The sequence below is a fragment of the Triticum aestivum genome, chromosome 6B, assembly GCF_018294505.1.
Source record: "Triticum aestivum cultivar Chinese Spring chromosome 6B, IWGSC CS RefSeq v2.1, whole genome shotgun sequence".
In the NCBI taxonomy this organism is placed as follows: Eukaryota; Viridiplantae; Streptophyta; class Magnoliopsida; order Poales; family Poaceae; genus Triticum; species Triticum aestivum.
The window spans coordinates 477,124,825-477,196,913 of NC_057810.1; positions in this window are offsets into that span (position 1 = coordinate 477,124,825).

Below are 72,089 nucleotides of genomic sequence, written 5' to 3' on the forward strand. Positions count from 1 at the left end.
TATCGTTTATGAGGAAAGATTCTTGCAGGAATTCTTTGTGCTCCAATGTAGATGTAAGTACCTGTTGTATATCACTATATTTTTACATCAGCATGTATTTTGTTAATCGGCGTGAATCCAACCTTTATCTGATCTAAATTTAGTTGTAGCAAAATGTATGATTAAAGGCCACAATGTTGATTTTTGTAAGGAAAACTGCCTGGTAGTTTTGCATCCTGAGCTGCATGAGTGTACTATCTCATATCAGTGGGTTTGAATACTTTGGTTCTGCAGTGGGTTTTTCAGTTTGTGTTTTTACTGTGTTGTCCTGTTGTATCCCTAGCTCTTACATCATACTCCCTCCGTCCGGATTAAATGTCGCAGAAATGGATAAAACTGGATGTATCTAGAACTGAAATACGCCTAGACCCGTCCATTTAGTTCCGGATGGAGGGAATACATGTCAATATGTCATGCCTTTCTATTCTTTGGTACCTATTCCATCTCTGCTGTAGCATGTTTTATAACTAAATCACCATTCTTCTATATAAGGCATGCAAGGGGAAGACGGCTATGTTAGAATCTGAAGGGTTACAAACCAGGTCTTTGCAAAAGATCCAAACGCCAGGAGATAATAAACCAACTCCATTTTTCATAGATACTGCTCCAGCACAGAGAAACCCAACTCCCACTGATAATAAGCAGATTCTAGTGGCCAAAGAACTAGTCCGCTCCAGTCCAGCAAATGAATGTCAACTCCATTCTAAGAAGCGTGTGCGTATCCTTGCATCATGAAATTTTATAGCATTCTGATCATATTTTCTACATGTTTCTTACCCATCTCTCTTTTAGAAAATAAGGTTAAACGATAGAAGACTTCCTCCATTGGGATCGTATTCGAGGAAAATATCTTGCGGGAATTCTCTATGCTCCAATGCTGATGTAAGTACCTGTTGTATATCACTATATTTTTACCTCAATATGTATTTTGTTAGTTGGCGTGAATCTAACCTTTATCTAATGTAAAATTAGTTGTAGCAAAATGTTAAAGGCGCCAATGTTGATTTTTGTAAGGAAAACTGCCTGGTAGTTTTGCATACTGAGTTGCATGAATGTACTATCTCATATCACGCACATTACTGAATTGTAGTGCTTCTCTGGTTGCCCATTCATTCATTGTGTCAATGTTGCTTTTGTACTACCTTACCTGGATGATGATAGTTGTGCCATATTGTGTTAATTTGGAGTAGGCTAGTTGCCCAAACGCTCGTTGTTTCAATGTTGCTTTCCTATTATCTGACTTGGCCAATGATAGCAATGCTAGTGTGTTAATTTTGTGCAGGCTGCTGAAGATAAGAAGACAAACTCTGAAAACAGCGAGGCAACCCCATTGTTTCTTTCTAGTAAATATAGGCCAGGTAATAGGGCAATAACTCATGATTAATCTGTTTGGTTACCGTCCTAATTTATGTTATGATGCAGTGGTCGAGATACTCTCCACTATCAATAATACAAGCCTGCCAAAATTGCCATCTGAATCTGTTTAGTATCCTCTGTCTCGAATGCAATGGAATAAATGTATGTTTGTGAACCAATTAATAGCTGAAGCAATGATGGAAATGGTGGATGAATCAGAGGTGTAGAGTTGTGCGACACAACAACTGATCAATGTTTTCAGAGACAGTGTAGCAAAGCAGAAAGAACTTGCCCACATGCTTATGGGCGTCATCTGTGCTGAGGTGGCGGATTGTGACGTTGTAGATGGTTAGGTTCTGCTCATTTATTTGAACTGGCATCAATCTTTGATTGCCCAGTGGATGTAATTTCCTGTAATATATGCTGGATGTGCAACATTATTCCCTGTATGTCGTACCTTTGCTTGATCGGTTTTGGTCCTGTGCATAATTGCTCGTCGTAATGGGCTCAAATTATCTAATTTGGCATAAAGACATGTACGAACTTTAGTGGGCCCATTAAGTTAATGGGCCGTTACTAGGCTGAAAGTTAATGGTCGGCCCTCTTACCTCCTAGGTCGTTAACAGGCCAACATCGAAGCGGGCAACAGGTGGCCCCAATTTATTTCACGGGCCGTTAACAGGTCGTTACTAAGTTTGGGCTACATATGGCCCAACTATACTGTAGGCCTTTAGCAGGCCGAAAGAGACAGTGGGCTTGTACTGGACCATGAAGACCATGGGCCGCTAAGAGGCTGAAAGTCAGGTCGTATTGTAAATGGCCCAACTGTGTTGTGGGCCTTTAGCAGGCCGAAAGAGAAACCGGGCTGGTATCGGACCATGAAGGGCATGGGCCATTAAACGGCCAAAACTAAGGTCCGACTACAAATGCCCCAACTCATTTATGGTCCGTTAACAGGACAAAAGGCACACAGGTCCGGGAATTGGCCCAACACTTAAATGGGTCACTAAAAGGCCAAAACTCAGGTCCGACTACAAATGGCCCAATTGATTTATGGGCCGTCAACAGGTTGAAAGTGACACTGGGCCAGAAATTGGCCCAACACTTAAAAGGTCCGCTAAAAGGCCGAAACTCAGGTCCGACAACAAATGGCCCATCAGATTTATGGGCCGCCAACAGGCTGAAAGACACACCGGGCCGGAAATTAGCCCAACATTTAAATGGGTCGTTAAAAGGTTGAAAGATGTACATCCTGAAAATTGGCTCATCCATTAAATGGGCCATTAACAGGCCGAAATCTTCGGGCCGATATTGAGCCCAAATATATAGCGGGCTGTTAACGGGCTCGAACTGATAATGGGCTGCAATGGTGTCAAATCTTTAACGGACCGTTGACGGGCCGAATTGGCACATCTCATATGGGTCGTGGGCTTAAATGGACTGACACAAGTAGGCCTTATATGGGCTGGCCTGCTAATTTTTACTGGGCCGGCCTTTTCATAGAAATGGGCCTCTGTTGGGCCGTGCCACGTGTCGACGTATCATAGGCGCCTTCCGTCCAATGAGTGGATGACATCTGTCCCAACGATGAGCCGACACGTGTTTCCTCCAGCCAATGATGATTTTACATGTGGAAAATCCCCATTGGTCAGGGCTGTTAACGGGTTATCGGATCCAAAACCCGACCCGATAGCTTAACGGTGTTCCGTTATGGTGTATGCCATGTGTCGGCCACCCTTGACGAAAGCACTTCTGTGACGCGCGATTTATCGTCATGGAAGTGGACACTTCCATGATGATAATTTTGGTAATGTCATGGAACACTTCTACGACAGCACAGGTATGACTATCTTGATTCTGTCATAAAATCATCATGGATGTACATGCATGACGAAAAACGCGACTACTGTGACAAACACGTATCATCACGGAAGTGTATCTTTTTTAGTGATGCCCATCACCTTTCTTCGCCTGCCGTGCCTGGAGAGGAAAGGGACAAGAACGGGGATTACGGGGCACTTGTCTTTTTTTCTCAATTTATAGGCACTTGCCAAATCTTAACTTTCCAGAAAATGTAATCTTCCAAGCCCATGCTTATGTTCTATAACATCTATACTTGTATCAGCATATTAATGAAAAAGATGAGCTTTTCCCGGGAACTCATGCACGTAAATGTTCATGCCGAGGCGAAACACCCCTTTAATAAAAATAAATGAGTCTCCCCGGCAAGCTACCTTGCCGGCGCCCTCTGTGCCTGCCAGAGAATCACATCTGTTGGGTTATAGACGCAGGGTCCAGCCCCCTGCCAATCTCTTTTTGCCAAAGGTTATTACAACCACCCTGGCCGAAGCAACGTTCGAGGCGGGGATGGGAGCACCTAAGTCCAAAGAGTGGCGAGGTTTTCTAATGCACAAGTCACAAGTTACAAACATGAATGGGTAGGAGATTAACTTTATCTAGTTGGGCCAGCGGGGACGATGTGTCGGGCAGTTTTCTCAATTTCTAGCCGGAGCGTTGTTACTGCGGCTGAAAGGAGGAGAGGATAGGTGCATGGAACCTTGATGGATCCCCGGTACCTGTTAGAATCTAATGTAGCAGAATATCCTGGGCAAGCATGGCATGCATACATATATATAGACATGGAAACTAGCAGGGAATTGTACATGCTAAAAACTATCTGGCTTTCGCACAAGGTCTGCGCCTGGCTCTGTACATAGGGTTACATGCCTTGCCGGCAAGGCTAGTATGAAAGGGGGTTGTTGGAGCTTCCGGAAACCGTGCCCTATTGGTCAAACTTGCAAATATGTTCGATATTCCAGGAGTTGCTCACCGGAATGCCATATTCGGTCTCCAGGCGGACTGCGCCGGGCATGGTGACTCGTATTACCCGATAGGGGCCTTCCCACTTTGGCGTCAACCTGTTTGAATTCTTGGCGGACTGAACACGCCGAAGAACAAGGTCGCCTTCCTCAAGGCTTCAGGTGTGAACCTTGCGGCTATAATAGTGGCGCAAGGCATGCTGATAGCGAGCGGCTCGCACAACAGCTCAAAGACGATCTTCCTCAAGGAGCATTGCATCATCTTGGTGCAACTGCTCTTGCTCAAGCTCATCATAAGCGAGCACTCGAGGTGACCTGTATATGAGTTCCATGGGGAGAACTGCTTCTGCCCCATATACCAGGGCAAAGGGTGTCTGGCCGGTGGCTCGATTTAGTGTCGTTCTGATTGACCAAAATAACTATCGGCAATTCATCAATCCAGCGCCTTCCACACTTGTGCAGCATGTCGAAAGTTCTTGTAATGAGGCCTCGCAACACTTCAGCATTTGCCCTTTCCGCCTGGCCATTGCTTCTTGGATGAGCAACAGAAGCAAAGCATACTTTGCTGCCAAGGTCTTGGATATACTGCATGAAAGTGTGGCTCATGAACTGTGTGCCATTGTCAGTGATGACTCTGTTTAGCACACCAAAACAGCAAATGAGTCCCTTGAAGAACTTGACAGCCGACTGCACCATCACCTTCCTCACTGGCTCCACTTCCGGCCACTTTGTGAACTTGTCAATCGCAACGTACAGGTACTCAAAGCCCCCTACGGCATGGGGAAAGGGGCCCAGTATATCGAGCCCCCAGACCGAAAATGGCCAGGAGAGAGGGATTGTTTGGAGTGCTTGAGCTGGTTGATGAAGCTTCTTTGAATGAAACTGGCACGCTTCATACTTGGTTACTAGTGCCATCGCATCCTAAAGGCTAGTGGGCCAAAAGAAACCTTGCCGGAATGCTTTGCCGGCAAGGGCTCTTGACCCTATGTTGGAGCCACATATGCCTCGTGTATCTCTGCCAACAGCTCCAGTTCGTCCTCCTGAGGAATATACTTCAGTTTCACGCCGTTCGGCCTCCTTCTGTAAAGGACATCATCGATGAACTGGTACATGCTAGACCGATGGGCTACTCTTTCTGCTTCTTCCTGCTCCTCAGGGAGCTCCGCTGTTTGGAGGAAATGGACTGTATGTTGTACCCATGTCGGAGCCTGAGGCTCGATGGCAAGGACTAAAGGCATGTCTTCTGTCACGGGGGGAGCTGCCTCGACGGCAAGAGCTTGGGACTCTGCCAGAGGCTGCTGCTCCCCAACAAGCTTGGGGTACCCGGCAACTTCCTTGGCGGCGGCTCCTAGGAGCTCTGTGGGGGAAGTATTCGCCAGGGCCCGCCTTTCTTTGCTTGTTCTTCTCTGCTAATAGTTCGATGGATGGCTGAGTCAATTGAAGCACAAAGGTATCTGGTTCCACAGGTAGCTTGAGGGCAGCGCGCTTTGACAAGTCATCGGCAATGTTGTTCTCTGCTCGAAGAACATGCTCTGCTTGCAGACCGTCAAAGCGCTCTTCCAACTTCCTCACTTCATCCACGTAAGCCTACGTCAGCAGGCTCTAATAATCCTTGTTGACTTGCTTGATGACAAGTTGTGAATCTCCTCTGACAATAAGCTTCCTAATTCTGAGGCCTGCCGCGATCATGAGACCGGCAAGCAGCCCCTCGTACTCCATGGTGTTGTTTGTCGACCTCTCTTGGGGAAAGTGCATCTGGACTACGTACTTGATGCGCTCTCCGGTGGGCACGACGAGCAGCATGCCCACACCAGCACCTTGTAACGAGAAAGCCCCATCAAAGTACATAATCCAATGACTACTTGCCTCTTTGACGGGAAGGGTGGTCTCTTGAACTTCTTCGTCGGGCGTGGATGTCCATTCTGCTATGAATTATACCAAGGCTCTGCTCTTGATCATCGAGGTACTTTCAAATCTGAGACCAAAGCTTGACAGCTCCAACGCCCACTCCACAATCCTCCCAGCTGCGTCTGGGTTGTGCAAAATCCGTTGCAATGGGAGGCAAGTGATGACGGTGATCTCGTGTGCTTAGTGGTGCAACTTTCTCGAGGCCATAAGAAGGCCGAAAAGCAACTTCGGCATGCCAGAATACCTTGACCTAGCCCCCTGCTAGAGGGAGCTGACAAAGTAGACTGGGTGCTGCACCACCTTCTTCTTCTGCTTTACTTCGCTCATTTGCATAGACTCTGTCTTGTCGGGACTGGGTCCTGCCAGGGATTCTGCCTTGCCAGCATCGGGCCCAGCTGGCCCTAGTTCCTTATCCAATGGCATTGCCGCCGTCATCGCCTCTTCCTTAGCTTCTATCTCCGCCACTAGTGCAGCACTAACCACTTGATTTGTTGCTACCAAGTACAGCAACAACGGCTCTTGTGGTTTGGGCGTGACTAGTACTATCATAGAGGAGAGGTACATCTTTAAGTCTTCCAGCGCTACCTCTGCCTCCGGTGTCCATTTCATTGGACCCTCTTTTTTCAAAATTTTAAAAAAGGGGAGGGCACGCTCAGCAGACATAGAGATAAACCTACTCAGGGCGGTAACACAACCGGCAAGCCTGCGGGCGTCCTTGACTTGTTGGGGCACCTCAATCTGCTCAATAGCTTTGATCTTGTCGGGATTTGCTTCGATTCCATGTCGATACACAAAGAACCCAAGAAGTTTGCCGGATGGGACGCCTAACATACACTTCTCAGGGTTGAGCTTGAGATTGATCTTGTGCAAATTCGCAAAGGTTTCTTCCAGGTCCTACACGAGCGTGGCCTTGTTTTTGGTTTTGACCTCTATATCATCCATGTAGGCTTCCATATTTCTATGGAGCTGGGGATCAACACCGATTTAGACCGCTCGGGCGAAAGTTGAACCAGCGCTCTTCAAACCGACAGGCATCCGTACGAAACAGTACGTACCACATGGGGTGATGAACACGGTCTTTTCTTCATCTTCCTTCGTCATGAAGGTCTGATGGTATCCTGAGTAAGTGTCAAGGAATGACAGTAGGTCGCACCCAGCAGTGGAGTCCACTATCTGGTCGATACGTGGCAATGGGAAAGGATCCTATGGACAGGCTTTATTGATATCAGTATAGTCGATACATAGCCTCCACTTCCCATTCGCCTTGCGTACTACTACTAGATTGGCCAACCACGTCGGGTGGAGTACTCCCTTGACCAAGCCTGCCGTCTCCAACTTCCTAATCTCCTCGATGATAAAATCTTGTCGCTCCAAAGCTTGCTCTCTGACCTTCTGCTTGATGGGCCGTGCATGGGGGCAGACATCAATATGGTGCTCAATCACCTTCCTAGGAACGCCGGGGATGTCGGATGCTTGCCATGGAAACATGTCGACATTCGCCCGCAGGAAGGCGACGAGCGCGTCTTCCTATTTGCTGTCAAGGGTGGAGCTTATGGTAAAAGCTCCGCTCGTGCCATCCTCCTTGACGGACACCTTCTTGATCACGTTGGGCGAGATCAAGATCAGGATGGCCCCACCATCAACTAACATCTTCATCACCTTGAGGTTGCGTATTGTTGGTGATACCAACAATGGCAAACACCCGACCGCAGCTGTGCAATCAGGGTGATCCTCGGTGTCGAAAATGATAGGCATGTGGGACCACCTTAGCGGCTTCTAGGCATCGACCATTGGTTCCGTTGCATTAATCTCACGTGCCCACTGTTTTCAGTTGGCGGTGGGAAGAATGCAACGAGGCACCTCCATCCACACACGTGACTTATGTTGCCTTCTAAAACTCATGCTCGGTGGATTCATCATCATCATCGTGATCGTGATCCTCCTCTTTCTTGTCGCGGCCTCGAGCGGACCTCTCTTGTTGCCTTTCTTTGTTGCCATGTCCTCCTCGACTGCTGCGCATCTTGTCGGATCCTTCGGCGCCTCCTTGTCCCTTCTCCTTGTCTCATATCTTGTCGTCAGCCCTTTGCTTCTCCATCAGCAGCTCCACTTGGCGGAAGTTTTGGAGGTCATGGCCCTTGGTACGGTGAATCTTGTAGTACTGCTTGTCGGAGCCCTCTGACTTGCCAGCAGCCGCCAGGACCCGGCAGGCATTGCACCCGGCAATCTCCTTGCCGGGGTCATCAACCTTGGCTTTCTTGGCGGTGTCGGGGTCACCGGATTCCTCTACGGCAAGCACGGTCTTGCCCTTGCGCTTCCTGTTACGTCACCGGCCCTTCTTCGCCGGGGCGACAACGTCTTCGTCTTCAGAGTCACTTCCCACGTCGGCATGTTCTCCGGGGTACTTTCTTCCTTCCTCACCTCGGGCACATCTGTCGGCCAGAACATACAGTTCGGCAACATATGCAACCTTGTTCATCGCCAGCTCTTCACTCATCTTAATATTGCGCTTGTTCTGATGGAACACGTTGATGACAGCGGCGGGATGAACATCGGGGATGTTGTACTGCACACGGCTAAATCTCTGTATGTACTTGCGCAATCATTCGCCGTCCCTCTGAGGGATCACATGCAAATTGCTTGCCAGTCCAAGAGCTACGTGGTCACCCATGAAGGCACCAACAAACTCGTGGCACAGATTGGACCAAGAAGAGATGGAGTCTATCGGTAAATGCATCAACCATGACCTGACTTTGAGCTTGAGTGCCAACAGGAAATAGTTGGCGAGTACCTTGTTGTCTCGTGCTCCGGCAGCTTGCATCGCAATGGTGTAAATGCTCAGGAACTCAGATGGATGAGTCTTGCCGTCATGGCTCATGGGTGAACGTTGGACAAGTTATTGCATAGGGCAGGTCGTCGGCATCCCCCGGTGCAGGCTTGTATGTAGTAGGCCCAGCACGCCTATCAGATTGGTAACGTGCCTCCCGTCGCCACTCGATAGTAGTCCAGGCATCCTCCTTGAGGCGCTCTCGAAGAACTTGGCGTTGGTCACGGCGCGTCCGTGGGTCTGATGATGCTGTGGACACATTATCAGGGGCGTCAACCCGACGGGCCTACCGTGGTGGAGGGGAGTGCACCATGGTTGCGGCGCCTCAAACCCTTCCACTGTCTATACGAGCTGGCTCGTCAGTCCGGCACCTTGAGGGGCTTGCTCCCCGTTGGCCATCCCTATTGGCATGGACAATAAGGCTATGGATGGCAGCCCTCCACTCTTCTTGCTTCTCCAAGGTAGGAGGAAAGTCGAGGAGTAGCTACGTTCACGACAATGCTTCTGCTCGCGTGGGTGGCAGCGACACGCGCGAGGAATGGGAGGAACTCGGACTTCTAACTATTTTAGAAGGGGTCCCATCACGATTCTGCGGCTGCGCGCCCTTCTCGCCAACATCATGGCGTGCATGTCGGCCCTGCGTGTCTTGAGAGTGATGTTGAGGGATTTTGTCACGGTGACGCCCGGGGTCTTCAACATCATGGCGCTGTTTGTGACGCATGAGCTGAGAGGACTGCGGCACATGCACTGCAGGGTCGTCTTCCTGTCCTTGGAGGTCCCTGTGCCACCCGCAGGTAGCGCGGCTCCATCCTTGGGAACGGCGGCGTGCCGACCACCGTCGCCTCTACGGAGGATGCCGCTCGTGTGGCTTCTCGTATTTGGATGATGGGGACGATCTTGGTCTCCTCCACCACTGGCATCCGCCATGTCGCCCGTCCGTGCAGGTGCGGGCAGAGCAGCCCCTGACGGGCCGATCACTGCGATCGTCTTCTTCTTCGGAACCATGGCGATGAAGAAACTACCGCACTAACTAGTAGACCAGATTCTCATAACTACAATCCCCTACCTGGCGCGCCAACGATGTCGGGGAAACGAACACCTATGGGATCACAAGAATCCCTTCTATGTTCCGTGGGGGATTAGTTGCACGAAGAGCAGGTCTATCAGTTAGCACACAGGGGTTTTACCTAGGTTTGGGCCGCAAAGATGCGTAATACCCTAGTCATGCTTGTCTGGATATATGTGTTCTCGAGCTTTTGAACTAGCTACGGTGCGAGCACGGTTCAAAAGTCTGAATCCCCTCCCTGTATGCCTTGGGCCTCCTTTTATACGTAAAGGGGTTGCCACAGTGGCACACAGGAGGTGGCAACCTACAGTGTACGAGCTTATCGCTCGGCAACATAGGAGAAACCCATTTAATGTGCTTCCTATGTGCCCTCTTACTTTATCAAGGACGGCAACAGAAGTTGTCCCATCCTTCGCTGCTCCTTCTTGCTTCGACACGCGTCCAGGCTGACGAGGCATGCGGTGCCATGCTGGCTAACTAGCTGCTACATTCGTGCAAGGGTAAAGCTTCCACAAAGATCTGCATGCCACCATGCAGGTGTCTGCTTAGTTGGCACACCGATCGTCGCACTGGAGTGGTGGTGAGGTGGGAAGCTTTGCCAGGCATGAGTCTGGCCACGGCCCAGCGATCATCCCCGACAAGGCTTGCCGGGGGCCTTGGAGTTGTCCCCGACAAGGGTCTTGTCGGGGGTCTTCGTCTTCTGGTCCCACGTGGACCCGTGGGCTGTCAATCTTTATGAGGATCTGCATGCTACCAAGCATGTGTTCTTAGATCTTGGTCTTAACATTGTCGATGGTGTCAAAGCTCTCAGCCCCAAGGGTGATGGGCTTGCTAGTGCTGCACAGGTTGCCCCGGCAAGGGTGTTGCCAGGGGAGGTCCAGCTTGCCTCCTGCTCATTGTGCTTGAGTATCTGTCTTGGTAGTCTTCGGGTTTTGTCTTTTGTTTCCCTGTCGGGCCCGGCCACAAGCGTGTCTACAACTGCCCATGCACAAGTAAGGGGTACAAGAAGAGCCTGTACTTTTGTACATCGACAAGTAAATATGAGATCTAAGTGTTGTTGTGAATATGGTTAGTTCATAATCCTTGCTAAAAACTTGAATATTGGCTGGACATATTTGCAACAACAAGATCAAGCAGAGTTTGTAAAACTTTTTCTTTGTCACTTTCAGTTTGTCAACTGAATTGCTTGAGGACAAGAAATGGGTTAAGCTTGGGGGGAGTTGATACGTCTCCATTGTATCTACTTTTCCAAACTCTTTTGCCCTTATTTTGGACTCAGATTTGCATGCTTTGAATGGAACTAACCTGGACTGACGTTGTTTTCAGCATAATTGCCATGGTGTTGTTTTTGTGCAGAAATCAAAATTCTCGGATTGACATGAAAATTTACGGAGAATTTTCGTGGAATAAATAAAAACTACTGGCACAAAAAGATATCAGAGGGGGGACACCTAGAGGCTACAAGCCCTGGGGGCATGCCCACCCCCTAGGGCGCTCCCTGCAGACTTGTGGGCCCCCTGGACCGCCTCCAACCCTAATTCTAACTCTATATATTCCTATTCGGACAGAGAAAAATCAATAAGAATGATTCATCGTGTTTTACGATATGAAGCCACTGCCACCTCCTGTTCTTCCTCGGGAGGGCACATCTGGAGTCTGTTTTGGGCTCCGAAGAGGGGAAATCATCACCGTCGTCATTACCAACCTTCCTCCATCACCAATTTCATGATGCTCACCGCCGGGAGCGAATAATTACTTCGTAGGCTTGCTAGACGGCGATGGGTTGGATGAGATTTATCATGTAATTGAGTTAGTTTTGTTAGGGCTTGATCCCTAGTATCCACTATGTTCTCATATTGATGTTGCTATGACTTTGCTATGCTTAATGCTTGTCACTAGGGCCCGAGTGCCATGATTTCAGATCTGAACCTATTATGTTTTCCTGAATATATGTGAGTTCTTGATCCTATCTTGCAAGTTGTAGACACCTATTACGTGTTATGATCTGCATACCCCAAGGTTACAATAATTGGGATTCTTTCCGGTGATTACCATAGTTTGAGGAGTTCATGTATTCTCTAAGTGCTAATGCTTTGTTCCAATTATCTATTAAACGGAGGCCTTAATATCCCTTAGTTTCCTTATGGACCCCGCTACCACGGGAGGGTAGGACAAAAGATGTCATGCAAGTTCTTTTCCATAAGCATGTATGACTATATACGGAATGCATGCCTACATTACATTGATGAATTGGAGCCAGTTCTGTCTAGCCCTAGGTTATAACTGTTGTATGATGAATGCCATCCGACATAATTATCCATCACTAATCCAATTCCTACGAGATTTTCACATATTGATCTTTGCTAAGTTAATTTGTCATTGCCATTGTTACAATCTCTAGAAAATTGCTATTGGTACTGTTATCACCGTCACCATTACTTCCATACTACTTTGCTACTAAAAACTTTGATGCAGATATTAAGACTTTCAGGTGTGGTTGAATTGACAACTCAACTGCTAATACTCATGAATATTCTTTGGCTCCCCTTGTGTCGAATCAATAAATTTGGGTTGAATACTCTACCCTCGAAAACTGTTGCGACCCCCTATACTTTTGAGTTATCACACCTCTAAATATTCAAATGAACATATGTTTTGTGTGCCCGTACCTCTCATGGGGCGATAGGGGGCGGTCAGTATCTTCCATGCTACGCGGGTTATTCTCATGATAAGTGTTTATTCACTTGTCCTTGCACGAGAGGGGTCGGTAATCGGGATGCCTAGTCCCATGATCAAATCGCAAAATAATGAAACAAACTCCCCCGGGAAGTTGTTGCTATGGAGGGCACCCGTGGATTCGGCTAACCATGGCTTGTGTTTGTTGGTGGAGGGGGAGTAAACTTTACCTTACCACTTGGGAACCGCCACTAATGTGTTTAGCATGGAAGATATTGAAAATTCTCGGTCGTGACATTGACAGGAAAGGCATGCCTCTCAAAATAATATTTATCTCTGATTTAAGCTTGAAGCTCTGGCACCTTTGCAAATCCATGTTTCCATCTGCGAAGGGCCTATCTATTTACTTCTATGTTATTTACTTTTTTATTAATCATCACCTTCTCAAACAAGCACCAGTCCTGAGAGCACTATTGTCATTCTTATGCATTGTGTATAGTTAATATTGTGTGCATCATAAATTGATCTCTTCTACCATGAATTACAATGTAACGACCAAACCTCGAAGGATCGGAGTCTTTGTGCTTACCGTGCTAGTCCCTGGATCGAACTCGCTAGCACACACAATATAGATGAATACTAGAATAGCAAGTGCATCATTTAGTACAACGTATAATAGCAAGTGCACTTGGCTAGCTTTATTCAATCAAAAAGCAGAAAAGTAGCATAAAATAATGATGAGTCCCATCATAGCCCACTGGTGATGCTGAGTGCAGACTACGGTCATCACAGGGAGGGGTCCTGATTTCTGTCACTCCGGGGTTGACAGATCATAACACGTAGTAGGTGATTATAACATGCAAGATCGGATCTAGAACATGGATATAATGATGATAACATCAACGGTTCAGATCTAAAATCATGGCACCCGGGCCCAAAGTGACAATCATTAAGCATGGCAAAGTCTTAGCAACATCAATCTCAGAACATAGTGGATACTAGGGATCAGGCCCTAACAAAACTAACTCAATTACATGATGAATCCCATCCAACTCCTCACCGACCAGCGAGCCTACGAAGGAATTACTTACTCCCGGTGGGGAGCATCATGGACTTGGCGATGGAGATGTGTTGATGATGACGAAGATCGAAGATCCCCCTCTCTGGAGCCCCAAACAAACTCCAGATCTCCCCTCCCGAGGAAGAACAGGGCTTGGCAGTGACTCCGTCTCGTGAACTTTTATTTCTGCACAAAAACAACACCATGGTAGTTCTGCTAAAAACAGCGTCAGTCCGGGTTAGTTTCATTCAAATCATGCAAGCTAGAGTCCAAAACAAGAGGAAAAGCATTAGGAAAAGTAGATACATTGGAGACGTATCAACTTCACCAAGTTAAACCTTTGCTTGTCCTCAAGCAATGCAGTTGATAAACGGAAAGTGAGAAAGAAAAACTTTTACGAACTCTTTTGTGCTTGTTTCATAAATAAGCTTAAACAACACCCAGGGTTTCAGCAAAGATTATAACTAAACATGTCGACAATAACTCCTAAAAATTATATTAACTCATATTAATGACATAAACAACTAGACAACAATAATAAGATATCTCAAATAGCAACACGTTGTCAAAACAACCATGATATAATATGACAATAGTGGTATCTCGCTAGCCCTTTCTAAGACCGCAATACATAAATGCAAAGCACCCCCAAAGTTCAAGCAGCGACTAAACATTGTAATTCATGGTAGAAAAGATCCAGTCATGATGCGCCTGACATTAGCTATACACAATACATCAGCATGACAGCAGTGCTCTGAGGTTCTGGCGCTTATTTGAGAAGGTGATGACACAACATAAAAGTAAATGGATAGTCCCTTTGCAGAGGGAAGCAGTGATTTGTAGAGGTGCCATAGCTCATATTTTTAAAACGGAGGTAAATGATATTTTGAGACATGCACCCTTCTTATTCACTTTACGACCATCAGTTATCAATATCTTCCATGCTAAGCACGCTAGTGGCGGTTCCCAAGCAGAAATGTAAAGGTTATGACTCCATTGGGAGTTTTTGTTTGATTATTTGTAAGCTCTTTTGTTTTTGCAGTTTGGGACTAGGCACCCCTATTACCGCCCTTTTTCTCGTGCGACGGCTAGTGAATAAACACTCGACCTGAGAATAAAACGCTTAGCATGGAAGATACCGACTACCTCCTATCGTTCCATGAATGATCCAGGCACACAAAAAGGATATTTATTTGAAGTTTTTAGAGGTGGCACATGCAAATTTACTTAGGACGGCAGGGTAATACCGCATATAGGTAGGTATGGTGGACTCATCTGGAATAACTTGGGTTTCAGGTTTTTGATGTACAAGTAGAGTTCCCACTTAGTACAGGCGAAGGCTAGTTAATAGGTTGAGAAGCGGCTAGCAAGAGAACAACAACGGTCATGAACACGCATTATGCATAAGTAAGATTGGACACTAGCATGAGTAGGATATGAACACCATGAACATAAACATCATAGAGGCTATGTTGGTTTTGACTCAACTACATGCATGAACATGTGCCAAGTCAAGCCACTCGAACATTCAGAGGAGGATACCATATCATCATACTACATCACAATCATTTTAACGCAATGTTGATATCCAAGATAAGTCATTATTCACTCCTAGCTACTTATGTGTGGCATGAGAAACTATAATCTCTAATTGTCATTGAAAACATGTTTGATCATAATAGGCTGAAGCATGGATACTAGGTTAAACATATTACAAGAACAGAACAAGTCGAGTTCATACCCGTTTCTCTCTGCCATAGCCAGTTCATCTAATATCGTCATTATTGCCTTTCACTTGCACGACCAAACGATTTGAAATAATAATAGTGCAAGAGTGCCGTGGACTAAGTTGGAATCTGCAAACATTTTATTCAAGAGGAGAAGACAAGGTAATATGGTCTCTTTGTTAAATCAACATGATGCAAATGAGAGACACTCAAGCAAGCAAACAAACAAGAGAAAAGCAAAAACGAGAAAAACTATTTACACAGGAAAGCTCCCAACAAGTAAAAGAAGAACAAGGAAATCTTTTTGGGTTTTCTTTTAGTGCTACAACAATTTAAACTAAGAAGAAAAATCAAAAAGAAGCAAGAAACATATTTTTGGATTTTCTCAAAGTTTTTCAAACACACAAGAAGAAAGCAAGAAAGTAAATTAGACATGGATGATATAATGAAAAAGTATGGACACCGACAAATGGAATAAAATGTGTGATCATGAATGTAATGTCGGTGGGAATACGTACTCCCCCAAGCTTAGGATTTTGGCTTAGCTTGGTAATCACCAGTCGTAGAAGCCGTGAGGTCCAATGTTGAAGTGCAGGGGAGCAGGCACCATATAAAGGGTCCCACTGCTAGGGCTCCTCCTGTGCCGCCGCCAGGTTGTTCCAGTAAGCGACAATGTCCTCAGGCATAACTCTGTATTCGTTCCTGGAAACATAATCAAACAAAGCATGTGCAGGCAAGGGGATAACATCACGAGTGTTTTCACTAAAAACTAAATTTTAAGGCAAGTTAAGATCATGGCGATCAACGGTAAGAAAATGATGGTCCAACATAGATGCTCTGTCAAGGTAAACCTTGGGCAAGGGGTGATCATGTTGTCGTATCTGCACATTGAAGCCAAATGAGTAGCGTAAATGCCCCCATGTATTTTACCCTTGAATCTGTTAAGGTGAAGGCGACGTGCCACAATAGCTCCCAAGCTAAAAGTGTTGTCGTCATAAAGTGCGCGACATAAAACAGCAAAGTCTGGGGCGCTAAGTGAACCTACCTTCTCTCTCGCTAACAAGCACTTTGCGATAAATAAAGCAAAATAATGCATGGCAGGAAACTGCAAGCTAGCGGCAATGGTGGCTGATACTCCTCTCTTATCCCCCACAATCAGAGTACGGTAAAAACCATCAAACTCTGAAGGCCTAGGCTCTACCAAACCCCCATCAAAAGGAAGCATGCATATGTCACAAAATTCAGTAAGTGGAATTCGGCGAGGTTCAACATATAAGTTAAATGACACCTCGGGTGGATTATCCCTAGAATGAAACTGAAAGTTTTGCACAAAGGAATTTGTGAGAAGATGATATTGTTTGCATTCAGCTGTGATGAAGTTGGTGAGGCCAGCATTAGCAGCATATTGGTTGAACTCTTGGAGGATTCCGGCCTCTTCCATGAAATCATTGTCCGGCCACTCACACGGTCGTAGTTCCGCCAACCTCGGGGTATCAAGATCATTGTCAGAAGATTGCCCAATATCCCCCTTGGAGTTCTTCTTGGAAGCAAACTTCCTGAAGATATTCATCTTTTTCCTATGAAAAAAATTCTGAAATTTTTAGTCCACCAAATTTTTCTCAACAAAACTTCACAAAATTGATAGCAATTACTCATAGGGATGTATAGAGGCCATAGAAAGCATTCAAACTACTTAGAACTCTAAGAATTCAACATGCAAGCTCATCTACATCAGCACCAAGAGTGGCTAATTATTCTAAGTATAAACCACTAAAACAAAAACTAATTGGACACATGGAGGAGTCACATACCAAGCAACAAATCCCCGAATCAGTTTTGGAAATGGAGCTTCGAGCAAGGAGATCAAAATCCGCGGTCTCAGGAGCAAGAACACAAGAGAGAGAGAGAGAGAGAGAGAGAGAGAGAGAGAGAGAGAGTGACTTTTTTCTGTGTGAATGGAGTGGTGTGGGAGGAAGAAGTAAGTGAGGGGGCTCACAAGGTGGGAAGCACCCACCAGGGCACGCCCAGGTGGATTGTTCCCACCTAGTGCACCTCCCTCAGGTATTAATTCCACTAGAAATTCATAAATGTTCGGAAAAAATCATATCAGGTTTTTAGAGCATTCTGAGAACCTTTATTTTTGGGTCATTTTTTTATTGCACGGAAAAAGCAGAAAACAGACAAATCATGGCATTTTATTTTATTTAACTAATAAAAACAAAAAAAGGTAGGGACATAAGGTAGTGCTTACTAAATTCATCAACTTCATACCTCTCAAAAATGATCCATTAATAAGGTTGATCAAGTCTTATTAACGACCACTTTCGATTAGCATGAAACCGAAGAACTTTCATAAATCACTAAGTTACCTCAATGGGGATATGAATGTCCCCAACAATAAACATTTCATATTTCTTTTTCATAGTAGGTAGAGGTAGTTGAAAACTTCCAATAGTGATTGTAGGAGATTTTTCAATAACAATAATATCATTCACTTGGAATTGTTTCTTCGGAAAGTGCACCATATGCTCATTACCATTGATATGAAAAGTGAACTTGCTTTTATTGCAATCAATAACATCCCCTTCGTATTCAAGAAGGGTCTGCCAAGGACAATCGACATGTTTTCATCCTCGGTCATCTCAAGTATAACAAAGTCAGTCAGAATAGTAACATTAGCAATAACAACGGGCACATCCTCACAAATACCGATAGGTATGGTAGTTGATTTATCAGCCATTTGCAAAGATATTTCAGTAGGTGTGAGTTTATTCAAATCAAGTCTTTTATATAAAGAGAAAGGCATAACACTAACACCAGCTCCCAAATCACATAAAACAGTTTTCACATAATTTCTTTTGATGGAGCAAGGTATAGTTGGTATTGCCGGATCTCCAAGTTTTTTAGGTACTCCATCTTTGAAGTGTAATTAGCAAGCATAGTGGATATTTCCGCTTCCGACATTTTTCTCTTATCAGTGATGATGTCTTTCATATACTTTGCATAAGGAGGCATTTTCAAGATACCAGTCAAGTGAGTGCCCAAAAAGACTGGCCTAATCATTTCAGCAAAGCGTTCAAATTCTTTATCATCTTTCTTTTTAGTTGACTTAGGTGGAAAGGGCACAGGCTTTTAAACCCATGGTTCTCTTTCCTTTCCATGTTTTCTAGAAACAAAGTCTCTTTTATCATATCTTTTATTCTTAGGTTGTGTGTTATCAAGATCAACAGCTGGTTCTGTCTCAACATCATTATCTGGTTCTTTATTATTTGGTTGAGTGTTTTCATGAACCTCATCATCATCTTTTTCATTATCAGAAGGTGAGTGTTCATTACCAGATTGAGTTTCAGTATCAGAGATAGAAACTTCATTATTATTATCAGGAGGTTTTTCTACTTCAGGTTCACTAGAGGCAGGCAAAGTCTTATCATTTTTCTTCTTCTTTTTCTTTTTAAAAGAACTAGGTGTGGTGGTGTTGTTCCTATGAGAATCTTGTTCAATTCTCTTTGGGTGTCCATTAGGATAAAGTTGTTCCTGAGTCATTTTACCTCCTCTACTTGCTACCCTAACAGCAAAGTCACTTATATTATTGTTCATTTCATCAAGTAATTCTCTCTGAGATTTAGCAACTTGTTCTAATTGAGTTTGAACCATAGAGGCATGTTTTCCTACACCTCTAACATCATTTGAGATTCTAAATAACAAGTCACTTAAGTGAGCAACCATATCAGAGTTGTATTTCAATTGTTTCATAACATTTGCATTGAAGTGATCTTGCTTTCTAATGTAATTATCAAACAAATAAAAGCATTGGCTAGGATGTTTATCATGAGGATCATCACTATCATTGAATTTCATTAAAGATTTTACCTCTACCACCTTGGGTGGTGGTGCTGCTTCAGGTGTGAACCTTGCGGCTATAATAGTGGCGCAAGGCATGCTGATAGCGAGCGGCTCGCACAATAGCTCAAAGACGATCTTCCTCAAGGAGCATTGCATCATCTTGGCGCAACTACTCTTGCTCAAGCTCATCATAAGCGAGCACTCGAGGTGACCTGTATATGAGTTCCATGGGGAGAACTGCTTCTACCCCATATACCAGGGCAAAGGGTGTCTGGCCGGTGGCTCGATTTAGTGTCGTTCTGATTGACCAAAATAACTATCGGCAATTCATCAATCCAGCGCCTTCCACACTTGTGCAGCATGTCGAAAGTTCTTGTAATGAGGCCTCGCAACACTTCAGCATTTGCCCTTTCCGCCTGGCCATTGCTTCTTGGATGAGCAACAGAAGCAAAGCACACTTTGCTGCCAAGGTCTTGGATATACTGCATGAAAGTGTGGCTCATAAACTGTGTGCCATTGTCAGTGATGACTCTGTTTAGCACACCAAAACAGCAAATGAGTCCCTTGAAGAACTTGACGGCCGACTGCACCGTCACCTTCCTCACTGGCTCCACTTCCGGCCACTTTGTGAACTTGTCAATCGCAACGTACAGGTACTCAAAGCCCCCGACGGCATGGGGAAAGGGGCCCAGTATATCGAGCCCCCAGACCGAAAATGGCCAGGAGAGAGGGATTGTTTGGAGTGCTTGAGCTGGTTGATGAAGCTTATTTGAATGAAACTGGCACGCTTCATACTTGGTTACTAGTGCCATCGCATCCTAAAGACTAGTGGGCCAAAAGAAACCTTGCCGGAATGCTTTGCCGGCAAGGGCTCTTGACCCTATGTTGGAGCCACATATGCCTCGTGTATCTCTGCCAACAGCTCCAGTTCGTCCTCCTGAGGAATATACTTCAGTTTCACGCCGTTCGGCCTCCTTCTGTAAAGGACATCATCGATGAACTGGTACATGCTAGACCGATGGGCTACTCTTTCTGCTTCTTCCTGCTCCTCAGGGAGCTCCGCTGTTTGGAGGAAATGGACTGTATGTTGTACCCATGTCGGAGCCTGAGGCTCGATGGCAAGGACTAAAGGCATGTCTTCTGTCGCGGGGGGAGATGCCTTGACGGCAAGAGCTTGGGACTCTGCCAGAGGCTGCTGCTCCCCAACAAGCTTGGGGTACCCGGCAACTTCCTTGGCGGCGGCTCCTAGGAGCTCTGTGGGGGAAGTATTCGCCAGGGCCCGCCTTTCTTTGCTTGTTCTTCTCTGCTAATAGTTCGATGGATGGCTGAGTCAATTGAAGCACAAAGGTATCTGGTTCCACAGGTAGCTTGAGGGCAGCGCGCTTTGACAAGTCATCGGCAATGTTGTTCTCTGCTCGAAGAACATGCTCTGCTTGCAGACCGTCAAAGCGCTCTTCCAACTTCCTCACTTCATCCACGTAAGCCTACGTCAGCAGGCTCTGATAATCCTTGTTGACTTGCTTGATGACAAGTTGTGAATCTCCTCTGACAATAAGCTTCCTAATTCTGAGGCCTGCCGCGATCATGAGACCGGCAAGCAGCCCCTCGTACTCCATGGTGTTGTTTGTCGACCTCTCTTGGGGAAAGTGCATCTAGACTACGTACTTGATGCGCTCTCCGGTGGGCACGACGAGCAGCATGCCCACACTAGCACCTTGTAACGAGAAAGCCCCATCAAAGTACATAATCCAATGACTACTTGCCTCTTTGACGGGAAGGGTGGTCTCTTGAACTTCTTCGTCGGGCGTGGATGTCCATTCTGCTATGAATTATACCAAGGCTCTGCTCTTGATCATCGAGGTACTTTCAAATCTGAGACCAAAGCTTGACAGCTCCAACGCCCACTCCACTATCCTCCCAGTTGCGTCTGGGTTGTGCAAAATCCGTTGCAATGGGAGGCAAGTGATGACGGTGATCTCGTGTGCTTGAAAATAGTGGTGCAGCTTTCTCGAGGCCATAAGAAGGCCGAAAAGCAACTTCGGCATGCCAGAATACCTTGACCTAGCCCCCTGCTAGAGGGAGCTGACAAAGTAGACTGGGTGCTGCACCACCTTCTTCTTCTGCTTTACTTCGCTCATTTGCGTAGACTCTGTCTTGTCGGGACTGGGTCCTGCCAGGGATTCTGCCTTGCCAGCATCGGGCCCAGCTGGCCCTAGCTCCTTATCCGATGGCATTGCCGTCGTCATCGCCTCTTCCTCAGCTTCTGTCTCCGCCACTAGTGCAGCACTAACCACTTGATTTGTTGTTGCCAAGTACAGCAACAACGGCTCTTGTGGTTTGGGCGTGACTAGTACTATCATAGAGGAGAGGTACATCTTTAAGTCTTCCAGCGCTACCTCTGCCTCCGGTGTCCATTTCATTGGACCCTCTTTTTTCAAAATTTTAAAAAAGGGGAGGGCACGCTCAGCAGACATAGAGATAAACCTACTCAGGGCGGTAACACAACCGGCAAGCCTACGGACGTCCTTGACTTGTTGGGGCACCTCAATCTGCTCAATAGCTTTGATCTTGTCGGGATTCGCTTCGATTCCATGTCGATACACAAAGAACCCAAGAAGTTTGCCGGATGGGACGCCTAACATACACTTCTCAGGGTTGAGCTTGAGATTGATCTTGTGCAAATTCGCAAAGGTTTCTTCCAGGTCCTACACGAGCGTGGCCTTGTTTTTGGTTTTGACCTCTATATCATCCATGTAGGCTTCCATATTTCTATGGAGCTGGGGATCAAAACCGATTTAGACCGCTCGGGCGAAAGTTGAACCAGCGCTCTTCAAACCGACAGGCATCCGTACGAAACAGTATGTACCACATGGGGTGATGAACACGGTCTTTTCTTCATCTTCCTTCGTCATGAAGATCTGATGGTATCCTGAGTAAGCGTCAAGGAATGATAGTAGGTCGCACCCAGCAGTGGAGTCCACTATCTGGTCGATACGTGGCAATGGGACAGGATCCTATGGACAGGCTTTATTGATATCAGTATAGTCGATACATAGCCTCCACTTCCCATTCGCCTTGCGTACTACTACTGGATTGGCCAACCACGTCGGGTGGAGTACTCCCTTGACCAAGCCTGCCGTCTCCAACTTCCTAATCTCCTCGATGATAAACTCTTGTCGCTCCAAAGCTTGCTCTCTGACCTTCTGCTTGATGGGCCGTGCATGGGGGCAGACATCAATATGGTGCTCAATCACCTTCCTAGGAACGCCGGGGATGTCGGATGCTTGCCATGGAAACATGTCGACATTCGCCCGCAGGAAGGCGACGAGCGCGTCTTCCTATTTGTTGTCAAGGGTGGAGCTTATGGTAAAAGCTCCGCTCGTGCCATCCTCCTTGACGGACACCTTCTTGGTTTTCGGCAGGGCCATCTTAGACTTCTTGCTCTTGCTGGTAGAGCTCTCTGGCACGTCCTAAGCGGGAACACAACACTCCGAAGAGGCGCGTTTGCCAGAGTGAGTGCAGGAACCCTTGCCGGAGCCAGGAGTCTTGCCGGTGGCCGAGGCCTTGCTGGTCTTATTCTCGGTGGTGGGAGGAGGTGCTTTGGCGTCAGATGCTGCAACCGCCTCTCGATAGAGCTGATCGCGCAGATGAGCACGTCCTTCTTATCGCAGCTGACGGTGATGATGCTCATCGGGTCGGGCATCTTCAGCTTGTTATATGCATAGTGCGATGCTACCATGAACTTGGCCAGCGCTAGGCGGCCAAGGATCCCATTATATGGCAAAGGGATCTTGGCAACATCAAAAATGATTCTCTCCATCCTGTAGTTGAGGTCGCCACCAAACGTGACCAGTAGCATGACCTTTCCCTTGGGCTGGCTCCTCCCCGGATTGATCCCTTGGAACGTACCCGTTTCCTCAAGATCTTCATCAGGGATCTGCAGCCTCTTGATCACGTTGGGCGAGATCAAGATCAGGACGGCCCCACCATCAACTAACATCTTCATCACCTTGAGGTTGCGTATTGTTGGTGATACCAACAATGGCAAACACCCGACCGCAGCTGTGCAATCAGGGTGATCCTCGGTGTCGAAAATGATAGGCATGTGGGACCACCTTAGCGGCTTCTAGGCATCGATCATTGGTTCCGTTGCATTAATCTCACGTGCCCACTGTTTTCAGTTGGCGGTGGGAAGAATGCAACGAGCCACCTCCATCCACACACATGACTTATGTTGCCTTCTAAAACTCATGCTCGGTGGATTCATCATCATCATCGTGATCGTGATCCTCCTCTTTCTTGTCGCGGCCTCGAGCGGACCTCTCTTGTTGCCTTTCTTTGTTGCCACGTCCTTCTCGACTGCTGTGCTTCTTGTCGGATCCTTCGGCGCCTCCTTGTCCCTTCTCCTTGTCTCATCTCTCGTCGTCAGCCCTTTGCTTCTCCATCAGCAGCTCCACTTGGCGGAAGTTTTGGAGGTCATGGCCCTTGGTACGGTGAATCTTGTAGTACTGCTTGTCGGAGCCCTCTGACTTGCCAGCAGCCGCCAGGACCCGGCAGGCATTGCACCCGGCAATCTCCTTGCCGGGGTCATCAACCTTGGCTTTCTTGGCGGTGTCGGGGTCGCCGGATTCCTCTACGGCAAGCACGGTCTTGCCCTTGCGCTTCCTGTTACGTCACCGGCCCTTCTTCGCCGGGGCGACAACGTCTTCGTCTTCAGAGTCACTTCCCACGTCGGCATGTTCTCCGGGGTACGTTCTTCCTTCCTCACCTCGGGCACATCTGTCGGCCAGAACATACAGTTCGACAACATATGCAACCTTGTTCATCGCCAGCTCTTCACTCATCTTAATATTGCGCTTGTTCTGATGGAACACGTTGATGACAGTGGCGGGATGAACATCGGGGATGTTGTACTGCACACGGCTAAATCTCTGTATGTACTTGCGCAATCATTCGCCATCCCTCTGAGGGATCACATGCAAATTGCTTGCGAGTCCAAGAGCTACGTGGTCACCCATGAAGGCACCAACAAACTCGTGGCACAGATCGGACCAAGAAGAGATTGAGTCTATCGGTAAATGCATCAACCATGACCTGACTTTGAGCTTGAGTGCCAACAGGAAATAGTTGGCGAGTACCTTGTTGTCTCGTGCTCCGGCAGCTTGCATCGCAATGGTGTAAATGCTCAGGAACTCAGATGGATGAGTCTTGCCGTCGTACTTCTCCGGGACCTCCGATTTGAACACACGGGTGTTGGGCCACTGGAACTGTCATGGCTCATGGGTGAATGTTGGACAAGTTATTGCATAGGGCAGGTCGTCGGCATCCCCCGGTGCAGGCTTGTATGTAGTAGGCCCAGCACGCCTATCAGATTGGTAACGTGCCTCCCGTCGCCACTCGATAGTAGTCCAGGCGTCCTCCTTGAGGCGCTCTCGAAGAACTTGGCGTTGGTCACGACGCGTCCGTGGGTCTGATGATGCTGTGGACACATTATCAGGGGCGTCAACCCGACGGGCCTACCGTGGTGGAGGGGAGTGCACCATGGTTGTGGCGCCTCAAACCCTTCCACTGTCTATACGAGCTGGCTCGTCAGTCCGGCACCTTGAGGGGCTTGCTCCCCGCTGGCCATCCCTATTGGCATGGACAATAAGGCTATGGATGACAGCCCTCCACTCTTCTTGCTTCTCCAAGGCAGGAGGAAAGTCGAGGAGTAGCTGCGTTCACGACAATGCTTCTGCTCGCGTGGGTGGCAGCGACACGCGCGAGGAATGGGAGGAACTCGGACTTCTAACTATTTTAGAAGGGGTCCCATCACGATTCTGCGGCTGCGCGCCCTTCTCGCCAGCATCATGGCGTGCATGTCGGCCCTGCGTGTCTTGAGAGTGATGTTGAGGGATTTTGTCACGGCGACGCCCGGGGTCTTCAACATCATGGCGCTGTTCGTGACGCATGAGCTGAGAGGACTGCGACACATGCACTGGCGGGGTCGTCTTCCTGTCCTTGGAGGTCCCTGTGCCACCTGCAGGTACCGCGGCTCCATCCTTGGGAACGGCGGCGTGCCGATCGCCGTCGCCTCTACGGAGGATGCCGCTCGTGTGGCTTCTCGTATTTGGATGATGGGGACGATGTTGGTCTCCTCCACCACTGGCATCCGCCATGTCGCCCGTCCGTGCAGGTGCGGGCAGAGCAGCCCCTGACGGGCCGATCACTGTGATCGTCTTCTTCTTCGGAGCCATGGCGATGAAGAAACTACCGCACTAACTAGTAGACCAGATTCTCATAACTACAATCCCCTACCTGGCGCGCCAAAGATGTCGGGGAAACGAACACCTATGGGATCACAAGAATCCCTTCTATGTTCCGTGGGGGATTAGTTGCACGAAGAGCAGGTCTATCAGTTAGCACACAGGGGTTTTACCCAGGTTTGGGCCGCAAAGATGCGTAATACCCTAGTCATGCTTGTCTGGATATATGTGTTCTCGAGCTTTTGAACTAGCTACAGTGCGAGCACGGTTCAAAAGTCTGAATCCCCTCCCTGTATGCCTTGGGCCTCCTTTTATATGTAAAGGGGTTGCCACAGTGGCACACAGGAGGTGGCAACCTACAGTGTACGAGCTTAACGCTCGGCAACATAGGAGAAACCCATTTAATGTGCTTCCTATGTGCCCTCTTACTTTATCAAGGACGGCAACAGAAGCCGTCCCATCCTTCGCTGCTCCTTCTTGCTTCGACATGCGTCCAGGCTGACGAGGCATGCGGTGCCATGCTGGCTAACTAGCTGCTACATTCGTGCAAGGGTAAAGCTTCCACAAAGATCTGCATGCCGCCATGCAGTTGTCTGCTTAGTTGGCACGCCGATCGTCGCACTAGAGTGGTGGTGAGGTGGGAAGCTTTGCCAGGCATGAGTCTGGCCACGGCCCAGCGATCGTCCCCGACAAGGCTTGCCGGGGGCCTTGGAGTTGTCCCCGACAAGGGTCTTGTCGGGGGTCTTCGTCTTCTGGTCCCACGTGGACCCGTGGGCTGTCAATCTTTATGAGGATCTGCATGCTACCAAGCATGTGTTCTTAGATCTTGGTCTTAACATTGTCGATGGTGTCAAAGCTCTCAGCCCCAAGGGTGATGGGCTTGCTAGTGCTGCACAGGTTGCCCCGGCAAGGGTGTTGCCAGGGGAGGTCCAGCTTGCCTCCTGCTCATTGTGCTTGAGTATCTGTCTTGGTAGTCTTCGGGTTTTGTCTTTTGTTGCCCTGTCGGGCCCGGCCACAAGCGTGTCTACAACTGCCCATGCACAAGTAAGGGGTACAAGAAGAGCCTGTACTTTTGTACACCGACAAGTAAATATGAGATCTAAGTGTTGTTGTGAATATGGTTAGTTCATAATACTTGCTAAAAACTTGAATATTGGCTGGACATATTTGCAACAACAAGATCAAGCAGAGTTTGTAAAACTTTTTCTTTGTCACTTTCAGTTTGTCAACTGAATTGCTTGAGGACAAGAAATGGGTTAAGCTTGGGGGGAGTTGATACGTCTCCATTGTATCTACTTTTCCAAACTCTTTAGCCCTTGTTTTGGACTCAGATTTGCATGCTTTGAATGGAACTAACCTGGACTGACGTTGTTTTCAGCATAATTGCCATGGTGTTGTTTTTGTGCAGAAATCAAAGTTCTCGGATTGACATGAAAATTTATGGAGAATTTTCGTGGAATAAATAAAAACTACTGGCACAAAAAGATATCAGAGGGGGGCCACCTAGAGGCTACAAGCCCTGGGGGCATGCCCACCCCCTAGGGCGCTCCCTGCAGACTTGTGGGCCCCCTGGACCGCCTCCAACCCTAATTCTAACTCTATATATTCCTATTCGGACAGAGAAAAATCAATAAGAATGATTCATCGTGTTTTACGATATGAAGCCACTGCCACCTCCTGTTCTTCCTCGGGAGGGCACATCTGGAGTCTGTTTTGGGCTCTGAAGAGGGGAAATCATCACCGTCGTCATTACCGACCTTCCTCCATCACCAATTTCATGATGCTCACCGCCGGGAGCGAATAATTACTTCGTAGGCTTGCTAGACGCTGATGGGTTGGATGAGATTTATCATGTAATTGAGTTAGTTTTGTTAGGGCTTGATCCCTAGTATCCACTATGTTCTCATATTGATGTTGCTATGACTTTGCTATGCTTAATGCTTGTCACTAGGGCCCGAGTGCCATGATTTCAGATCTGAACCTATTATGTTTTCCTGAATATATGTGAGTTCTTGATCCTATCTTGCAAGTTGTAGACACCTATTACGTGTTATGATCTGCATACCCCAAGGTTACAATAATTGGGATTCTTTCCGGTGATTACCGTAGTTTGAGGAGTTCATGTATTCTCTAAGTGCTAATGCTTTGTTCCAATTATCTATTAAACGGAGGCCTTAATATCCCTTAGTTTCCTTATGGACCCCGCTACCACGGGAGGGTAGGACAAAAGATGTCATGCAAGTTCTTTTCCATAAGCATGTATGACTATATACGGAATGCATGCCTACATTACATTGATGAATTGGAGCTAGTTCTGTCTAGCCCTAGGTTATAACTGTTGTATGATGAATGCCATCCGACATAATTATCCATCACTAATCCAATTCCTACGAGATTTTCACATATTGATCTTTGCTAAGTTAATTTGTCATTGCCATTGTCACAATCTCTAGAAAATTGCTATTGGTACTGTTATCACCGTCACCATTACTTCCATACTACTTTGCTACTAAAAACTTTGATGCAGATATTAAGACTTTCAAGTGTGGTTGAATTGACAACTCAACTGCTAATACTCGTGAATATTCTTTGGCTCCCCTTGTGTCGAATCAATAAATTTGGGTTGAATACTCTACCCTCAAAAACTGTTGCGACCCCCTATACTTTTGAGTTATCACACCTCTAAATATTCAAATGAACATATGTTTTGTGTGCCCGTACCTCTCATGGGGCGACAGGGGGCGGTCAGTATCTTCCATGCTACGCTGGTTATTCTCATGATAAGTGTTTATTCACTTGTCCTTGCACGAGAGGGGTCGGTAATCGGGATGCCTAGTCCCATGATCAAATCGCAAAATAATGAAACAAACTCCCCCGGGAAGTTGTTGCTATGGAGGGCACCCGTGGATTCGGCTAACCATGGCTTGTGTTTGTTGGTGGAGGGGGAGTAAACTTTACCTTACCGCTTGGGAACCGCCACTAATGTGTTTAGCATGGAAGATATTGAAAATTCTCGATCGTGACATTGACAGGAAAGGCATGCCTCTCAAAATAATATTTATCTCTGATTTAAGCTTGAAGCTCTGGCACCTTTGCAAATCCATGTTTCCATCTGCGAAGGGCCTATCTATTTACTTCTATGTTATTTACTTTTTTATTAATCATCACCTTCTCAAACAAGCACCAGTCCTGAGAGCACTATTGTCATTCTTATGCATTGTGTATAGTTAATATTGTGTGCATCATAATTTGATCTCTTCTACCATGAATTACAATGTAACGACCAAACCTCGAAGGATCGGAGTCTTTGTGCTTACCGTGCTAGTCCCTGGATCGAACTCGCTAGCACACACAATATAGATGAATACTAGAATAGCAAGTGCATCATTTAGTACAACGTATAATAGCAAGTGCACTTGGCTAGCTTTATTCAATCAAAAAGCAGAAAAGTAGCATAAAATAATGATGAGTCCCATCATAGCCCACTGGTGATGCTGAGTGCAGACTACGGTCATCACAGGGAGGGGTCCTGATTTCTGTCACTCCGGGGTTGACGGATCATAACACGTAGTAGGTGATTATAACTTGCAAGATCGGATCTAGAACATGGATATAATGATGATAACATCAACGGTTCAGATCTAAAATCATGGCACCCGGGCCCAAAGTGACAATCATTAAGCATGGCAAAGTCTTAGCAACATCAATCTCAGAACATAGTGGATACTAGGGATCAGGCCCTAACAAAACTAACTCAATTACATGATGAATCCCATCCAACTCCTCACCGACCAGCGAGCCTACGGAGGAATTACTTACTCCCGGTGGGGAGCATCATGGAATTGGCGATGGAGATGTGTTGATGATGACGAAGATCGAAGATCCCCCTCTCTGGAGCCCCAAACGAACTCCAGATCTCCCCTCCCGAGGAAGAACAGGGCTTGGCGGTGACTCCATCTCGTGAACTTTTATTTCTGCACAAAAACAACACCATGGTAGTTCTGCTAAAAACAGCGTCAGTCCGGGGTTAGTTTCATTCAAATCATGCAAGCTAGAGTCCAAAACAAGAGGAAAAGCATTAGGAAAAGTAGATACATTGGAGACGTATCAACTTCACCAAGTTAAACCTTTGCTTGTCCTCAAGCAATGCAGTTGATAAATGGAAAGTGAGAAAGAAAAACTTTTACGAACTCTTTTGCGCTTGTTTCATAAATAAGCTTAAACAACACCCAGGGTTTCAGCAAAGATTATAACTAAACATGTCGACAATAACTCCTAAAAATTATATTAACTCATATTAATGACATAAACAACTAGACAGCAATAATAAGATATCTCAAATAGCAACACGTTGTCAAAACAACCATGATATAATATGACAATAGTGGTATCTCGCTAGCCCTTTCTAAGACCGCAATACATAAATGCAAAGCACCCCCAAAGTTCAAGCAGCGACTAAACATTGTAATTCATGGTAGAAAAGATCCAGTCATGATGCGCCTGACATTAGCTATACACAATACATCAGCATGACAGCAGTGCTCTCAGGTTCTGGCGCTTATTTGAGAAGGTGATGACACAACATAAAAGTAAATGGATAGTCCCTTTGCAGAGGGAAGCAGTGATTTGTAGAGGTGCCATAGCTCATATTTTTAAAACGGAGGTAAATGATATTTTGAGACATGCACCCTTCTTATTCACTTTACGACCATCAGTTATCAATATCTTCCATGCTAAGCACGCTAGTGGCGGTTCCCAAGCAGAAATGTAAAGGTTATGACTCCATTGGGAGTTTTTGTTTGATTATTTGTAAGCTCTTTTGTTTTTGCAGTTTGGGACTAGGCACCCCTATTACCGCCCTTTTTCTCGTGCGATGGCGAGTGAATAAACACTCGACCTGAGAATAAACCGCTTAGCATGGAAGATACCGACTACCTCCTATCGTTCCATGAACGATCCAGGCACACAAAAAGGATATTTATTTGAAGTTTTTAGAGGTGGCACATGCAAATTTACTTAGGACGGCAGGGTAATACCGCATATAGGTAGGTATGGTGGACTCATCTGGAATAACTTGGGTTTCAGGTTTTTGATGTACAAGTAGAGTTCCCACTTAGTACAGGCGAAGGCTAGTTAATAGGTTGAGAAGCGGCTAGCAAGAGAACAACAACGGTCATGAACACGCATTATGCATAAGTAAGATTGGACACTAGAATGAGTAGGATATGAACACCATGAACATAAACATCATAGAGGCTATGTTGGTTTTGATTCAACTACATGCATGAACATGTGCCAAGTCAAGCCACTCGAACATTCAGAGGAGGATACCATATCATCATACTACATCACAATCATTTTAACGCAATGTTGATATCCAAGATAAGTCATTATTCACTCCTAGCTACTTATGTGTGGCATGAGAAACTATAATCTCTAATTGTCATTGAAAACATGTTTGATCATAATAGGCTGAAGCATGGATACTAGGTTAAACATATTACAAGAACAGAACAAGTCGAGTTCATACCCGTTTCTCTCTGCCATAGCCAGTTCATCTAATATCGTCATTATTGCCTTTCACTTGCACGACCAAACGATTTGAAATAATAATAGTGCAAGAGTGCCGTGGACTAAGTTGGAATCTGCAAACATTTTATTCAAGAGGAGAAGACAAGGTAATATGGGCTCTTTGTTAAATCAACATGATGCAAATGAGAGACACTCAAGCAAGCAAACGAACAAGAGAAAAGCAAAAACGAGAAAAATTATTTACACGCGAAAGCTCCCAACAAATAAAAGAAGAACAAGGAAATCTTTTTGGGTTTTCTTTTAGTGCTACAACAATTTAAACTAAGAAGAAAAATCAAAAAGAAGCAAGAAACATATTTTTGGATTTTCTCAAAGTTTTTCAAACACACAAGAAGAAAGCAAGAAAGTAAATTAGACATGGATGATACAATGAAAAAGTATGGACACCGACAAATGGAATAAAATGTGTGATCATGAATGTAATGTCGGTGGGAATACGTACTCCCCCAAGCTTAGGATTTTGGCTTAGCTTGGTAATCACCAGTCGTAGAAGCCGTGAGGTCCAATGTTGAAGTGCAGGGGAGCAGGCACCATATAAAGGGTCCCACTGCTGGGGCTCCTCCTGTGCCGCCGCCAGGTTGTTCCAGTAAGCGACAATGTCCTCAGGCATAACTCTGTATTCGTTCCTGGAAACATAATCAAACAAAGCATGTGCAGGCAAGGGGATAACATCACGAGTGTTTTCACTAAAAACTAAATTTTAAGGCAAGTTAAGATCATGGCGATCAACGGTAAGAAAATGATGGTCCAACATAGATGCTCTGTCAAGGTAAACCTTGGGCAAGGGGTGATCATGTTGTCGTATCTGCACATTGAAGCCAAATGAGTAGCGTAAATGCCCCCATGTATTTTACCCTTGGATCTGTTAAGGTGAAGGCGACGTGCCACAATAGCTCCCAAGCTAAAAGTGTTGTCGTCATAAAGTGTGCGACATAAAACAGCAAAGTCTGGGGCGCTAAGTGAACCTACCTTCTCTCTCGCTAACAAGCACTTTGCGATAAATAAAGCAAAATAATGCATGGCAGGAAACTGCAAGCTAGCGGCAATGGTGGCTGATACTCCTCTCTTATCCCCCACAGTCAGAGTACGGTAAAAACCATCAAACTCTGAAGGCCTAGGCTCTACCAAACCCCCATCAAAAGGAAGCATGCATATGTCACAAAATTCAGTAAGTGGAATTCGGCGGGGTTCAACATATAAGTTAAATGACACCTCGGGTGGATTATCCCTAGAATGAAACTGAAAGTTTTGCACAAAGGAATTTGTGAGAAGATGATATTGTTTGCATTCAGCTGTGATGAAGTTGGTGAGGCCAGCATTAGCAGCATATTGGTTGAACTCTTGGAGGATTCCGGCCTCTTCCATGAAATCATTGTCCGGCCACTCACACGGTCGTAGTTCCGCCAACCTCGGGGTATCAAGATCATTGTCAGAAGATTGCCCAATATCCCCCTTGGAGTTCTTCTTGGAAGCAAACTTCCTGAAGATATTCATCTTTTTCCTATGAAAAAAATTCTGAAATTTTTAGTCCACCAAATTTTTCTCAACAAAACTTCACAAAATTGATAGCAATTACTCATAGGGATGTATAGAGGCCATAGAAAGCATTCAAACTACTTAGAACTCTAAGAATTCAACATGCAAGCTCATCTACATCAGCACCAAGAGTGGCTAATTATTCTAAGTATAAACCACTAAAACAAAAACTAATTGGACACATGGAGGAGTCACATACCAAGCAACAAATCCCCGAAACAGTTTTGGAAATGGAGCTTCGAGCAAGGAGATCAAAATCCACGGTCTCAGGAGCAAGAACACAAGAGAGAGAGAGAGAGAGAGAGTGACTTTTTTCTGTGTGAATGGAGTGGTGTGGGAGGAAGAAGTAAGTGAGGGGGCTCACAAGGTGGGAAGCACCCACCAGGGCACGCCCAGGTCGATTGTTCCCACCTAGTGCACCTCCCTCAGGTATTAATTCCACTAGAAATTCATAAATGTTCGGAAAAAATCATATCAGGTTTTTAGAGCATTCTGAGAACTTTTATTTTTGGGTCATTTTTTTATTGCACGGAAAAAGCAGAAAACAGACAAATCATGGCATTTTATTTTATTTAACTAATAAAAACAAAAAAAGGTAGGGACATAAGGTAGTGCTTACTAAATTCATCAACTTCATACCTCTCAAAAATGATCCATTAATAAGGTTGATCAAGTCTTATTAACAACCACTTTCGATTAGCATGAAACCGAAGAACTTTCATAAATCACTAAGTTACCTCAATGGGGATATGAATGTCCCCAACAATAAACATTTCATATTTGTTTTTCATAGTAGGTAGAGGTAGTTGAAAACTTCCAATAGTGATTGTAGGAGATTTTTCAATAACATTAATATCATTCACTTGGAATTGTTTCTTCGGAAAGTGCACCATATGCTCATTACCATTGATATGAAAAGTGAACTTGCTTTTATTGCAATCAGTAACATCCCCTTCATATTCAAGAAGGGTCTGCCAAGGACAATCGACATGTTTTCATCCTCGGTCATCTCAAGTATAACAAAGTCAGTAAGAATAGTAACATTAGCAATAACAACGGGCACATCCTCACAAATACCGATAGGTATGGTAGTTGATTTATCAACCATTTGCAAAGATATTTCAGTAGGTGTGAGTTTATTCAAATCAAGTCTTTTATATAAAGAGAAAGGCATAACACTAACACCAGCTCCCAAATCACATAAAACAGTTTTCACATAATTTCTTTTGATGGAGCAAGGTATAGTTGGTATTCCAGAATCTCCAAGTTTTTTAGGTACTCCATCTTGGAAGTGTAATTAGCAAGCCTAGTGGATATTTCCGCTTCCGACATTTTTCTCTTATTAGTGATGATGTCTTTCATATACTTTGCATAAGGAGGCATTTTCAAGATATCAGTCAAGTGAGTGCCCAAAAAGACTGGCCTAATCATTTCAGCAAAGTGTTCAAATTCTTCATCATCTTTCTTTTTAGTTGACTTAGGTGGAAAGGGCACAGGCTTTTAAACCCATGGTTCTCTTTCCTTTCCATGTTTTCTAGAAACAAAGTCTCTTTTATCATATCTTTTATTCTTAGGTTGTGTGTTATCAAGATCAACAGCTGGTTCTGTCTCAACATCATTATCTGGTTCTTTATTATTTGGTTGAGTGTTTTCATGAACCTCATCATCATCTTTTTCATTATCAGAAGGTGAGTGTTCATTACCAGATTGAGTTTCAGTATCAGAGATAGAAACTTCATTATTATTGTCAGGAGGTTTTTCTACTTCAGGTTCACTAGAGGCAGGCAAAGTCTTATCATTTTTCTTCTTCTTTTTCTTTTTAAAAGAACTAGGTGTGGTGGTGTTGTTCCTATGAGAATCTTGTTCAATTCTCTTTGGGTGTCCATTAGGATAAAGTTGTTCCTGAGTCATTTTACCTCCTCTACTTGCTACCCTAACAGCAAAGTCACTTATATTATTGTTCATTTCATCAAGTAATTCTCTTTGAGATTTAGCAACTTGTTCTAATTGAGTTTGAACCATAGAGGCATGTTTTCCTACACCTCTAACATCATTTGAGATTCTAAATAACAAGTCACTTAAGTGAGCAACCATATCAGAGTTGTATTTCAATTGTTTCATAACATTTGCATTGAAGTGATCTTGCTTTCTAATGTAATTATCAAACTCATAAAAGCATTGGCTAGGATGTTTATCATGAGGATCATCACTATCATTGAATTTCATTAAAGATTTTACCTCTACCACCTTGGGTGGTGGTGGTGCTTCAAGTCCATGTATTTCTTCGATAGGTGGTAAATTTTTAACATCCTCGGCCTTAATACCTTTCTCCTTCATAGAATTCTTTGCCTCTTGCATATCTTCAGGACTGAGATATAAGATACCCCTCTTCTTTGGAGTGGGTTTAATAGGTGTTTCAGGAGGAGTCCAATCATCATAATTTTTCAATATGTTATTCAATAATTCCTCAGCTTGCCCAATAGTCCGTTCCCTGGAAACACAACCAGCACAACTATCTAGGAAGTCCCTAGAAGCATCGATTAGTCCATTATAGAAGATATCAAGTATTTCATTTTTCTTAAGAGGATGATCAGGCAAAGCATTAAGCAATTGGAGAAGCCTACCCCAAGCTTGTGGGAGACTCTCTTCTTCAATTTGCACAAAGTTAAAATTTCCTGCAAGGCAGCTTGTTTCTTATGAGCAGGGAAATATTTTTCAGAGAAGTAATAGATCATATCCCGGGGACTATGCACACAACCAAGAGCAAGAGTATTGTACCAAGCTTTAGCATCATCCTTTAATGACAACGGACATAAATTGAGAATATAGTAATAGCGAATTTTCTCATCATGAGCAGAAAGGGTAGCTATATCATTCAACTTAGTAAGATGTGCCACAACAGTTTCAATTTCATAACCATGGAAAGGATCAGATTCAACCAAAGTGATTTACTCTGGGTCAACAGAGAATTCATAATCCTTATCAGCAATAACAATAGGTGAAGTAGCAAACTGAAGATCACATTTCATTTTAGCATTCAGAGATCTTTCTTTATACTTGCACAATAATTTCTCTAGATCATCTCTATCCTTACAAGCAAGAATATCTCTAGTTGCCTCCTCACTCATAGTATAACCTTCCGGTACCTTTGGCAATTCATATATAGGAGGACTAGTTCTAGTAGGTGTTTCAAGATTTTCAGTTTCAAATTCATCATCAGATTCAACAATATCATGTTGTCTTACTCTAGCAATTTGTTCATCAAGAAATTCTCCTAGCGGCACATCATCATCAAGCAAGGTACTAGCATCATCATCATGAGTAGCATTCATAGCAAAAGTAGCATCATCAATAACTTGCGACATATCAGAATTAATAGCATGTTGTGGAGTTGCAAGTTTACTTATAACAGAAGGTGAATCTAAAGCAGAACCGGATGGCAGTTCCTTACCTCCCCTCGTCTTCGAGGGAAAAATCATAGTCTTAGCATCCTTCAGATTCTTCATAGTGATAATATGATAATAATCCCAAGTGACTCAACAAATATAGCTATGTTCCTCGGCAACGGTGCTAGAAAAAGGTCTTGATAACCCACAAGTATAGGGGATCGCAACAGTTTTCGAGGGTAGAGTATTCAACCCAAATTTATAGATTCGACACAAGGGGAGCCAAAGAATATTTGAAGGTATTAGCAGCTGAGTTGTCAATTCAACCACACCTGGAGATTAATTATCTGCAGCAAAGTGATTAGTAGCACAGTAGTATGATAGTTTTGATGATAGTAACAGCAGCAACAATAACAGTAACAGTGATAGAAGTGATATTGTAGCAGTAACGATAGCAGTAGCAACAGTAGTAACTTAGCAAGAACAATATAAGATAAATTCGTAGACATTGGATCGGTGACTCGTTGGATGGTATTCATCATGAGACAGTTATAACCTAGGGCGATATGGCACTAGGTCCAATTCATAAATTTAATGTAGGCATGTATTCCGTAAATAGTCATACGTGCTTATGGAAAGAACTTGCATGACATATTTTGTCCTATCCTCCCGTGGTAGCGGGGTCCTATTGGAAACTAAGGGATATTAAGGCCTCCTGAGAACCGTAACAAAGTATTAGCACACGGTGAATACATGAACTCCTCAAACTACGGTCATCACCGGGAGGGATCCCGATTTCTGTCACTCCGGGGTTGCCAGATCATAACATGTAGTAGGAGACTATAACTTGCAAGATCGGATCTAGAACATGGATATAATGATGATAACATAAATGGTTCAGATCTGAAATCATGGCACCCGGGCCCAAAGTGACAAGCATTAAGCATGGCAAAGTCATAGCAACATCGATCTCAGAACATAGTGGATACTAGGGATCAGGCCCTAACAAAACTAACTCGATTACATGATGAATCTCATCCAACTCCTCACCAACCAGCGAGCCTACGAAGGAACTACTCACTCCCGGTGGGGAGCATCATGGAATTGGCGATGGAGATGTGTTGGTGATGACGAAGATCGAAGATCCCCCTCTCCGGAGCCCCAAACGAACTCCAGACCTGCTCTCCCGAGGAAGAACAGGGTTTGGCGACGGCTCTGTCTTATGAAACACAATAATTCTTTCTCCCTGATTTTTTTCTAGAAAAATGGGATTTTATAGCGTCGGTTTGGAGGTCAGCAGGGCCACCAGGTGGGCAGCACCCACCTGGGCGCGCTTGGGGGGGGCTGGCACGCCCTGGTGGGTTGTGCCCACCCAGGTGCCCCTCAGGTCCATGCTGGCTCCATAAATTCTCTTTTATTGTATAAAAAATCCTCGCAAAGTTTTGTTCCATTCCGAGAACTTTTATTTCTGCACAAAAACAACACCATGGTAGTTCTGTTGAAAAGAGCGTCAGTTCGGGGTTAGTTTCATTTAGATCGTGCAAATTAGAGTCCAAAACAAGAGGAAAAGTGTTAGGAAAGTAGATATGTTGGAGACGTATCAACCCCATGATGCCTTCCCTCAACACCAAGCAATACCACTTCCGCCCAGAGGTGAATTATATATTATGTTTTTACTCAAGTTATATTATATACAGTCCTCACATAATCTCGATGAATACATGAACCAATCCCCATCTACATAGCATAGCAAGAATACACTATCACGGTCCACAATAAGTCCATACCAACTGCATCTCAATAGCAATAGCATACTACCATAATATTCCTACACATGCATAATATAGTAATGTGATATATGTAACTACGTGCATGGAAAAATAATAGGATAAAGGATGATCAAGGTGTAACCTGCCTGGTATGTTGGATGAAGTTCATCGCACTCACAATTCCTGAAATTCTACTCGTCACGCTCCGAGCAATCTATCGCAACGCAGGTATGTAATATTTAAATTCTGGATCTACGATGTAATATTATGACATGTGGTTTATTCTTGATATTACATCTTGTACTGTGTGTGCTAGCTATTGATCCAGGGACTAGCACAGTGAGCACAGAGACATCGAATCTTATTAGGTTCGGGTCATTACATACAATGTTTAGTCGCTGCATGAACTTTGGAGGTGCTCTACATTTATGTTTTGCGGTCTCAGAAAGTGCTAGCGAGATACCATGTTGTCATATTATATCATGATTGTTTTGACACAGTGTTGGCATTTGAGATATATTATTATTGCTCGCTAGTTGATTATGCCATTTATATGAGTGAATGTGATTTTTAAGAGTTCTCATTTGCATGGTTAGTTATGATCTTTGCTGGAAAAACCTGGATATTATTCAAGCATATATATAGATACAAGAACAAAAGAGTTCGTAAAAGTTTTTCTTTATCACTTTCAGTTTGTCAACTGAATTGGTTGATGACAAGCAATGACTTAAGCTTGGGGGAGTTGATACGTCTCCATCATATCTACTTTTCCAAACACTCTTGCTCTTGTTTTGGACTCTAATTTGCATGATTTGAATGAAACTAACCCGGACTGATGATGTTTTCAGCAGAACTACCATGGTGTGTTTTTTGTGCAGAAATAAAAGTTCTTGGAATTGGACAAAACTTTTTGGAGATTTTTTATGGAACAAATAAAAAATGGAGCAAAGACCCACTAGAGGGGGGCCACCTTCTGCCCACGAGGTACCAGGATGCATCTTGGTGGCTCGTGGGGCCCACGAGGCTCCGCTGACCCTAATCTGGATACTATAAATTCATATTTCCCGAGAAAAAAATAAGAAAAGAAGTTTCATCGTGTTTCACGATACAGAGCCGTCGCCGCCTCCTGTTCTTCATCGGGAGGCCATATCTGGAGTCCGTTGTGGGCTTTGAAGAGGGGCATTCATCGCCATCGTCATCACCAACCCTTCTTCATCACCAATTTTATGATGCTCACCACCGGGTGTGAGTAATTCCATCGTAGGCTTGCTGGACAGTGATGGGTTGGATGAGATTTATCATGTAATCGAGTTAGAGGGCTTGATCCCTATTACACTATGGTCTGAGATTGATGTTGTTATGACATTGTTATGCTTAATGCTTGTCAATAGGGCCCGAGTGCCATGATTACATATCCGAACCATTTATATTTTCATGAATATCTTTGTGTTCTTAATGCTATCTTGCAAGTTATATGCACCTATTATGTATTATGATCTTCATACCCCAAGGTGACAATAATTGGGATTCTTTCCGGTGATTGCCATAGTTTGAGGATTTCATGTATTCACTATGTGCTAATGCTTTGTTCTGGTTCTCTATTAAAAGGAGGCCTTAATATCCCTTTGTTTCCATATGGACCTTGCTACCATGGGAGGGTAGGACAAAAGATGTCATGCAAGTTATTTTCATAAGAATGCATGACTATTTATGGAATACATGCCTACATTACATTGATGAATTGGAGCTAGTTCTGTGTCGTCCTAGGTTATAACAGTTACATGATGAATGTCATCCAACATAATTATCCATCATTAATCCAATGCCTACGAACTTTTCACATATTGATCTTTGCTAACACAACAAAAAAAATACACTTCCGTGATGATATGTGTTTGTCACAGTAGGTCGCGTTTTTTGTCATGCATGTACATCCATGACAAATTTATGACAGAATCAAGATAGTCATACCTGTGTTGTCGTAGAAGTGTTCCATGACATTACCAAAATTATCATCACGGAAGTGTCCACTTCCATGACGATAAATCGCGCGTCACAGAAGTGCTTTCGTCAAGGGTGACCAGCACGTGGCATCCACCGTAACGGAACGTCGTTAAGCTATCGGGTCGGATTTTGGATCCGATAACCCGTTAAAAGCCCCGACCAATGGGAAATTTCCACGTGTAAAATCATCATTGGCTGGAGGAAACACGTGTCGGCTCATCGTTGGGACAGATGTCATCCACTCATTGGATAGAAGGTGCCTATGATACATCGACACATGGCACGGCCCATGAAGTTTAAATGGGCCGGCCCAACTAAAGGCCCACAAGATTTTCCAAACCATAATGGGCCGGCCCAGTTAAAGGCCCACGAGATTTTGCGGACTATAATGGGCTGGCCGAGCTAAAGGCCCACAAGATTTCGCGGGCCATATTAGGCCGGCCCAGGTAAAGGCCCACAAATTCTTGCAGATCATAATGGGCCGGCCCAGCTAAAGGCCCATGAGATTTCGCCGACATTAATGGGCCGGCCCAGCTGTAGGCCCACAAGATTTTGAGGACCCTAGTAGGCCGGCCCATTAACTGGCTGCCATGTTTTGGGCCAAATGCTGGCCCATATTTGATCCGGTCCATTAATGGCCTACCATGTTCCGGGCCTAATAATGGCCCATATAAGATCCGGCCCGTTAAAAGCCTCCCACTTTCTGGGCCAAATCACGGCCCAGATCAGGTCCGGCCCTTTAAGATGCTTTGGGCTCAATTATGGCCCATATCAGATTGGGCCCATTGACTGGACGCTATGCTTTTGGGCCCACTTGCTAAAGGCCCATTTAGTAATTCGTCCTGATATTAGTTTCGGCCTGTTAAGGGCCCATTTAACATTTCGGCCCTATATAAATTTCGGCCTGTTAAAAGCCTGTCATATAGCTGGACCTAACTACGGCCCGGTTTGTATCCGGCCTGCTCGCAGCCGATATCTGATTGGGCCAAACAAGGACCGAGACAACTTTGGCCTGTTAAAAGCCCATGAATTGGTTCGCACAATCATGGGCCGGGGTCCATTTCGGGCTGCTACCGGCCCATGAGCTATTCGGCACATTTCAGGTCCAGCCTACTTCTCAGCCTCCTAAAAGCCCATTGAGTTTTCTTGCGAAAAGAGGGCCGGGGGTTACTCGGCCTATTAAAGGCCCGAATCTACTAGTGGGCCAGTTTGACGGGGCCCATGATGCGGATCATACATCGTGATTGCATGATGACCCGATTATGTACCATAATTTTACGGTTTGGCCGGTTTACTGTGAAGACATGATATATATACAGTAAAATAACTGCAGCATCGTGAATAAGAAAAAACCTAGACTATACAATAAAGAAATTACGGCATATTACATCCACTGGGCATCAAAGTTTGCCACTATGATAATAAAGCACAAGCATACAGAAGATTACATACACTAGGCATCAAAGATCGCCACCAGTGCAAATAAACACGCCGACAAAATAATATACAAAACCGACAGCACTTCAATAGAGTTCAAGAAAGGTTAGCCCTGCTGGGGAGCTGCAGCGCAAGCAGCCGAGCAAGATGATGAGACCGCGCTTGTTCAACACTTATATCTTCCTCACTCTGAAAGATAAACAAGCAGACAGATGACAGGTTTTGCACATAAAAGTATCAGTGTTGACAATTCATCACATTTCTTACTGATGAATAAAGTGACACAGTTTAAAATTGCATTAGCACAATATGGTATTGTTCAGGTCAAGACATGGCAGGAAATGACATTGTGAAGGAGTTGGTAGCTTCACGACACCACTGGATTACAGATCAAGAACTCATAAGTATCAATGGTTAGTGTGCTGTCAATTTATCCCATTTCAGATTGGCAAATAAAGAGACAGTTTAAATAATAGTAGAATGATATGACATTGTTCATAGTTAAGACATTGCAGAATATGACATTGTGCTGTAGTGGGTAGGTTCACCACACCACTGGATTACGGATGAAGAATAGAAGCATACATGCAGTGCAAAAGAAGATCACTTGCTCTGTATAGTTTAATTTACATAGTATGAAGAAGGAACTTGGTTGTACAACTAAAAACTTAAATTGAGAAGGACAAACTTTTGTTTATGAACTACATAATAAACTTTATACATGCAATTTGATGCAAACACCAAAAATAAACAGCTGTTGCAGTCATAACTAACCAAATATACACAACAAAGTTTGAAGGCTTGAGAAGGACAAACTTACATTACTGGTGAAGACAGGCTCTATAAAGCCCTTGTCCATGCTGATGGGGGGGGGCAATTCAAGAAGTTTAGCACAGAATGTTCTTCATAAGCATTGCCTTTATTCTACATTTTGTTAAGAGTAAATATAGATGTGATAATATATGAAAAAATGGAGAATATTTAAGATAAGATGAAGAATGATGCTACATAACCAAGTAGCTATAAATGTATATGCAGCGATACAAGCAAAAGGCACAGCCAAGAGCAATGCACAGCTAAACTTCTTCAGTACCAACCTTATGGTAAGAGTAAATATAGATATGATGTGTAGAAAATGGAGGGCAAAGGAAAATAAGCTACAGAGTGATGGTACATGAACAACTACCTGTCAATATAAGTACACTGATAAAGGACAGCATGTACTTACAAGAACAATGCAGAGCTAAAAAAAATCATTGGCATTGGATATATTCTACACTAATGTAACCATTCATACAGATCAGATAATTTGGAGCGAACAATTGATAAGCAAGCTATCATGCATACTGCTATCACATAATGAACCAGGTATCTATGCATGTACAGTGATACAGGACAACAAGTACTAACAAGCGCAAATCAGCGGGCAGCATATTTGTGATATCCTGTCGTTCTTTTCAAACCAGAATTCTTCTTCGAGCAGATTTCCTGCAAAAAAGATCCGTAAGGCACATGCGAAAAAGTAGAAGTTCAAATTGTCATGTGATTTCATAGACAGTACCTCATCCTGGGAACGAGACCAGTGCATAACAAGGTTTTTCCATTCAATGTCTTCTAAATTTGGCACAGGAGACTTCACCGGAAATTTGTTGATAGACTTGCCATCAAAGTTTGATTTCCTCAGGTAACACTGATACTGCTACAATGCTTCCTTGAAAAGCAAAAGCAAGCTTTGCTCGTCATGACTATCCAGATTGACCCTCACCTAGTTACAACAATGTAATATAAATCATTGATGTGTTCGATCAGCAAAAAATAGGAAAATAATAACCATGAATAATAGCACTTACATGTAAGTTGGACAGGAAGATGTGAAAATGGTGTTTGTCTTCACTATAATCTTCCCATGATGGGAATATATGCACATAGTCCCTAACAACATTGAAAGCGTTGTCTTTTAAACTGGGAATAAATGGAATGGGGTTCCAATCTGCAGGAATTGGCCTTCTCTGCAGTTGGGATAGGTCTTCGGCCGGTGGACTTGCTGTACTTTTTGCTGGAGTGGGATTTTTCTGTGGTACGGCTGGTGCTATGGCAAATGAAACCGGTATACCTTTTGCTGGAGTGCAGGTCCTATGTGGTGGGGCTAGTGGTATGGCTAGTGAAGTATGGGTACAGTCTGCTGGAGTCGGTCCTATGTTTTGTGTCACTGGTTGTATAGCCAATATAAGTGGGGCGCTGTCTGATTTCTCCGGCACCACCACGTTTTTCAAGGACTTTGCTGGTGCTCCTTCAGGTTCGGCAATCACCCTCTTCCTTTTTGATGTCTGGTGCACAAGAACAGCATTTGAGTGGAAAAACATGGTATGACAACAGATACAATATGTATTGATAATGGATGGGCATGGCATCTCGAGTTATATGATGATTAAACTAAGTAGATGGTGGTGCAACAAAGTAGAAGAAATGCAAGACAACATATGCAAGATACGCACAATCAATAAAACCTTGCCAAATTAGAACAGGCACCTTGATGGGTGAACAGGACAGGCCATCTGCCTTTGACTCCTCGAGGTTAGAATAGTCATTAGGATGATATTCTGAACAAGAATCAACGGGTGGGGAGCGTACGAGTTTCATTGCTTCCAGAATGGCACTCAATGCCTTGGTGCCAATTTTGTAAGTCATTGCAGTGCTCCACAATATTCTTCTGATGCGCAGAGTCTGATATTCACTGTAATTGCATATAATATCTGAGAACCATGAAAACATAAATAGTTGTGAGATTATTTTTCTAATGCAGGTGATACTCTCATATAGGGGCGCCCCTGTAAACACTTATGTGCTATCACTGGATTCTGATGAGAGAGCTCATGTGTGCTGTAATATCGTGCGTGCATTTATATAATCTGGCACAAGTACACAAAAAAATAGGCTCCAGAAGTAAGGGTAGCTGGCAGATGATAGGTTCATAATATACTGTATAGAGAGTTTATTGCCAAACCATGATAACAAGAGCACACAGCAACTAGGCAGATCATGGTGTACATAACAGGGGTACACCATAAACACGATATATAAATCGGGAAAGTGGAACTGGCTTGAAAATACGGTGTTGTATTGCCGCTAGTAATTGAAAGCCTATCGATCACGTACAGGCCAGCACTATCGAACATGGTAAAGAAGAGCAAGCAGATTTTGGATAATAAAATGTTGGTTGCACAGTGCACACACATGATGAACCAGAGCGCCTTAAGAATGCAACTCCCAGCTGTCTCTCGACCTTTTCAGGCGGTTGGATGAAGATCCTACGTCTCCTAACCCTTCTTCTTCCTCGTCTTTGATTCTTCCCATACAGAACACCGCACGGGCCGCCGGCCGGACCATCGGCCCCCATCGCCTGTGTTCCTCCGCCACCCCCACCCCCCACCCGCTCGAGTTTTCTTTGTTTGGCGAGGCCCCACAACCACCCGAGCCCCTTGGATCACATCAGCGAACTCCGGCGAGCTCTGAAAAATCGACTGACCCAATTTTGAAATTTAGTCTACAGTGATTTAACTAGTGTGGAATATAAAAGGGGAAAACCATAAGCATTGGGAGTATAGTGTTGAGCGTGCCATGGCGGAACTGATGGTGCAAACCGGACAAAGGCAACTTCGCAACCAAGACAAGAAATCAGAGTAAAGAAGTGCTGATCTATTTTCTTGCTGCGATAAATAAGTTGAGCAGATACGAAAGAGTACCGCCTCTGGTGCGGTGCCATGTGCGCATCTGCTGAGAATTTGATGGTGCTGCGGTACCGATGGCTGTCGGCGGCGTGGAAGCAGATCTAGGAGGATAGATGGTGGCGGCGGGGCGCGGTGGACGATACGGTCGAAGGAGCGGCGCCGGCAAGGTGGACGACGGCGGGGATGAAGCGAGAGGACGGGATGCAAGGATCCCGGTCCGAAGGCGTGGATGAGAGAGGTCGATCTCTTGTAATGGATGGCGGCAGTGGGGTATCAGCTCCGGCAAGGTGGAGGAGGACGGCGGTGGATGGGGTGGCGGACGGCGGCGGACGGAGGAGGGTGGGGTGGGGAGGGTGTTTTGGCACCCACGGAGTACGAATGGGGGAAAGGGAGGTAGAGAGGAAGGGGGAACCATGTATTCAGGGCGCGCTTGTCTCAAATGCAAGGAAATTTACAAACTTAGCCCCCGTTTCAAATTTCTACTACATCACAGCAACATTAGTCAATTGGGGATAGGACGGTAATCTCGCATACACCGAATATTTGCCGACAAGAGTTTGTTTTTGGCGCCCACCGTGTATGAATATGAATCGGGGAGGGAGTCGATTTCGGCCGAGGGCACACTGTGTTTTGGCACCCACCGTGTATGAATCCGGGTGAGAGGCGGTTATGTCACGTTTGGGTGAAATTACAAACCTACCCCTATCGAAACCTATAGAAATCCAGCAGATAGGCTTTGCGTGGCAGGGATAGGCAGTAGTGATTTCCATCTCGCAGATTTTGGTTTCGGGCGGTTACTGCGACTTTCCCCGCTTCGTTCAAATTTTGCACAGTGCACGTTTACCGTGCCAACTCAATTCGAATCTCGTTTGTATTCTATTTTTTTGGGCGGGATCCATTTTCAATTGGAATTACATTCTATATACATCATTTTTTATATATACTTTCAAAAGCACAACACCACTTATACATAAATATGGTTTACAAATGGCATGATCTCAGATTCATAAGGTTGTATCCATCAATTTGGATTTTCAAATATTTGAAACCACTTTATGTTGAAATCCAATGTATGCATTCCTCGCTAACTGTCTCCAATTAATGTGTGTTTCATGCGGGTTTTTTTTAACTTCTCAAACATGTATAATGCGTTTCATACACGCAACATAGTGTAATCCCGTTTAGACATTAATTGCATATAAACCATGCGTTGTTTGTAATTGAAGAATCTATGGATCACCAATATTGATAAACTATATAACATTACACGTGTGCCCAAATTCAAATGAATATGCATGTTTGATACACCAATTTGCGTTATGATATTATCGATGTCGTGATCTCCAGTTTAAATATTTGAATCCCCTTTAATCCAGATATTCGTCTCATATAGCTATCACTCATGCTTATATAGGACTATCTCTCTGGACCTATACGCGTTCATCGTCTCTCAGGCATCTCTCGTGCTACCTGTATGTCGACAATGATCTTTTATCTTCATAACACACTGAACGTACTTCTCCCTCGACCTTCATCACTCTATCTCTCTCTAACTATATCTCGCTCCCTGCTATGTGTCTCTAGCTATGATTCTCCATGTGGAATCTCTTTCTCTCACACAAACACAAAACTTTGTCTCCCGGGGTCTCATTTCTCTCAACTATTCCCATGTGTGCCGCTCGCACACCCCTTATACAGAGATGTCTTTCGCTCCTTAGATATGAGAACCTACGACTCTTCCTCTTCAATATCTCTTTCTCACACACAAACACAAACTCTGTCTCCCAGGGTCTCATATTTCTCCATTGTTCTCTTGTATGTCGCTCAAACACACCCTCTCTCCCTAGAGATATCTTGTGTTCCCTTATATGTCTATCTAGCTATCACTCTCGTTGTGAAATATCTTTCTCTCTCGCAGACACAAAACTCCGTCTCTCTGGATCTCATTTCTCTCTGATATCTATTTGTATGTGACTCACATGCACCCTCTCTCTATCTCTCTCACACCCACACACATAACCCAGCCTTCTGATCCACTCGACTCCTATCTCTAATGCACATTAGCTAGCATCTTTATCTTTCTATTTATCTGTTTCTCCATCAACCTTCTTTCTCGCCCTCATTCTTGATTCCTATCACGCACACTACATATGTTTCTCTCTACATGCAGTCAAGTGCCCTCTCACACACATATATAACTTCACCCTTTGAACCACCCGACGGTCATCTGCAACACCCAAACTAACGGATGTCCCTCTAGCTAGCATCTCCATCTCTGTATCTATCTGTAGTTTCTCCGTCAACATTTCTTTCTCGCACGGAGTCTTGCTTCCTATCACCCACACTATATATGTCTCTCCATACATATGCATTTATAGGTTGATCTCTTTTGCACAATCGTTGCGCCTCACCCCCTCTGCTCGCCATAGATGCATGCTCCAGCCCACGCCACTATCTCTTAAAGACAAAAACACATGCTCAATTGTCGGGCCTTCTTCCCTGCATTCTCACATGCATGCACATTGTCATACCGACCCGTCTCTCCCATGTCGTTGATCTTATGACTTATGTCTTCTTTCTTTTATCTCGATCATGCGCGCGCGCACACACACACATCCCACATATACATGTATACCTCTCACACATGAACGTTCAAGGTCTCTATGTCTCCATACGTAGTTAATTACCCTCAATCCTAATGCCACATCAAATCGTTCTCCTCTTTTGTGCACATAACTTCCACCTGGATGGGCAAAACACACACTCACACTTAACAATCTCCTTCTAGCTACCCCCCCCCCCCCCCGCGCGCCTCTCACTCTTCCCCTATATCCCTAAAACCAATAAGACCATCCCTTTGTTTAATTCCCGCCTACATGCACCATCGATATATAGTAGTCTTCCTCGGTGTCTCTCGAACAAACACGTTCTCTCGATGTCGACTCCTCTCACGCGCACGCACCTTCTCTTCCCTCTCTACGGGCATTTTCTCTCTCGCACCCCATCGTTGGTGGCCTCTACCATACACATCACCTCTCTATGATGAAGCCATGCACACTTAAATTACATCCGCCACAGAGGACCCCGCGACACACACGCGCGCGCGCACGTGCACGCACGCACGCACACCCCCACACACACATACACACTAAGACTCCATCTCTCTCTCTCTCACACACACACACACACAAACACACACACACACACGCGCACGCACCCCCCACACACACACTTAGACTCCATCTCTCTCTCTCTCACACACAAACTAAGACTCCATCTCTCGCTCCTCTCTCTCTCTCACACACACACACACCCACACACACCATCTCACACACACATGCTCTAGGCGGAGCATTTGTTCCTACCACCCTTCATCCAACCTTACCCGTATGATAAACAATCACCTTTATTTACTTGCATAACATGGACAGATTCCACTTTACTTTAGTAGTCAGCAAACTTATCATCTGTACCCTTATAAAAAAACAAGTTGGCGATGATGGTGTGCCTGCCATCTTGTAATACAGACCGTATGATCTATATCTGACGGATAGAAAGCAAACTATGATAATTTTACAAAAGATACCCGCACCTCTCTCCACATCATTATCTCCCGCAACCCCATTGCTCAGCCATTAAAAAAGGAATAAGTCTCTGGAACAATCTAGCATGCATGGTGGCCGCTGCCGCCTGCCGGCACCATCCATCCCCATGCCTCCGCCCATTCCGACCACCAGTCACCACCACGCTCCACTCCTCCTCGCCTTATCTCTCATCTTTCATTTTTTCGATGACATTCTTGAGATACCAGTTTTCTGATAAAATTCTTGACATATCATTAGTTTTTACACATGGGATTACTCCTGCATGGGTCAATCACAATAGGTGTTTTGTAAAAAAATGCATATTGATGTTCCGTGCAATGCACGAGAATCTTGCTTGTAATTATATAACGCAAATCACGAGCAGGAAGTGACATTTTTTTGACACAACCACGTTAACATGGCCACGTAAATCACGAGCAGGAAGGAGAAGGGAAGCGGGCTGTGGAGTAACGTTTTTTACCACAATTTCTTAGGAAACTGAGTGCAATAATTGAGTAGTTTTGCAGACTACCATTACTACTACACCTGAAACAGTTCAAAACCTATACTCCCTTGCCAGCGCGCGCTTCTCGCGTGAAACGGTCAGCGTCTCCCTGGAGCGTCAGTGCTGCATTAATGCCTGGCCAGAGCGGAGGCGACCTCTCACTGGCGCCGGCTTTGAAGTGGCGCGACGGCCGAGAGAGCGCCGCTTCCCGGTGCACGCGATTGCTCCGCGTCGAGACTGGCCATAGGCCATGTTTGGATCCATGGATTAGAGTTAGTTTGAGCTAGTTGGGGCTCAAATAGCCCTAAAGTATCCAAGCATGAGGGTTTAAATTGGAGCAAGTTCAACCAAACCCACCAAAAAAAAACAATCCCACCCAAGAGGTACTAACTGGAGATAGTTCTCATTGGGACCACTGAAAAATCACTTTTCTCTCTCCATGAAGTGCATTTATTGTCAATCTAACCCTGTCACCCAAACACCTCTTTGGCTACAGTTAGTTCAGGGTTAGTCATGAGTTAGTCTAACCTCTAGCTAAGTTAGAGTATCAAACAGGAGCAGTATAGTACATGCAAGTTGCTCAAAGCATACAGGCAAATTCGTACGTGAAAGGATTTTTTTCTTTTTGAAAACGGAACATGAAAGGAATTTTTTTAGAATGCTCTTGGCATGTCGCTAACATGTGATAGTTAACCGACCTCAATAGACGGCAGAAACGCCAGCCCGCCGCACTTTGATAGAGACGAGGAGGGAGAAGCGATACAGGGTGCTGGATTACTAGAGATAGGTGTCGCACGGAAGCCAAGAAATATGGTGATAGCGTGGGTTAGCCATGTACTAGTATGATGTAATTACACTGGGCTGTCGTGTTTCTTACTCTTCCATTCCACTATGGAGATGATTGGTTAATTTTATATCGCTGAATAATATTAAATATTATGAGTGCAGACGCTCCACCACGAGGTTCCTTGCTCCTTCTCGATCGTCCAGAATCTATGTTCTTCCACTCTATTTTTTTTTTACATGAGCTTTGTTCATCCTTTTGCCAACACGCGAGACATCTAGCATCAAGGTGCACGTGTTATGCAACGATCGTTCCATCTATATGAAGACCACGTGGGACTGGAACTACGAGACGGACATGTACCCAGGAGTGGACATACGAACCTGAGTAATGTAGCACAGTAAGTGAAGTAGAAAGGCACAAATGGTATGAACATGCGTGGCATACAGGGTGTGTTTGGTTGCGTTCTCGTCTCAGCATAGTTGTTCCCTCTTCATGCATGCTCAACTCAACACCCCTCTTCATGCATGCTCTCTTCATGCATGCTTCTAGTGTATTTGTGCTAAACTAGTGTGGACTCATGCACCCTACATACACTATACCGAACACCCAAAAGTAGGTCGAGAAGGGAAATCTTGGGCGGCATTTGTCTCTTACTACGTACTACCACTAAATGTTGTACGTGCAATGCACGGTGATGTTATGGAGTACGTGCCTAAGTACTCTACTACTACTATATTAGTTGGAGGCACATATTAACTTTTATATTTGTTTACGTGTATGCCCCGAGACCTTCCAACTAGACGTGTCTTTCTCTCCAGGTCACACTTTGTATCGTTCATACCACTAAGTACTACTACTTGTGGTCTCCGACCCAGAAGTGGAAGAAGTGGAGACGCTCTACCACGCTATTTTTTTACGCTGGGCTCTACCACGCTGTTCATGTCCCACTCCTTTCGCTGACGTGTGGGACATCCAGCACGTGCCGTGTTTGGCACCCTTCGTCGTAAGAGTTGAAACGCTAGCATTCATCGGAAATAAAAAATAATTATAAAATGGCAGTGATACTATTTTTTTGCGAACCAATCAGCAGTGATACTATACCATGCGGTTTCCTTGCTCCTCGATATCGTAAAGAATACTTCCGTTCGCCAACATGTGGGACGTCGACCATCCTGGTCCACTTGCCATGCACGCAGAACTCCAGGGGAGAGTCACCCAGGTCGTCGCGTCGCAGTAACAATGACTAATGAGCTGTCAAATCATAGGCCTACTTCCCACTTTGAAGTTGCTCGGACAAAGGAACCATCATGACTTCGTTGAATTCCGCTTCTTGAAGAAAACTACTGTACCAGCAATACTGCTAGCTACAGTATTTACTCCAACAGAGGCCTCCTTTCGTTCATAGGATAGGAATATGAAAATCATAGGAAGTGAGATGACATGCATCTCAATTCCTATAGAGAAAGAGATGCCATTTGATGCTTAGGATAGGAATTTTTCCATTTAGTCTAGTCTAATGTACTGGTAATTTGCTCTAAAAACTATAATAGTAACCAGTAGTACTGGTACATGCTCGTACTCAGACACACACACACACACTAACTACTAGTACTACTACTTCTCACATGCTGGCCAGGCGTCGTCGTTCTCCTTCCCGGCTTTGTCGGCGACACCCCACCGTGCTTGGATCTCCGCAGCAGCGCGTGCGTCCTTTTCTCTCTTGCGGCGGCGGGCCTCTCTTTTCTTGAGTGCTTTCTAATTTTTCCGCTCCCTCTATGCGGCTTTGGCCGCCTCTTGCTCTACCGCCCATTCGGCCTTGGCATCTTCAAATTCCTCCCACATAGTTGTGAGGTCGCGAGTGGCGATGAACTCGGCACGGCGGGATGCCATCGCTTCCCTACCATTTTGTGTGCGTTCGTGGGCGGCGACGAACTCGGCGCGGCGGGATGCCATCGCTGCCTTACCGGTTAGTGTGCGGTGCGGTGGCATGAACGATGCTTGGTGAGAGCGCTGAGGTGGAGTGACCGGACAACCATATAGTGCATTGGTTTGTTAAGAGCTCAAGGACAGAAGACTAAGCAAATTAGGATTCCCCTTCAATCCTGGTCATTTATTACCGAGTAAAATGCATTGGCGGTCATCAAACTTGTCTTGATAGCTCACTTTGATCATTGTTTACGAGATATGGTGATTATACGGTCACTGGCTCAGCGTATAGCTCCGTATTTGTATGGTTGACCAGTCAAACAGTCCGCATGCGCCTCATCAGCTCATGTTCTTTATCTATCTACACGGGCCTACCTGTGAATGGAGAAAGAAATACCGTAAAACCAAAATTATGCGTATGTGGGGAATCAAACCACGAACTCATCGCTGCAATGCACCCTCGTCAGCCAAATGAAAATGAAATACTTCGCGTCAGACACTCACGCTCACGCTGTCAAAGCATGCTAATGCATGCATGTCGCCCTCTAAATCAAAGTCCTGCTCATGGCGCAACGCAAACGGCGAGCCCATCACCTGTGCACCCCGGCGGTGCCTGACATTACTGTTTAGACGTTTGATGGAGGCCTACGCGAACGCCGAGCATGTATTCACCTGGCTCAACACCAACGGTCATACTCGGACTGCCTTGCTCATGTATATCGTCCATCACAACGACAATCTATAAAACAGCCTAAGCTAGAGAGGGTACTATGGTAGTATGGTACGGAGTATGTACTATCATGAGCGATCGATCTTAGTGCCACTGCACACCAAAACCCCTTCCATCGCTAGCGCGCGCTTCCCGCCTGAAACGGTCACCGTCTCTCCAGAATGTCAATGCCGCATTCACCGGACTTAACTGCAGGTGCAATTGGTGTGTCACTGACATGTGGGCCAGACGCCCATTGGGCCCACATGTCAATAACCCAAATGCATCTGCAGTTAAGTCACTGAAGTAGCGTCCCCATTCACGCCCGACGAACCTACTCGGGCGCCAGTTGTCCAGTCGCGGCTCATTGCCATTCGCCCGCTATATTAACTTGACCCCCAGCTCCCAGCCATAGCCAAAGACCAACACTTATTCTCCTCCGGTCCCTTCCTTCTGTCGGCACCACTTCAACCATGGCCTCCTGGCGCTCCAAAGCTCTCTTGGACGTACTGTCGCAGGAGCAGACGAGGGACATCGCCGGCTCCGCTCCGGGCGCGCTCCAAAGCTCTCTTCGATGTACTGTCGCAGGAGAAACTGAAGGAGATCGCCGGCACCCCCCCCCCCTCCCCCAGCCGCCCTCTGCCACCACGACCATGAAGCCGGCGCACATGCGCGGGCGCAGCCGGTAGCGAGGAAGAGTAGGACACGGTAGGTCGCCACCACTCTGGTCCCGGGAATGCCACCGCTACTCCACTCAATCAACGCCAAGCTTGGTGGGGTAAACATCGGTGACCGATTAGCCGCTTGACGGTGACGTGGAGGCAGAAATCTTCAGAACCTTGTGCTCCGGCCGGAGGAGGAGGTTATCGATGCTGATGAGGAGGAGGCAAAGGCAATGGCCGGCTTTCTCGGGTTCATGGCCGGACATGGTGGTCGGTTAGTACGGTTTGTGCGAAATATGTAATGAATTTCGTCCAGTTTGTAGGAAAAGTTTTTGAAATGTAATTAATTTCATCCGGTTAATTTGAAATTTGCTTTGTTTGCATAAATTTCGTCTGGTTAGTTCATATAGTTGTCGAAAGGTATGCGGGCAGCATCGGATGGCATCCATTAGTGTCCTCGGACAGATGCCGGTGTAAATTTGTGGGCCAGCACTGGAGATGCCCTAACTATCATGCTATAATTGCTAACAATCCTCCATGTTTTGGCAGGGAATAGTTATCCCTCAATCAAAATCAGATCCGCGGTGTTTCGCATTCCTCCCACGTAAGAGTGTAAACTCTTGCTTACATGAAAATGGAGCAAGTGGACGGCACTGTAGCACGTCATATCACTCGAACTAGTCCGCCTAACGAGCGGGAAAGCACCGCCCTCGTCATTTTGTTTTGGATTTCTATCGATCGATCACGCGAAAATGTTACGCTTCGCAAGTTCTAAAGGAAAAGGCAGCACACTTACGACTCATACGCGTCGCAACCCCGACAGTCTGGCTCGCACGCCGCTCACCAGAGGGGACATGCGTTGTCTTGCAATTTCACTGACATGTGGGACCGTAATTGAATAAACCGTCGATAGCCGAAATCTAATCGCTCGGCGGGTGTCGGCTGAGAAGAGAGAAACGGTGGAGGGAGAAGAGATCGCCTGCCCGCCACGCACGGACTCCAAGAAATATATGGTGATAATGTGAGGTGGGCCATGCTGAAGTCCGGACCGCTTCTGGAGCCTGCTCTCACCGCCCTGGCCCCTCAAGACGCCAGCTGCCCGCTGCATGCATAGCAAGTAGTCCTCGCTTATGTGGAGGAGAGAGAGGCATTGAAAAAGTCAAGGAGTAACAGTGGAGACAATAGCTTTCATCAAAAATAAACATTGAATACTCGTTGCTCGTCCTCTATATCGGAAAGAATACTTTCATTCGCCGACATGTGGGACGTCGACCATCCTGGTCCACCTGCCATGCACAAAATTATCCTGGTCTACCCCGGTCGTATTGCAGGCCCAACCTTTCCCACTGTAAGTTGTTCGGACGAAGGAACCATCATGACTTCGTTGAATTCCGCTTCTTCAAGAAAACTTACTGTACCCGCAATACTGCTACCACACGCGAAGATTGGACGGCACTGTACCACGTCATATCACTGAAACCCACTAGGCCAAACTAGCCCGCCTAGGTCATCTATTTTGGAATGGAGGGAGTACGTCTCTACACTTCTATGATTTTGTGTTGCACGTTCTCTATACTTTTGCTATGATTTTCCTACCCTATGAACCAAATGAGGCCTGAATGTATGTCGACTATTGTCTGATCGATCGCTAAGCCTGCAATTTTAGGAGCTAGGGCTATTGGTCGATCGAGGAGGGATAAGTATAAGCGTACCACGAGCTCATCAGCCCCAACGTTTCTCTTCGGTGAGTGTTTTGCAAGTACTATAGCTCGCACAGTACCTAGCCTACTAACACCAAGAATCATCAAAGAAGCCCTGCTGATATGATAAACAGTTCAAAATTACATCTAAGCATGCCATATATTACATCAAAAGCTGGTCAGGATACTATTGTTTCCATAACTCGGAGAGGGTTCGCATGATTCATCGCATGATTCACTATCAAACAAAAGTAGCAAGATTCGCTCACACAAGACAGTGCACTAGCCCTAAGATGGTTTGATAACACGCATCATTCTGGTAATTAAACATAGGGCAATGCAAACTACCCTGAAGGATTAGCGCGACCAACTATTTCTTGTCATCGATCTCTCGGGCAATGACCACAGCACAGACAGCGGCATGGGAATAGATTTCTGGGGCGATGTCCACAGGACTGACCGCGACATCGGAATCGATCTCTGGGGCGATGTCCACAGGATGGACAGCGGCATCAGAATTGATCTCCGGGGCGATGCCAAAAGGACGGGCCACGACATCGGAATCATCAAGGACAACCACCGACACCTGCACAACCCTAACATATTAGCAAGCACATTGCAAATAATAAAAAAGCAAGCACATTGCAAATAATCAAAAACCACAACTATGGTAATAAGCCATTATTTTTTACCTTCTGCAGCTCACTGGGGGATCTCATCCCTCCGATGGCCATCTCCTCGTCCTCGATGGGGGCCATCACCTTGCCAGGGGAATACTGCTTCTCAACGGCGACTATCTCCTCAAACTCGGTCTTGAGCCTCACATAGGTGGCAATCAGAGTTCTTGGGGTAGGCACGATGGGGTCCTTGCTATTCTTCCAACTTTGTTTGAGGAGTTCGTCCGCCAACGTCCTCAACTCTTTGGCCAGTGCTTGTTTCTTGGAGTTCTTCGTCTCCATGGGTTGGCCCGCCAACATGGTCAACTCGTTGGTCGGTGCTCGCTTCCTGGAGATCGCTGTCTCCAGTGGGTTGTCCGCCGGCAACTCTTTGCCTAGTGCTCCAGGATCCATCAATGAACTAACAAACAAAAAGCTATCGAAAGGAAACCACAATCACAATGAAAACGGGAAAAGAATAGGATGTGAGAATCAGTCGGTGCTTCGCAAAAAGAAGATTATTGGAATGAAAATATAGCAGCATAACTGATTCGCCCACCTTTCCTTTGTCGGTAGAGAAGAAAAATGGCAGCAGTGAGTAGCCTGGAGTGAGGTTTTCTTCAAGAAAGGGAAGAAAGGGCTTGAACGAGCGTTCCAATGAAATGATGGTTGCTTCGTCCAGTCCAACTTGGAGGCCACCTTACCACTGCTGGTAAAGGTGTGGGTTTTGTGATATGACGGGTCATGACGGCCACACCGGGGTGACAGGTGAGTCTCGACTGTAGCACCTCGCTATGATTTGGTGGATGGCACGCGAGCCCGGATGCTTTGAAATGTCCCGCATGTAGATAGAGTGGCTAGTCATATAGGAGTGCTCAATATTGTGCAACGCGACCAAGGCGGAGAGGAAAACGAAAGAACTACGTAATTAATGCATGAGTTTAATTAGGATATTTTTGTAAAGTACGAGATACAGTACATTCCTCCAATCGCAAAATGCCTTGGTTCATGAGATTTGAGATTTGAGCCCTATAAACCGGAAGGGAGGGGGTACTGCACATGGTGTAGTCTAGTCACTTGTTGAAATCTCTAGAAAGGCAAATGCTCCTTTCCGGTTTACAGGTCTATACTACTCCCTCCGTCTAGGTGTGTAAGTCATCTTACGAAAACCAAATAGTCCCAAAACACTTAGGCGCGGTGCATTAATTTCTACCTTGTTTCTTATTTCTTGACATACGTATCAACCAATAAGAGATGAGAGGTGTGCCTTCTTTTAATGACTTGCAATGGCTAGTTCATTGCATGGAATGCTATTAATTAGAAAATAAACATCGGTGACCCCAGGAGGAAATGGTGCTAAGCGTGTTCTCGGCGTTCTGGGAACGGGGGTCCCCAGACTTGCCTGCATGCGGCCTGCGGCATGGCTCAAGGGGCGGCCCAGCATGTCCCATCTCCATCAGCACAAGCTCAAGACCCTCGCGAGGGGCCAAGCCTTGCAGGGCGGACGACAGGAGGCTTCCTCAGGCACGGCCTCGTCAGGCTGGCTCGCGAGAAGGCGAAGAGATCAAGGCGGGGTACCTCACAAGGTGCCCATGACACAAGCCATGACGACCAAGGGCGCCAGGCAGGCGCCAGCCGCGCAGTGTCCTTCTTTCCTCTTTGGTGCAAAGGGAGCAAGCGCAGGCGAGAGCATCAAGCAAAGGCATCCATTTAGGTGCAACAAGACCAAGACCAGCAGAACGGCCGGATGGAGGTCATCGTGGATCCCAAACCGGCGTCACCACCAGAGGCTTTAGCAGGCGAGGACCAACTTTAGTCGGGATAAGTGTACTAGATGTTCCCCTTCAAAATGGCCAATTGTTGGCGCCCTTCCCGCTCAATATTTGGAAGGAGGCCCAGGGCCTTTGCCTATAAATAGGACTAGCCACCACAAGGTAAGGGGGATCACAACGGATCACGACGGATAGAGAGGACAATAGATAAAGAATGGGATCCTCACCAGGAAACCAGTAGAGAGAGCGACTGAACTCCCCCTAGTAGTTCATCGCACCAGCCTAGAATAGACCCTCGCGAGGCTGTTCTTCCTTGTATTGTTCATCATCAGCCCAAGAGGAAATCCACCCCACCACACACTGGAGTAGGGTATTACACCACAATGGTGGCCTGAACCAGTATAAACTCTGTGTCTCTTGTGTTGTTCCTTTGATTGCTTAGATCATAGTGAGGCGGTGAGGTGTAGGTAGACAGAGGGTGAAATCTCCACATGCACCCCAGTGTTCGAACCTGGAGGATCTGCCAGAACCCGAAATCTGACATTTGGCACGCCAGGTAGGGGTGTGCCAGAATTTGCCTTCCGCCGCCCTGTTCTTCACCGACCATCGCGTCCATGTCAGACGCTCGTCGGGCCCGCGCCGAGCGCCGAGCCGCTCTTGCCTCCCGCGTTGTCCAGATGGCCCCCGTTGGAGGCCACCCCCCCCCCCCCGTTCCCCGTCGCCTGCCGTCAACGCCGCCACCGGCCCGGCGGGGAACGAGCAGCAAGCATCGTCCCAGCATCCATCCATGAGGCGAGACGGCCGCACTGCCACTCCCTCGCTCGCCCCGGCTGGTTCTTCATCCCGCGCCCCCCGCGCGGCCATGGAGGCTCGAGCTGCGCTCATTGCGGCAAACGAGCTCCTACTCTACCACCCAGTCGACGACGTCTATGAAGAGTGGCTCGACCGCGTCGCCGAGCTCGTCCGCGCCGCAGGGGGCTCCCCCGCGCCTTCCTTCTCGCTGCACCGCCCCCCGCCCTGCGTGGGCAATGAAGCTCCGGGGGCGCCTCAGCCGCCTCCTCCTCAAGAAGGCGCCCTGGCCCCAAGGCACGTGGCCCCTGGACGGAACCCACCCCATCCGGCGCTAGCGCAGCAAGAGCGGAGCTGCCAAGAGGTTCCTCGCCCCCAAGAAGCTGCCCGAGTGCTCCCTGCACCGGTCCGTCACGATCACGCTCCTGTCCCAGCATGTCAAGACCCCGCGCTGCTCCCAGCTGTAGCGCATGGTGGCCCGCAAGACCAAGCTCCCCGTCACCAGAGGCCTCCCGTGGCCACAGCAGGATGCCGCGCCTACACCACCGGGCTACGCAGCGTCGTGTGGCCCTGCAAGTTCAGGCCAGACCTGCCTCCTCCCTATGATGGCATGGCCGACCCTGCGGAGTTCCTCCAGCTCTACGAGTTGGGCATCGAAGCCGCCAACAGGGACGAGAAGGTCATGGCGAACTGGTTTCCCATGGCACTCAAGGACGGGGCCCGCACCTGGCTCCTGAACTTGGCGCCAGGCACGATCTCCTCCTGGGATGAGATGCGCACCCGTTTCATCACCAACTTCCAAGGTACTCGCGACCGGCCACCTGCCGTGAGCGACATGCACCGCATCAAGCAGCAACCAGGCGAGACCCCGCAGAAGTACATCCAGCGCTTCAACAACGCACGTCTCAAGATTCCCAAGGTGACCGAGGAGGCCATCATCTCAGCCTTCTCCGACGGTGTGCGCGACGTCAAGATGAAGGAGGAGCTGGCGATGCATGAAGATCTGTGCACTTCCTTGGAGCTGTTCAACTTGGCAAGCAAGTGCGCTAGGACTGAGGAAGGGCGCCTTTCCCTCCTCGAGCTGCCAGCCGCCGACCCAGAAGAGAAGAAATCCAAGGCCAAGGATGTGAAGCGCAAGGGGGCTGCCGTGCTCGCAGCGGAACCAGACACCAAGCAGGGCAAAGATCAGCCCGAGTCTTTCAAGGGCAGCCGGTATTGTGTGTACCACGACCTCCACACCCACAACACCAACGAATGCCAAGAGCTCCGAGCCGTGCGAGAAGGAAGGGTCGTCCGACGCCTCGACCGCAACGATCGCGGCTATGGCCGAGGAGGAGGAAGGAACGCAGGACGTTGGGAAGACCGCAGCCCTCACCAAGGGTGGCGTGACCAACCTCGCGAGGATCGCTGGCAGGATCAGAATCGCGAGGAAGACTGGAGGGATCGGCCTCGCGAGGATCGCCCACAAGGAAACGTAGGCCTCCCTCCACTACCGCCACAGCCAAGGAGAAATGAGGACCATCATCAGGACGAGGGGGCTGGGGGCTTCCAGGAGCCGCGCGCGATGGCCTGCATCCTAGGCGGAGCTCAAGCCCCAGCCTCTCAACGCATCTTCAAGCAGTTCGCCCGCGAAGTGAATGCAGTCCTCCCTAAGCTTGAAGCCACGCGCCCCCTCAGGTGGTCGGCGTGCGGCATCACGTTCAGCTCAGCGGATCAGCTCAAGTGCGCGGCCACAGCCGGAGTCCTCCCAATGCTTTGCTCCCCAGTCATCAGCAATGTGTAACTCACCAGGACCCTCATCGATGGCGGGGCAGGGCTCAACGTCCTGTCCGTCGAGACGTTCAACAATCTCCAAGTGCCTTGCGATCAGCTTCAGCCAACCAAGCCTTTCTCCGGAGTCACCAACTGCTCCACAGTTCCAATTGGGCAGGTCCGCCTCCCTGTCACCTTCGGGGCGCGTAACAACTATCGCACCGAGCTCATCGACTTCGACGTTGCCCACATTCGCCTGCCGTACAACACCATCCTCGGCTACCCAGCTCTCGCCAAGTTCATGGCCGTGACTCATCACGGCTACAACGTCCTCAAGATGCCAGGAAGCGGTGGAGTCATCACGGTGCCTTGTGAAGAAAGAGATGTGGTGTGTTCCCTGGAACAAGCTTTTCAGGCCGCATCACTTGAAGACCCAGATCGCAGGAGCGGGAGGCTCCCTGAGACCGCCCCCAAGAAGAAGAAGACATCGCCAGGCCCGACCCCTTAGGAGGCAGGCCCCTCAGGGTTTGCGCCTGCTCAGGGGGTACCTCCTTCTGTCGCATAGGGAGGCGTGCCCGACGCCCTCCTCAAGCAGGGCTCGGGGGCTCCCACCTGGAGGGCCACCAACCTTTCTAAGGTCATGAGGGAGGCGCTTGGGCACCACTTGGAGGCATGTTTCAGAACACGTTTCCCTCAGGAAGGAGCAAAGCAAGGAGGGCCAAACCCGCAGGAGTTCGTCAGTCAGATCACACAGGAGTTGCGGGAGTCAAGAGTCATGAGTGGCAGCCGCCACTTACCCACCGCAGCTCCCCATCCAAGTGAGGATGGCGGGCTGCTCGTCTGCATCGACATCCCAGGGCTCAATCGAGTTGCCTCTCAGGAGCGCTTCTGGCCCTCACGTGTGGGGCGCTGCGGAGGCCCACCCCACAGCTACGTTCGCATGCCCTACGGCTTGTCGAATGCGGACGCGGTGTGCCAGCGCCTCATGAGGAGCATCCTAGAGGCTCAGGAGGCCAGGCACTCTGCAGTCCTGGCGGAGATGGAGACGGTTCGCGAGGAGCCACTAGCGCCTCCGGAGCCTCCCGAGGCTCCTAGGCCTGGGGGCTCGTGAAGATCGGCTCCCGTAGCCCACTATGTCTGCTACTTCAACACCCCTTCGTCGTCAACACTATCAGGTGACATCTTTCAAGTTTTGTTTCCAGCTGGGAGCGCCCTCAGGGCTGCATCATTCCCAGGCCGCGTGGGTCCGTCCCTGCGGCGTGTATCCCTTTTGCTTGTGTTCTTAGCTTACTTTGTTGGGGCGCCCCTTGGGCTGCATCATCCCCAAGTCGCTTGGGTCAGACCCGGCGACGTGTACCCCTCTTGCGTTTACTTTCGGGCCATGCATTCGACCCATCATGCTTGTTATTTGGTGCATGTCCATGGCACCTCTTCTTCCTTGATGTCGGAAGCTTGTGCGTTAAAGGGGGGGTACCTGAGCATCGCGACTCAGGGCTCTTACCGGCTCTCCAGCCCTCACCCTCTGGCTTTGCCCACGGCATCGCGCCCTGGCAAACCAGCGATGGCTGAGACCAGCTCGAGGGCCGGGACCCGAGGACGTAGAGCATCGACATCTAACCAAGCTTGCGCGTTAAAGGGGGGGTACCTGAGCATCGCGACTCAGGGCTCTTACCGGCTCTCCAGCCCTCACCCTCAGGCTTTGCCCACGGCATCGCGCCCCGGCAAACCAGCGACGGCTGACACCAGCTCAAGGGCCGGGACCCGAGGACGTAGAGCATCGGCATCTGGCCAAATTTGCAGGAACAGATCACAAGTTAAGGCCCAGTGTCAGGCGCAACCCGCCTTGAGGTAGGGCCCCGTGAGTCCCGCGCTGGCTCACGGGTCCCCAGATACACCTCCTCATGCCCTACCGTGTCGGCCACGTGTCAGGGTGGGGCTGTATACGCCCCGAGGGCTCCTCCCGGAGGGGAGCCCCCTCCCACGCACCAGTGGAAGCACCATGCTCCGTGCTGGCTGACGACACTGCCGAGGAGCGGCTATGCCCGTACACATACGGAAGCGCTATGCTCCACGCTGGTGATAAACAACTGAGGGTGCCCCTTGGCCGCATCAACCTCAAGGAGCCCAGAGCTCAGTGTCTGGTCTCATCGCAACGCCTCCCCTCGGGAGTGCCGCGCGAGGGGCTGGGCACGAGGGCTGCGCCTGGGTCACGCCAGACGTACGCCACCCAGCCAGGCCCCTCGGGCCTAGTTCGTCGCGCGTCTCTCCTCGAGCGGAGCCAAGGTACGAAGGCCATTTGAGCGTCAAGGGGGACTCCTGGGCATCGCGACTCAGGAGCCTAACTGGTCACGTAGCCCCTCACTCCTTAGTTCCGAAAGGCTAACGACGGTTAAGGTATGCGCGGGGCCGGGCTCTGCAGACGTAGAATGGTAGATTCACCCACACATCTCACCTCCCTACTTGTTGTTCGTGCGCCAAGGGGGACTCCTGAGCATCGCGACTCAGGAGCCTAACTTGTCACGTAGCCTCTCACTCCTTGGTCCCGTCCTGGTTTCCGGTCGGGGCTAACAGCGGCTGAGGTATGCACGGGGCCGGGCTCTGCCGGCGTAGAACATAAGCAAGTAGGAAGAGCGCAAATTTCAAGGAATTCAAAAGCAAATATTACAGTCCATAACTGTTATCACGACACCAAACACAAGTTTAAACGCCTCCCCGAGGCATGATGCATGTTGCAGAAGCTGAAAGCAGGACAGGAGCCACGACGGAGTCATTTGTTGGCGGCGGAGCTGAGCGGAGCGGGTTCGCCTCGTGGAGCCGCGGGACCGGTAGTGCCTCGCTTCGGCTTGGTGCTGAAGGCCTGGAACTTCAACAGTAGAGCCTCCGCACGACCCTTCACGGCCTCAGCAGCGGCAGCGGCAAGCTCGCCGCTCACTGGCTCCAGCAGGCTGTCGAGGTCGACGTTGGGGTCGTGAAGGTAGACGTGGGTAAGGACCCGCGTCAGCGCTGCAGAAGACAGGACGCACGCCTCGGCCTCAGCCATAGGGCCAAGGCCAAGGGTGACATCTTCAAGAGCACGGACCATGAAGGGGAGCATCTTGGCGGGGCCATCATCGGCGCCGGCCAGCGGGCTTTCCCGGCCGCTGTCGTAGAGCGACTTCAGCAAGCCGCGAACCTTCACCTCCGTCTCCGTGAAGGCCTCGCGGTCCTCGGCAAGGACCTGCGCCTTGCCGTCCAGCTCGGCCTTCCACGCCTCCAACTCCTGCTCCAGTGCGCCCAGGAGGTCATGGTGCTTGTTAAGCTTGGCGTCTCGGTCCTTGATGGCCGCCTTGCGAGCCTTCAGGTCTTCCTCCTTCTCTTGGCGGATGCGGACCTCCTCGGCAAGCTGGTCCCGCAGGCCCTCCAGTTCGCTCTCCAGCGCCTTGCAGCGACCTTGGGCATCAGCCGCCTCTCCCAAGGCGGCGTCTCGAGCGGCCCTAGCCCCGAGGACGGCCTACTTCTCCTCGTCGCAGGCCGTCGAGGCCTGAACCAACGCCGCTCGAATCGAAGCATCAGAGCGAATCCAGCCAGAAGCCAGCTCCAAGCGCCCGGCCACCAAGCGAGGGTCGGCGCCCAGAAGATCTTGTCGCAGCTGATCCAGTTCGGCAGCGGCGTGGTCCAGGATGGTGGAAGGAGTCGGAGAGACAGCAGTTGGTGGAGTAGGAGGAGAGGACGGTAGCGTAACCACAACATCCTGAGGCAGGACCTGCTGTGCCCCAACAGCTGTGGCGATGGCATCAGGCAAGGATACTTCAGGAGTCGCTTGGGCCATGGGGGCTGAGCTCGCCCTAGCCAGCTCCCCCAGGCCTCGCGAGGACGACCGGGAAGGAGAGGCTTGTGCCTTGCAGCCACCTTATTTCGTGGGCAGGGGCGCTGCCCCGGATGGAGCCTCAGGAGCCCCCTTCAGTTTCTTCGCCGCAGGCGCCAGCCTAGCCAAGAGATACAGACATCAAGCCTCGACGACAAAGCATGGAATAAAACAAGAATCAAGCACTTAATGGTCGCCGCTCGCGAGCTCGAGCAACCTCCGGCCATACTTGAAGCCCGAGAGCCGGCTGCTGGGATCAGCCTCGAGAGGCTCGGAAGCAGGAGGCACGTCTGAGGATCGCCTCGGAGCTGGGGCAGACCCGAGGGGGACCATCCCAGACCTGGCCTTCTTCGAGATCGGGGGCAAGCTCCCACCGCCTCGCTCGTCATCATCCTCGTCGTCGCTCGGCGGGAGGCGGAGAGCACGGGGCCTGCGCCGGGGGAGAGGCGCTCTCGACTCCCCGTCGGTAACCTCGGAGTCGGACTCCCCTTCCCGCTCCTCTTCTTCCTCCTCTTCGCTGGAGTCACCAGAGGACACGTCCACCGTCGCCTGGGCCGCCGGGTCCTCGGGAGCCTCCGTGGGCATGGGCCCGTCCCCATTGAAGACGGGCATGGAGTCCAATCATCTCGAAGAAACAGGGGCACAGGGGCGCCCTCCAGCCTCGCCACGTCTCCTCCGACCAAAGATTGGAGGACCCAGGTCTTCGTCGGCCAAGACTGCGGGGCTCAGGCGGGGCCTCCACAGCGAAAGCGAGTACTTACGAAGCGGGGCCACCTGGTGCTCCAGGAACTCCCTCAGGAGCGATGCATCAGTCAGCTTCGCCGCCGACATGCTGCCCGGCCTCAGACCTGCATCCATCTTCTCCAACACCGGCTTCGCGCGGGGGTCCACGAGTTCCACGCGAGACCAATCATTGGAGCTCGTGGGCTGCCCCATGGGCAGAGTCAGCCAAGGGTGGATGCGCCCAGCATCTACCAGGACCCACTTGCTCCTGAATCCTTCAATCCTCTTCCCGGGCTTAGAGATGGCGTTGGAGTCGCCATACGCGACAAAGCTCGCGCACGCGGAGATGGCACCACGAGAGGGCCGGAGGGAGAAGTAGTGACGCAGCAAGGCCACTGAGGGCTGCACTCCGACGTGAGCCTCGCAATAGTAGGCGAAGATCGCCAGAAGAAGAACAGAGTTGGGGTGGAGATGTAGAGCTTGCAGGTCCTAATGGCGGAGGACAGAGAAGAAAAACTCAGAAAAGGGAGGCACCAGACCGGCAGCAATGGCGCTTACGAAGAGCGGATAGAAGGTGCTCCCTCGGGCCTCAGGAAGGGCGGAGCCGGCCTTGAACACCTTCGCCCCGTCGATGCCTTGCGCCGCCACCATCCGGCGCATCCGGGCAAGGCTCGCCTCCGGCACGTTCGGCGAGTCCAAGGCGGGCGAGTACCAAGATTCGGCCGGGGTCTGGTGAGGCGCCATGTCTTGCTAGGGCGTGCGGTCAAGGTGGATCTGAAGATCTCGGAAGCAGGAAGGGAGAGCGCAAGAAAGGGGATCTAGGCACTGACCAGAGGAAGCAAGGGAAGCAAAGCCTAGGCAGATGCCGCTCTTTTGTCGATCCACGCAGTTGCGGATCCGCCCACGTCCAATCAACCGCCACGCGGTGCCCAAGGCCGCAGGCTGTTAGGGCCCGCGATGCTTCACACTTGCCCCTTCGCCTCTCTGCTCAGCCAAGTCCGGGCGCACCTTGGGCCCGGGGGTTACTGTCGGCATTCTGGGAAGGGGGGTCCCTAGACTTGCCTTCCTGCGGCCTGCGGCGTGGCTCAAGGGGCAGCCCAGCATGGCCCATCTCCATCAGCCCGAGCTCAAGACCCTCGCGAGGGGCCAAGCCTCGCGGGACGGACAACAGGAGGCTTCCTCAGGCACGGCCTCGTCAGGCTGGCTCGCGAGGAGGCGGGGTACCTCACGAGGTGCCCATGACACAAGCCATGACGACCAAGGGCGCCAGGCGGGTGCCAGCCTGTGCAGTGTCCTTTTTTCCTCTTTGGTGCAAAGGGAGCAAGCGCAGGCGAGAGCATCAAGCAAAGGTATCCATTTCGGTGCAACAAAACCAAGACCAGCAGAATGGCCGGATGGAGGTCATCGTGGAGCCCAAGCCGGCGTCACCACCAGAGCCTTTAGCAGGCGAGGACCAACTTTAGTCAGAATAAGTGTACTAGATGTTCCCCTTCAAAATGGCCAATTGTTGGCGCCCTTCCTGCTCAATATTTGGGAGGAGGCCGAGGGCCATTGCCTATAAATAGGACTAGCCACCACAAGGTAGGGGGGATCACAACGGATCACGACGGATAGAGAGGACAACAAATAAAGAATGGGATCCTCACCAGGAAACCAGTAGAGAGAGCGACTGAACTCCCCCTAGTAGTTCATCGCACCAGTCTAGAACAGACCCTCGCGAGGCTGTTCTTCCTTGTATTGTTCATCATCAGCCCAAGAGGCAATCCACCCCACCACACACTGGAGTAGGGTATTACACCACAATGGTGGCCTGAACCAGTATAAACGTTGTGTCTCTTGTGTTGTTCCTTTGATTGCTTAGATCATAGTGAGGCGGTGAGGTGTAGGTAGGCAGAGGGTGAAATCTCCGTGCGCACCCCAGTGTTCGAACCTAGAGGGTCTGCCGGAACCCGAAATCCGACACGCGTGGACCTATGCAGAATGAGTATCAACCAATGGATAATGGAGTTTAATTGTTAAACAATAGCAATTTTGTCTCATGCAAGAGTCTGGCTAGTACTCCAAGGAACCGCACCACGCGAGCATTTGCAACTGCCACGTTCGGTTTGCGCTTGGCTCTTCGCCTCTTCTAGAAGACGAACAATGATGTTACTCCTACTTCTATAGTATCGAATCCACTGCTGCATGTCCGTCCACCTCGTGCGGTATTTGGCTTGCAGAATAAGTCGGAACAAACATATGATAGAGATTTCGTCCGAAGTTTTTGTGGTGGGGCCCACACGGGCTCGATCATACAGCACCATCATGTACAAGGCAGTGCACATGACATACGAAGTGTCCCCGAACCAGCATAGCCAAGGGCTCTTTAAGACACAATGAGTCCACTGTAAAAACGACCGTGGATAGACGGACCACTAGACGTCGAACCCCAATCTCATATCATGCATCTGTCGGAAAGATATTCTAGGAGCTACTTGAATTCCCACCTATAAAACTCCTGAAACTTTCTGGTTATGCAATCTAGTGTTGGGGATATAGGGGAAGCAATATATATCTCACCCAAACTAACAATTCCTACATCCAAGCTATATCCATACGTCAACACATAACCAAGAAACCTTCAGAAATCGTGTACCTCAACCTTCGAAAAGTATCCGTTATACGAGCTATGGCAATACCCCCGAACTCCCCAGTACTGGGTGGCGTCAAGGTTATCTTACCACTAGCTGCATAAAAGAGATTTTTGATGTCGGCGAAACTCAGGTATTCCAGAACTGCAACGATAAAATTATGACGACAACACCTCGGAGCTCAACTCCCCGGGACACGGCCACAACCCCTAAATGTCAGGAGGCACCAAGAACAATGTTCTCGTCATAAGAATATCGGAACGATCCCAAGATACCCGCGTGATCCTAAAAAAAATTAGTGAAATTTGAGGACAGGAAAGACAAAACATCTACGTCAGGAGGCCTCACCAGAGCGACGAAGGGACTAAGGAGTAAAAAGAATCCTACTCTCCGATATATATAATCCTAAGACTCAAAACTTTTTGTTCTAGACTCAACAATGCCAGCGATTCGATCAAGCAGGGGGCTCCTAAGTCGGGGATGGCTCTGATTACCAACTTGTAACACCCATGATGCGGCTATATCTCCCACGTGTCGAAGCACGACTTAGAGGCATAACCGCATTGTGGTTTTGTCGCAAGAAGGGTCATCTTCACACAATCCCATGTAATGAACAAGACTGGGATAAAGAGTTGGCTTACACTCGCCACTTCACACAAGTACTTAAATAAATCATACATCATTCAGAGTACACACATAGTACGACTACGGACGAAGCCAAAAGAAAAGAAGATAACCCAACTGCTAGATCCCCGATCGTCCCAACTGGGCTCTACTACTGATCAACATGAAACGGAACATAGCAACGATCAAGATCTTCGTTGAGCTCCCATCTAAGCTCGGTTGCATCATCTGCACTGGTATCATCGGCACCTGCAACTATTGTGATAGTATCTGGTGAGTCACGAGGACTCAGCAATCTCAAAACCCGCGAGATCAAGACTATTTAAGCTTATGAGTAGGAAGTGGTAATGAGGTGGAGTTGCAGCAAGCACTAAGCAAATATGGTGGCTAACATACGGAAATAAGAGCGAGAAGAGAAGCAACGGAATGGTCGTGAAGCTAGAAGTGATCAAGAAGTGATCCTGAAACTGCTTACGCACAAACATAAAACAATGACCATGTTCACTTCCTGGACTCCGCCGAAAAGAGACCATCACGGCTACACACGCGGTTGATGCATTTTAATTAAGTCAAGTGTCAAGTTCTCTACAACCGGATATTAACAAATTCCCATCTGCCACATAACCGCGGGCACGACTCTCGAAAGTTTATACCCTGCAGGGGTGTCCCAACTTAGCCCATCACAAGCTCCCATGGTCAACGAAGGATATTCCTTCTCCCAGGAAGACCCGATCAGTCTCGGAATCCCGGTTTACAAGACATTTCGACAATGGTAAAACAAGACCAGCAAAGCCGCCTGATGTGCCGACAAATCCCGATAGGAGTCGCACATATCTCATTCTTAGGGCACACCGGATGAGCCAGACGTCGGGTTGGCATAGACCCTGATTGCCCAGGGGGCGCCGGACATCGCTCGGTTTGGACCAGCACCCGGAGGAGCACTGGCCCGGGGGGGTAAATAAAGATAACCCTTGAGTCTTCAGAACCCAAGGGAAAAAGGCTTAGGTGGAAAATGTTAAAACCAAGGTTGGGCCTTGCCGGAGGAGTTTTATTCAAAGCGAACTGTCAAGGGGGTCCCATAAATCACCCAACTGCGTAAGGAACGCAAAATCAAGGAACATAACACCGATATGACGGAAACTAGGGCGGCAAGAGTGGAACAAAACACCAGGCATAAGGCCGAGCCTTCCACCCTTTACCAAGTATATAGATGCATTAATTAAATAAGAGATATTGTGATATTCCAACATAATCCGGATCCAACATGGAGCAATCTTCAACTTCACCTGCAACTAACAACGCTTTAAGAGGGGCTGAGCAAAAGTGGTAACATAGCCAAACAACGGTTTGCTAGGAAGGGTGAAAAGGTTAGAGGCTGACATGGCAACTTGGGAGGCATGGTAAACAAGTGATAGGTAGTGCAGCATAGCGATAGAACGAAGCAACTAGCAAGCAAAGATACAAGTGATGTCGAGGGTAATGGCCATCTTGCCTGAAATCCCGCAAGGAAGAAGAACAAGTCCATGAAGAAGACAAACGAACGTAGTCGAACGAATCCTCACAAATCCAGAACAAAACCGAAGCTAACGAGAGAAGCAAACCGGAAAGAAGCAAACAACATGGTAAACAACCATCACATAATCATGGCATGATGCACAATCAAGTATGATGCATGTCCGGTTTAAAGAGGCATGGCATGGCAAAGTGCAACAAACAATACTACAAATTAAGTGGAGCTCAATATGCAACGAGTTGCATATTGACGAAACACCACATTCTGATTATTTACTTCGCTCTCGTTTAGGTACACAACAATATTTAATGTTGTTAAACATGGCAAGAGGTGAAACAAAAGTAAACTAACTATTTAGGCAAGTTTAAATGAGGCCGGAAACAACAAACAACATTTTCGAAAAATTCCCACATTTCATTTAGCAATTTAAAGCAACAACAAATTTTAAGCATTTAAATGTTGTTATCATGATGCGGATGACATATTCAAGTTATGTGCAATTTTATGAAAATGTTGACATGAGCATGTTATGAAGTATTTGGTCACCATGGCGGAACAAATGGGGTGCCACAGCAATGAATCCGAAAATGATGCCACGGCAACATATCGGTTCTGGTAGCTCATGGAGATACCTGTGCAAAAGGACGTGAGACATGAGCGAGTCATGTAAGGATGGTGGGGTGATCCCGGTAACCGGGTTCCCACGGGTCGACGGCATGGCAAACGAGGAGGGACGTGCAATGACAACTTAGACATGGTGCAAACATAGGGTGCATCTCACACAACACACATTCATTCTCGAAAGGTCATCTCGGCAGTTATACCTTTGAAGCGTGCATTTTCGAAGTGGTACGAGTTCAATGCGGTGTAGATGGAAGTAGACGTTCTCGCGACGGTAGTGGAAGTAGTGGTACACGGCGACGGTAGTGGAAGTAGTGGTTCACATTTCGTAGATGTTCAGGGTCGTCGGGCTTGCCGGTCTTGTCAACTCAAAGGGATACTTGGCGTTTTGCAGTTCCATATCCAGGGTCTTCACGTAGTCGTTCTCAGTGATGGAGTCAACCTTGAAGTATCCAGGGCTCCAGGTGTCGTGGTACTTGGCGAGAGGAATCCATGAAGGCATCCCTGACATCCCTGGTTGTCGGGTCTTGGCAGCGACAAGAGGGGAAACAAAGCCAATCGGGCAGCAAGGGGGTGGAGATCTCGTGGAAGTTGGCCATGAAGGGGCTGCTCAAGGCAGCAGGAGAAGATGGTCGGGGCGGGCGTCGAGCTTGAAGGGCGGTGGTGCAGAGGCGAAGCAGAGGACAGAGCAAGGGCAAAGCTGCGCTCGATGGCAGGAAGTGAAGAAGACGGTGCGGTAGCGGGGCAAGGAACGCAGGGGCCATGGGGCTGCTGCGTGCCTGTGGGAGCGAAGCGATGGGCGCGGGCGCGGGTGGAGAGGCTCGGGGTCACGCGCGGGGTGGCCCTCCTGGTGGTCACCGACGGCGGTGGGTGGCGATGGGTCACCGGAGCGGGCAGTGGCCGGACGGGTCACCGCGGAGATGGCCTAGAGGTTGGGGCTGAACAGAGGGAGGAGGAGGCACGGGCACTGACAAGGCTGGGGGCGCCGGATCACGGTAGCGACGGATCAGGAGCCTCTCCCGATCGAGACGAGGATGGAGGGGGCGAGCGAGTGAGGGGATCGGGCATGATGCGGGATTGAGAAGAGGGACGCTCGCGTGCGAGTGTGCGTGGGTGCTGGCGGCGCAAGGGAATTGAGAGGAGGGGTGTTGGGGTTCGAGGCTGGCTAGGGTTAGATAGGCGGGGCCGGCTGGGCCTTGGGCCAAAAGGGCTGCGGGGAGGCAGGCCAGCTTGGCTGCTGGCCTCTCTTCTCTCTCTCACTCTAAGGAAAATAAAACAAAATAGAGATAAGAAAGAAAAGAAAGGGACGTTAGGGGAAGAAGTTGGACACGCGGATAATTTTCCCGGACTCACAAAAATGTGTTTATTCCAAGAAAATAGGAATGGACATGCTTGCAGGATTTAAATTCGAACTCATTTGAATTTAATTCAAATGGTTTGAACTAGGACAAGGTTTAGAAGTGGCCAAAATGTTGAGAATTTTGGAGGAGCTTGGGAAAGCGATGAAAGAATTTATGGGCAAAGTTGGAGACCAAGAATTGAGATAACAAAGGCATGAAATATTTTGCAAGTGTGTTATGGTGAATTCCAAATTTAATGGAATATTTTAATATAGCTCCCTAATAATATTGGGAGGGTAATTGCTATAAAGAGAAATCACCATGTGTGTTTCCCTCAATTTAAATGGATCGAAGATCCATACAATTTATTTAGATGAGTTTTAAAAAAATGATATGATGGCATGATGACATGATGCAATGCAAGAGATGGCATGATGAATGCACAAACAAAACAAATCACACGACAAAACTCGGAATAGTTGGAAGTCTTCTGGAGCGTTGATGTCGGGGCGTTACATGAACAGCCTCGTTGCGGCCATGACCACCTCCAACTCTACCTCCTCTAGGCCTGGTATTCTGCCCAGCACCAGCCATCTTCCTAACCACGGCAGCAAAGGGAATTTTGCCTGTCTTCCTCGACCAGAAATCACGGGAGAAGCTAAATTATTTGGGCTCAAAGATATGATCAGAAGGACCAGCAGGGAAACAGTCACCTGCCAAAAAATCACCAGAGATGAAGATATCACGCCGAATCCAAACTAAGTTTTGGTTGCCACGACAACGGAGTGCTCGTCCTCGAGTAGGTAAGTGATAAAACATAATTTTTGATGCGGAGTGTTGTTTATCATGTCATATCATATTCTTTTCTTCATAGCATGGTCATTTGGACTTTTATGTGATTCAAAGCAATAGTCTACTTTTGATATAATAATTTAGA